This window comes from Hippocampus guttulatus, chromosome 2 (genome assembly GCF_054856545.1).
Source record: "Hippocampus guttulatus isolate MCC_2025c chromosome 2, RoL_Hgut_1.0, whole genome shotgun sequence".
Lineage (NCBI taxonomy): Eukaryota > Metazoa > Chordata > Actinopteri > Syngnathiformes > Syngnathidae > Hippocampus > Hippocampus guttulatus.
This window is the reverse complement of record NC_141262.1, coordinates 2,583,388-2,655,476: the sequence shown is the minus strand read 5'-3', so window position 1 is coordinate 2,655,476 and position 72,089 is coordinate 2,583,388. Positions and strand designations below refer to the sequence as shown.

The window sequence follows — 72,089 nt, the reverse complement described above, 5'->3', positions numbered from 1 at the left end:
TAATCGTATCTACAGCTGTTATATTTTTGCATGCACAACAGTAAGGAGCACATACCTAAAAGACAATGCTTTGTTCACACGCAAGTTGGAGTGACTGTGGGAAAGTCAGCGGGGGTCTGGCCCAGCATGGAGGTTCTTCGAGGTCTTACGTGAAGGTAATGTTGACCAATGAATCCCCCCCACATCCTCATCTGACATGTTGGAATGCATCATTTTACACAATCCCCATGATGTAGCTCTTTCTGTCGTGCTGCGCTGGTCGTAGAAGAGACAGCTGGAAGTGAGCGAGGGTGCATTTGTTTTACACTGGGACGTGTCAGAAAATACAAGCCTGTACAACAACGCGCCACTTCTGTCAGTGAGGCTACTTTGCATTTTGGTGCTTTTCATTTGTTTCCTGGGCCTGTCATGGATAATGGAAAGTCTGCACCGGCTGTGGGGAGGGGAGGGGGGGGGTCTACTTGACATTTTGACACCTTGTAAAAAAGCGATAAACAAGCGAGGGCCCTTTTTAAAATAACTCTGTTGCAAACCAAAACAGCAGCACCTGTGGAAGCACGTAAACACATTCTCATATGAATTCAAATGTTCAGTCTTACAGTACTGTGTGGTGACAAACATTAAGCTACGTGTTGCAATTCAGGAAATTCGGACACAATGTTGTGTGTCCATTTTAATAGTCCTTTTTTCTTTGTGCACTTCAAACACCACTTTCGTAGGTTGCAACATATGGTTGCTCCACAATATTGTGTGCCTCCTTTGTTTCTATTCTGAGGCGCTACACCACTTTACACGGGTCAATAGCAAATTTTAATTAGATGTGTGGCCCTTAACATATTTTTGATGCAGATTTTAAAAATGGCTTTACTTTTTGTCCGGCCCATGAAGTTTTTCTTTTTTTTTTTTTGTCTTTAAATTTGACCTACAAAAGCTTGCGCAATACAGATTTGACCATATGTTGTAAATTATAGTTAATATGTTTCAGGAAAAAATGCACCTGTTGATGACCCTAACCCTTAATTCATAAATGTTAACTATATTACTATATTTCCTATTATCTCATTATTATTATATATTTTTATATTTATTATTATTATTACTATTATTATTTATTTTTAAGATGGCGCCCCCTGAGTGGCTGCCTCTCCAGTAGCGCAATAAAGAATATCTTAATATAATAATTACGAAAACCTGATAGAGAAAAAAAACAAGGGCTGATCCGCAATCAGTGGGAAAAAAGGGTTAGTTGTCCCAGAAATTCATTCATTACTGATGGATTGATTATTTTTAGGCATCATACATTCGCTTATTAATAGATTGATTGATTATGCTCGCAAAGAAGAACGCTTATGCTTGACATGATACATTGATTATGCTTGCAAAGCAAAACGCTTATGCTTGCAATCATTAATTGACGGCGCCTGCAATGAAGAACGCTTCTGCTTTTAATAAAGATATATTCTTTATTATGTACTCACAACTATAATCATTATATATTCTTCATTATGTACTCACATTTATAATTAAGAATGCTTGGTGCACTGTGTGGAAGTTTAGGGACGCAACCACCTTTCCGAGGACGTGGTTGGGAAGAGATAAGTGTTAAGACTAAACAGTGAGCAAGGTTGGACAGTGAATGGAGCCATCAACACCAGCTGCAACGTGATGTTTTTGTAACAATTGCACACATGTACATAATTTACACTCACATACGCACACATAGTCAAACAAGTTCAGTGTGTGTTCAACAGCCCCCACCCTTTAGGTTGGACACACCTATGTAGTAGATTTCCCAATAAATGAGGAGGGAAGGGGGAGATCGTTAGGGGTGATGTGCCGAGAACTGAAACCGAACGCTTCTCCTCGTTCCCTCCTGGTACCAGAATTGAGTCTCCTGTCTCCTCCTTGTGTTTTATTCCTGAGTGTCAAATTGGATAAACCTGACAATTACTTCTCTCGCTTTTCACAATATTGAATCTATTTTACAATGTTATGCTCACTGAACAACTAGTCCCCGCAGCAACCCGCGATTCCTCGATCGTGGATTTTACTGTGGGTATCACAGCTGTTAGCAGAATTGAATGCAAGTCGACGGAAATAAGGGTGAGATGCAGAATATTACATTTAAATGTAGTTTTCATCGCGGCAGCTAGCATCACGGTCCAACGGGCTGCGTTGACACCGCAGGGAGTGATTCCCAAATGTTTTTTGGGTTTTGTGTTCTCGTTCACATGACAAAAAAAAATGTTCAACGTGCCCGTGACGTGAAACCCATGCGCACAAACACGACGTCGCGTGACGCATGCAACGACACGCGGCAGTGTTTACAGAAGTAAATATGAGCTAACATGTAGGGTCGCATATTCGTCTTATATCGACAGAGGAGTGGAATTACTATGGGGATATGAGGTGACGCTTTTTTCCTCTCTTTGTTTCATAGAGACGTCCAGTAATGTCACATAACGAGGCATCTCAGAAAATTGTGTCACGTCATGGGGGGGGTACTTAACATATATTTCCCAGTTGTGTGTACTCTGACACATTCATACATGCCCGCTTCCGATGCCCCAGCGATGATGGCGGCCCGCCAGACGAGCGGAGAGCATTTTTTCACATGCAGTTGTTGTTGTCTTTTAGCGCGCAGACATGCATGCAAGCCACACCATGAGTCCATTCGTTATGTGTCTTTTTACAACAGCCTGTCAGCACCGTGATAAACTTTCCTTTGTCACGCCAGAACAATTTTACAAATGTTTTTTTAAATGCATTTTGAAAAGTTCACAGTTGCTCGCACCTAAAGATCAATGAAACAACAAAAGATTGGATGAAGTGGTTTTGATCATTTTTATGTACAAATGTGTGTATATACAGTACGTTTATTATATAGCATTCATTCATTCATTCATTCATCTTCCGAACCGCTTGATCCTCACTAGGGTCGCGGGGGGTGCTGGAGCCTATCCCAGCTGTCTCCGGGCAGTAGGCAGGGGACACCCTGAATCGGTTGCCATCCAATCGCAGGGCACACAGAGACGAATAACCATCCACGCTCACACTCACACCTAGGGACAATTTAGAGTGTTCAATCAGCCTGCCACGCATGTTTTTGGAATGTGGGAGGAAACCGGAGTACCCGGAGAAAACCCACGCACGCCCGGGGAGAACATGCAAACTCCACACAGGGAGGCCGGAGCAGGAATCGAACCCGGTACCTCTGCACTGTGAAGCCGACGTGCTAACCACTGGACTACCGGGCCGCCTATTATATAGCATATACAGTAAAAGTATATCATGACAGAGTGTCTCACAAAAGTCTAACGAAATATTCCAAGATTCCATCAGATGGATGAAATAAAATCAATTGGTCAATATTAATTGCTGGCAGTTGGAGTCATCATAACAATAATAATAATGATAATTTTGAGATATGGGAAAGCCACAGAAACCAGATTGATTGTCTTCCATTGAATTGTCAGTTTGGCGTGTTTTACATGCTAGGCGGGTGTGTACGACATTCCCGAAAAGCGTGCCAACAACTGGCGGACATCACATACTTAGATTCACATTCACCTCCTCGCCACGGACGTCAGTTATAATGAAAGGGGTGGGGGTGGGGGGGGGGGGGGGTTGTGAAGCAACAGCATTCCAATCGATGTCGGTTTGAAATCTCTCTCTGATTTCCTTTTCAACAATTGTGGAAACATTAGTGGATTATTAACATGTGTGTCCACTGAGAAGGAAAATAGCACAACTCAACTCTGCATGATGAGCGTTCAAGTAAATCAGTCAATTCATCAACATTTCATGAAAAAAAAAGTTTGAACTTGAGCACACGCTCACATGCACGCGTGTCTTGCAACTTTACCATCACCGTCCAGGGCCAAGACTACAATGATTTGCACATTTTTTTCAACCGATATTCAATCAAAAATACCACAAAGACAAGATATGTTATGTTAAAACTGATGAACCAAAATATTCCCAAATTGTGAATTTGATGCCTAAATACCAGGCCAGGCAAAATGATCGGACACATTTGTAGGTTAAATAAAAGGCAAATAAAGTAAAGAAACAAAAAAGTGTTTGTATTTTCGAAAAGTACATATAATACATTTTTTTTATATCATGCCATTTTGCTTTCATGCCATTGTTTTTCATTTCTTTTTCAGTTGCTGCCATGAATTGGACTGGTGAGCATCACGCTTTCATTGCGGAAACGTTTGTCAAAACAAACGAATCCGTAACTGCAACACAACGAGCGTTCCATTTGCACTTCAATCTTGGTAGACATGATCCCGTAGCAGCTCGAAACACCATCTTGCTATGGATTACCAACTTCAGAGCTACTGGATCTGCATTGGTAAGAAAATCAACCGGCCGACCTCACGCCGCCGGAGGTCCACTTCATTTTTAAAACATAATGAAACACAATGGCATTATATGTACTTTTCGAAAATAAAAACACTTTTTCGTTTCTTTACTTTATTTGTCTTTTATGTAACCTACAAATGTGTCCGATCATTTTGCCTGACCCTGTGTGTGACCAAAAAACTCAAACCTGGGCCAGGTGTGTTTACCAGTGATCTGAAGACAATAGGGGTGTTCACACGGCAAGATTTGGTCCGGTGCTACGCCGGGGCTGCCCCAGTAGAGCGTTCACACGTGCAAATTAGCTCCGGCGTAGCCCCGGAAAACAGCTTACACCGGACCAAATGTGATCCACCTCAGGGAGGTGGTTTAAAAATTTGCTCCAGAGCAAATGCTTGTTAGCGAAGCAGCACCGATGTAAATTTGCACGTGTGAATGCAACTGGGTTAAATTTGCTCCAGAGCAAATGCTTGTGAAGAGTTTACGTATGGCGAGAATGCGTTGCTTTCGCGCTCTGTCGGACTTCCGTCATGTGCTTGTTTAATAACGACACAAGACTTGGCTGGTAACATCTTTCCTTTTGTAGGAGACTGGACTGTCTCGGAGTTGTTAGTGTAGTTTGTTCCTTTGTTGTGTGTCCACAACCCCCCGCCCCCCATATAATTTATTTTGTGATTTCCTCTCTTGATTTTCTGTTTGGCGCATTACGTTTTTGCTTTTCTGAGTGTCATTGAAGTCATCGTTGATTTACGTTTTCGGGGGCGGTCACTCTCGAGCAGAAGGCACGGAGACCGAGAAGGAGAAGGACGTGCCTGTCCAGTAGTCGCTTGAGTTGTGTATACGTTTTAAAAAGAACCAACACGACAGCTCATTTGTTTTCTGTCGTTTTGCTCCGCTGCAGAAACGGCCGTGTGAACGCAAGTGGGGCTGCACCGACGCTCTGCCGGTGCTAACACGCTCAGCGGCTTTGTACGTGTGAACGCTCCACACAATTTGCTGCGGTGCAAAATATATCGCAACAAAATACATCGGTGCAGCGCCGGAGCAAATGTGTGCCGTGTGAACACCCCTAATAATTGATGAAGCTTTGTCGGGGGAATTCTTCCCATTCTTGCTTGATGTGCAACTTCAATCCAGGGGTCTCCATTGTCATATTCTACGCTTTATGATGTGCAACATGTTTTCAATGGGAGACCGGTCTGGACTGCTGGCATGCCAGTCCAGCACTCATACGCTGTTCCTACGAAGCCACGATGTTGTAACACGTTGCAGAATGTGGCTACTGAAATAAACAGTGCCGTCCATGAAGAAGATGTTGCTTGGACAGCAGCCTATGTTTTTCCAAAACCTGTCTGTACCTCTCAGCATTAATGATGCCTTTACAGATGTGTTGGTTAACCAAGCCATTGGGATTAACACAGCCCCATAGCATCATAGATGCTTGCTTTTCAACTTTACACTGTTAATAATCTGGATGGTCCTTTGCCTCTTTGGCTCGGAGGACACGAGGATCCAACATACGGCGTTAACATCATTGCTACTTGCAAACGCGCCTGATCATAAGATGACACAATTGATTGCTGCTTTGGAACGATGGATGTTAGGCTTATTACTATGGCTTGTTAGTAGCGGTGAAACAGCTAATGTTACAGTGGTGGCAGGATGTGCATTTTCAGGCTTTCCACATATCTCACTTGATAATTCAACAGGATTGCTGTGTTGTCTGTTTTTGAGGCCAATTCAAATTGGATCTGGAATTACAGTTACACCATAGTATTTATCTGAAAGACGTGCCTTTCTGCACTAAAATAGAGTTTGCACACTGGAAGATCTCAGAGAAAATGAAAAGTCCAACATTATTTTCTTTTGCACATCACTAGGATTTATTTCTGAGCTCATGATGGATTACGGGTGCTGACTCGTACCTGAGTAATCACCATGAGAAACAATAGGCAAGACTCTGGGGTTCACGCAAGTTTATAAGAAGTTGACGTGGGAGGTTTACTTGGAAATGTGGCTGGTTTGTTTGTGGATTGGATGGTTTTGTGATTTGTTGGTTCGTTAGTTGGTCCGACTGCGATTGGCTGGCAACTGATTCAGGGTGTCCCCCGCCTACTGCCCGAAGACGGCTGGGATAGGCTCCAGCACCCCCCGCGACCCTAGTGAGGATCAAGCGGTTCGGAAAATGGATGGATGGATATATATACTGTATGGCTTATTGTGCTTACCCTTAAAAAAAAAAAATCACATTTTAATCTCAGAATATCATTCAAATCAAAGAAAAGATTATTTAGGTTCCCAGTGTCCTTTTCTTCTGGACAAAAATTCAAGCTTTTGTCTCATTTTTTAAATTTTCTACACACAATATTACTCATTTTCAAAACAAAAATGTTATTATATTATTCAGGAAACCGATTATGCCCATTATGCACACAATGTAGTCTTACATTCATAGAATATGTTGCCCCTCCTAGTTCAATTTTCACCTCCTCACTTTATGAATGCCGGTCCAGCTATTTCCACTGTGATTGTTGTTGATTTTGTGGCATTCCCAAACAGCGTCCAACACGGCGGCTGTTTTCGTCTCGCGCTTTTACAAGCGTCACAACTTTCTTGGCTTTTTTTTCCGCAGCGTCCCACCGGGCAGCTGCCATTATCACTGCCACCGTGTTTACTTTTCTCCCGCCATTGGCCCTGTTCGTCCTGCTCAGATCCTCGTCACAAAGCCGTAACTATCTGATACTTAACATCAAGCTGTGTTTACGAGGCCGGCCTTAAGCCCCCTCGTGGCCCGTCTGGACCCCTTCTGGTCACACACTGGGGACTTTTTGGATGTGAGCACGTATACGCGGTGATGGATGTAATCCATCCTCCCCGCGCTCTGCTTAGTGGAGCCTCTGTGAAGCCAAAGCCAGCCTTCATGCTTGTTGACTTCACATGGCTCTCGTGTCCTGATGCACGACCCTTTGAAATGGGGCTGCCGAGGAATTTCATGTCTCAGAGACAGGTACAGTATATGTTGGAAATTCAAATTTTATTGCTCTGGTTCTCATCTCACTGCAAAGGTGACCTAAATTGACAAATACCAATAATGGGGGAAAAAAGCCCTCTGGTCATACTGCATACATTCAAGTCAAATGCAACGATGGGAACACCGTTTTCATGAGTATGCCTTGAAAGCAAGATGAGGCATAAAACTATAAAAAATATATACATATCAAGCAGTCTTGCACCACCTATGCTTCTTCTTTGACTTTTGTAGCCTAAACATGCGATGTTAACTTCTTAACTCATTGAGGAATTGAATTTCTAACTACCTCGAAAAGTATCCCACTAATCAATCGACCATCGGACCAACTAACGAACCAACAAATCACAAAACCATCCAATCCACAAACAAACCAGCCACCTAGTTGACCAATCAGCTAACAACCAACAAGCGAAATATCCAACTATCAAACCTTCCAACCAATGATCTAACCAAGTAGTCAACAAACCGAGCAACCAGCCAAACAACCAACCACCAAGCCAAGCGTACAAATAATTATTCAGGCCCCGAACCACCCAACCAACAAACTAGTCAGTAAACCAATCACCCAACCACCTACCTCAGCAGCCAGCTAGTCAAAAAATCCTCCCAAATAACCACCAATCAGCATACAAACAACATTTTGCCAGTCTGTCGTTCATCAGTGGCCTGGGTAATTTTTTCAAGGTGGGGTGTGGTTCTGTCAGTTGTCAGCAAATTGGGCATTCGTCAATGCGAAGTCCTTCTGTACTTAACCCGGTTAGTGAGGATTACACTGATGCACGGAAACCCACTGCCTTTTTTTTTTTAGTTTCCTGTCATTGGTTAACCAAATCAGGCGTGCACTAGTGATGGACAAATGGTCCTTCCGTCATGATTGATGGAATGCTCACCTCTGGAAACCAGCCAACCAACCAACAACCCAACCAGTCATGCAGCCAATAAAGCAACCAACAAACCAACCACCTACCTCAGCAGCATGCTAGTCAACCAGACAAATACCTAACTTGCCAACTGATCACAAACCAGTACACCAGCTAGCCAACCAACCAACAAGCCAATGAATTAACCAGCCAATTACCAAATGAGGCAACTGAAGCAATTACCGACAAACCAACCAATCGATCGACCAAAACCAATCTTGTCTTCTATAATTAGTGGCGATAACGCGATGCCCTCTGCCTAAAGGCGCTTTGCGATGGATCAGCTATTTGTGCATTCTAATGCCAAAAAACAGGAACAATTTCATTGGGAAGAGTACACTGCTCTGCAGAAAGAACGCCTGGCTTAGTGAATGACTTGGAATGTGACCAGTAATCCATCGCAATGAGGTCAGTGTGCAGGATCACATTCAAATGGCCGGAATTCTTTTAATGGTCAATAAAAGAAAATGTGGAGTGATGCCTTATGTGTTTGTACGTGCCAGAAAGCAATGTAAAAATATTTGTGCTGCCTGCTGAAAAGTTATTTGTTTCTCTGCACACACGGATGCATACATCTTTATGACATCAAACGGTCTATTCATTGTCAGAGCAATGTCCTCTCCACATCCTGGGATAATCTTTAATGATGTCATGTATTTGTCATCGGCCGCGGGGAGATACGGCATTCCGACATGGCTCCTGGAGCAAATCATCGGCGGCCTGACAGGGGGGTATGCATTCATGAAAAAAAAAACAAAATCCAACATGGTCGCCCTCATCAACTGCGGTTTTCAGAGAAAATAAAAAAGCACTTCTTCAGCTCTGCCAATAGCTGACATTAGTTACAGTAAACAGTACAAACAGTTCAATGTGAGGACACTTTCTAACGCCCGCTCAGAAATAACAAAACTGACTGAAGACAGACGTGATGATTGGTATTAAATTACAAGCGCTAATGACAGTAAAGCAGTCCTTTCTTCGAGAGGGAAAAAGAGAAACAGCAGAAAGCAAAAATAATGGAATCAGTCATGACAGGAAATCACTGCAACCCCCCCCCCCCCCCCCCCCCCGCCCACACACACACACACACGCAAACACACACTGTCACACTGTAGAAAGACACTTTCTCATTGCTTTTATCCTGTCTGGAGGAAATCAAGATTTGGATGGCACGACATTTCTTGATTTTCAATGAAGACAGAAGTGATGGTTTGCTCCCAGTGGCCCCTGTACATCCCATCCTGCGGACCTGGGCACCCTGCTCCTTATTGAAAGCCAAGAGTCTCGAAATTGGGTCTCAAACTGAACAGTGATTATAAACTGGCCCGGCAAATTTGTGCTGTTGTTAAATCCAGCTTCCTCCATTTTAGGCAGCTGGCTGGAGTATAAAGCCTCTCCTTTCTCAAGAGCACTTTGAAGTAGTCATTCAGGCCTTTGTCACATCTCAGCTGGATTACTGTAATGCACTTTACTTTGAAGTCAGCCAATCCTCCATTAAGTGTTTCCAGTTGGTCCAAAATTCTGCTGCTCACACCTTGACTGGTACTCATAAGAGGGAGCACATACCTCCTACTCTGGCATCCCTTCACTGGCTTCTTATACATTTTAGAGTTCTTTTTAAGATCTTATTTGTTTTCAAATCTTTAAAGGGCCTCATCCCATCTTGCCTCTATGAGCTCCTAAGCCCCTACACACCTGCCCAGTGCCTAAAGTCCGTGAACCAGACAATTTTAGAGGAACCAAGAACTAAGGCTCAGCGGGATGGAGTCTTTTCCGTTGCTGGTCCCTCTTTTTAGAATGACCTCCCACTGAACGTTCAGCAAGCCCCCTCACTGTCCATCTTTAAAACTCGTCTTAAAACTCATTTTTTTATTCTTTGGCTTTTGACTCAGCATGGGACTTGATTTTTACTTTTACTGGTTTTGTGCTTTCTACTCTGTTCTTAATTTATCATTTTATTGTTTGTTGTTGTATGAATTATTTTTGCTCCATGTACAGCACTTTGTGTACCATGCTGGTTGTTTTAAAGTGCTCTATAAATACAGTTGAGTTGAGAGAGAAGACAGAGTGCACATCAGTTGTAAAAAGGCCAACAACAGCAAGAACAATTAGAGTGACATTTTTTTCCACCATTGCAATTTTTTTAGTTCCATCCATCCATTTTCCGAACCGCTTGATCCTCACTAGGGTCGCGGGGGGTGCTGGAGCCTATCCCAGCCGTCTCCGGGCAGTAGGCGGGGGACACCCTGAAACAGTTGCCAGCCAATCGCAGGGCACACAGAGACGAACAACCATCCACGCCCACACTCACACCTAGGGACAATTTAGAGCATCCAAACAGCCTGCCATGCATGTTTTTTTGGAATGTGGGAGGAAACCGGAGCACCCGGAGAAAACCCACGCAGGCCCGGGGAGAACATGCAAACTCCACACAGGGAGGCCGGAGCTGGAATCGAACCCGGTACCTCTGCACTGTGAAGCCGACGCGCTAACCACTGGACTACCGGGCCGCCAATTTTTTTAGTTATGGAAGCAAATACTTACAAACAGAAGAGAAGAAAAATCCATTAGCTCCTGAAGCTATTTGGTTTGAGAGAGGACAAAAACCAATCGCAAAAGGTCAAAAAGAAATGCTAAAAAAACTAACTTGGTATGACAGAAGGAGAGAGAACAAACAGCAAAATACAAAGATGGCAACCCAGCTCCTTGTTCTGTGTGGCAACATGGAGAGAATAGAGAAGAAACACCAAAAGCAAAAGACAATCGCTACTGAAACAATTTGGTTTGCGAGGGCGGCGACAGAGCAGAGAACAATTTGCAAAGGCAAAGTCACCAGGTCGCAGTGAGAAAAGCAAATCGTAGCGGCAAGCAAAGCTTGACAGAATACCTTCTAATGATGCTTTAATGAGGACTTTATGAAGGGAAAGGATCATCGTCAGACAGCTCATCAAAACGACAGGTTGGCTGAAGGCGCTCGTCGTCTTCCCGGCAATCACGCAAAAATCACTCGATGGATTGCACGAACGACGGGATATTATTTCACTCTCCAACCGAAAGATCCAACGTGTGTTTGACAAAACTATCGGCATATAAATCAGTAAGTGCGGTCTACCGTATACTAGCCATTTATTCTGAATTGTGATGACGTCTATATGCTTATGATTACCATTCACAAACGTGGTCATTTCCCCCGGTCAGAGCGGTGTCGTTTGATGGCGGTAATTGATGAGAACTTGATTGGAGAGATAAGCACCTTTGGCGGCGGTTTCCTCTCATGACCTCAGCAGTGAAGAAAGATTTAGTGAGTGGATGCTTGATACGGCGTTCACTTCAGTTTCAAGTGGGGAGGACAACTGTTTTCAATATTTGCCTTGCGACATGAGCCCCACAAAATATTGCAAACACTTCCCACTACAATGTCAAATGTGCGAATCGATCAAATGTTACTTTTTTATTTTGTTTTCAACAAGTAAATGTTTCAATTTTATCCCTTTATTTTTTTGGGGGGGGTTAATCAAATCACATTTTTTTGCCACATTTTACTTTTATTATTTTTAGAATTAATATTTTTGATATTTCAAACTTTCACCTCACTGTTTTATTTAAAGTTATTTTATTTATTCTTTGTTTTGTTCACGTTATCATCATTTATCATTTAGTTTTCCTCATGTCATTATTTACCTCCATTTTTTCCATGGGGCATTTTTTTCATCTAGATTTTGTTGTTTATGAGTTTCATTTTGTCGTCGAAATTCTATTTGTTTTATTTTTTATTTGATTTTGACATACACATTTTATATATTCATAATTATGAATGGATACATTTTTCAATATAACTTTGTATACTATTTTTGTATATACAATAGTTGTAAGTTTTTTTCCCCTAATTTATTTTTTTTTCCCATTTTTGCCACTAATACATTTGATTTTATCTTTTTACATCTCACTGTAGTATATACATGTAAGATTTGTTTTCCTTCGGAAGCCAACTTTTAAGGGCCTATTACCTCCCACTCAAATTTGGTAGACCTTTTTCTCTCCAATGAACAGAAAAGAGGCAGACTAACAACGCTAAATGTTGTAGTGGAGAAATGCAAAAAGCACATAATTATTCCTAAGGATTTCACAAAAAAAAACAAAAAACATTAATATCACAATGACAACTGGAGGGGGATTGCAAAGGAGGAGGGGGGAGGAGAGGTTAGCAGCCCCTAAGTGGCCCCCATGAAGAAGCACTGATCCTGGGCCAAAACGTCCACTTCCTGACGGGGCTGCTCTGGAGCAACTGGAGCTCATTAGGACGCTCCGGAGAAGATGAATTAGCGAAGAGGGCAAGGGGGGAGCGTGAGGTGCGTCTATCAGCACTCGCTCTGGTTCTTTGCTGGGACACCTTGTTGTTGATCGCTCCGCAGAGGAGGATGACGACCACGATGGCCGAGTGTGTTTGATGTGCAGACGCCATGTCCACTCGGTCTTTTGTCTCTAATTCATCTCATTGAAAGCCACTCCAAAAAGACATCTGCGGCTTCCAAAAAAACCTTTGGCACGCCGAACCGCTAATCAAGTCCAAATATGCAGGAGTCTGTATTAGGCCCACTGTGATTGAATATTATTCTTTGCTCATGCTTCAGCCATTTATTATTTTACATTTTTTACCGCCAGCACAATTATACTCTTATTTCCGACAGACTCGTTGGCCTCAATCCCTTAAGTTCTTTGGGATACTCATATGAAAATGGATTCATGTCATAAATCATACTTTAATAGTAATATAGTAACATATCAGTATGCTTAGTCAGTAAACCTGGTATCTCGCTGAGCGGCAATTGTTTGCGGACGCTTGTAAACATAACAAACTTCAAATTTCAACATTTTCATAGAAATTTTGAACATGTTCAAATTTATTCGCAAAAGACAAACTATTTGCGCCAGGTAAAAACTGTCTGCAAACATCATTGGAACCTTTTATGAACCCTGACGAAAACCCAAAATTTGCTACGTTGCAAGCATTCCTCGCTGAGTGAGATATCAGCTTGTGATGACAAATTTGATCCAAAGAGAAGACTAAGGGCAGCTAGAAACTGTAGTGTTGCAAAATACACTGTCAAAGGGGAGGACAACCAAGATAAAACTGTCATTCTCTGTAAGACACATTTTATTCAAGAGGACACTGAGGGCAGCTAGAAAACAAAGGGTAATTGTATAGGTATTTACTTCTAGGAAAGGATAAACATACCCATAAACATATTCATGTGTGCTTGAACATAGAACATATTTGACTATAAAGCTGACTTGACACTTCAGTAAGACATATTTTATCCGAAGGGAGACTAAGGTCAATAGAAAAGCAGGTTCTCATCGTGAATAATAATTATCTCCTTACAAAGAAGTATTTACCTTTCTCCTCATTTATTTGTTAGAAACAGGAAAGCTTTTCTCGCCTCCCATAGTCTCGTCTCAGATAAGAGTTGTCTCCCCCGTAAATACCTGTATTAAGACTCGTTTATTTCCTTTTGGTTTTAATTTTCTTGCTCTGCATGTATTGCAGCAGTTCGTTTTTCTGATGCCATTAGTCTCCTCTCACAGATTCACCAGAAAATTAAACACCAGTACCCTCGTTCTATTTTTTGTTGTTTCAATTCTTGCAGGGCTTGTTGAATTATTCTCCTTAACAAGAGTATATGTAAATACCTGTATTTCCACTCATTCTATACATCTCTCAGTACTCCACTTTCTTGTGCACTTTGTCCCTCTCAGATAAAGATTGATCCGTGAGTAAATATATTTATTACAATGACAATAGTAACACTGTCATATGCATTTGTTCTCTAATTTTGTTGCTTGTTTGCACGTCTCGTAATATCCATTTTCCTTATTGGAGAGTTAATACATGTTATTCACGCGCCCATTCTCATTTTTTGGCAAACTCAAGTAAACCGCTTCATTTTCTTGCTGCCCTTGGTCTCCTCTGAGATGACACGTCTCTCTGATATGTAAATACCAATATTCTTTACTTTTGTTTGTGAGTCTGTCTCTCAGCCCCTGACAACACGGCAATCATCTGCTTGACGTTAAGTGTTGGTTTAGAAATAAAAAAAAGTTGCCAGGCCACAATAACAACACTAACACTGTCACACACACTCGGCGCTTTTACGGCACTCCCCCCAGGAGGATTGGTGCGTTGCAATCTGAGCCCCAGCCCAGATTTATGGCTGTTTTCAGCTTGTTACATCAGATTTATTGTCACAATAAAAGAAGAGACAGACAATCTGGAGGAATCATTCAGGGTTGTTGACGTGGGGGTGCAAAAGGTGCACCGCAGAAACATGACAACAAACTTAGGCTAAAGCCTTCTTGGAATAAGTGTCACAAAAACAAACGCAGAAAAAAGCACGAAAAACAGATGATGTCTGGTGTTGACTTGTTTTTTTTTTTTTTGCCCTGATTCTCTTCTTGAATAAAATTGATCTCAGTCAATGACTAAGAAATCCATACCTATATTTAGCCACAATCTACTTTTGTTATTTAGAACGCAATCATAGGTTACCGAGGAGCTAATTGCAATGAGACCATAAAAATTGGGACATGACACATTTCTGAGCTTTTGGACTCCAAAAACCACCACAATAGATTTGAAATTAAATGAACAACATGCAACTGCAGACTTTCAGTTTTAAATGCCGCATAGGTAGCCGAATGCATGGTTGTGCCGGCCAGCATTAGCACTACTTGACCATTACTAGTGCTACGGCTCACTGCTGCGCCTCGTGAGAAAAAAAGGACGATGAACTGATGGGACATATGCGAACTGGATAGGAACAGTCGAGTCAAACCATTTAAACGGCTTTTAAAGGTCGTTCCGCTGTCAGCGTGCAATGCATAAGTGAGTACCAACACAGCAGCAAGCACAGTGACTGATGGGAGGGAACGAAGCAGCGCAATTGAATGTTGATGAGGTATGTAAACAATTTATCAAGTCGATAAAAAAAATATTGTGTCCATTTCTCTCATCTAGCGATAAGTCAATACAGTAATTATCGGTTCTATTATACAACCACATATTATAATACATTACATTATATACTCTACTATATCCATAACATTTTCAAATCCAGCCATCCATCTATTTACCTCTGCTTATCTGAGGAGCGGATCGTGGGGGCAGCAGCTATAGCCCAGGCTTCCTCTCCCCAGCCACTTCATCGTCCAACTCTTCCAAGCGGATGCCGAAGCGTTTCCAGGGTAACCGGAATCTCTCCAGTGTGCCTTGGCCCTCCTCCCCGTGGAACGTGCCCCAAAATACCTCACCAGAGAGGCGTCTAAGAGGTATCAAATCAGATCCCCAAACCCCCTCATCTGCCTCATCTCAATGTTGAAGAGCAGCTATACTGAGCCCCCTCTCGGAAGACCGGGCTTCTCACCGTACATGTCTCTAAGGAAGAGCCCAGACACCCCGCAGAGAAAACTCATTTCGGCCACTTGTATCCATAACATTTTGAAATGAGCAGGATATTTTCACCTATCTATATAGCGCATCATTAACATTCATGTGTATTTTCCTGGACGTGGCAACGTCATCCGAGCCACCAAACCTCGTCAGTCAGCTCATGATGTGTTGCCTCCTCCAGGAATCCAGAGTCTTGGAAGAAGGTTGTTAGTATCACAGTGTGCTAAAGACAAATGACATGAGCTGACGAGACTCTGAGCGATTGGCGATCGACACCGGACGTTGTAATCTTAAACGGGACCATCTTCATTCCTTCCGAGTGATTTGAGCGGTCATCTCGGCGCAAGCTAGGTTGGGGGCAATGTCCTTTTTAGCAGTCATACCTCAAGTGGTCGCTGACCCAAGTGGTCTCATTCCCAATCACTTTCCGTGATTCATGATCCGGCACCGAAGGAGCACAGCTGAAAGAAGAGAGAAAAGGAATGTTGACATCATGGGTTGAGAAATCCACACAGCCGCATTTAGCATTTGTCTTCTTGTCAAGCTAGGGGTAGTTAACATCATGCATCTGTCTATCTAGTTAGCAAATGCTAGCGTGGCTATCTAGTAAGCTAATCTTCAATATGTTGTTTTTAGGTTAATACCAGAAACAACAAGAAGGAAGTTGTATGCATTGCCATTTATTCAACTCAGTGAACTAGTCAGCTGATCTAAGACTGTATATTACCTAAGTAGCATAGTAGAGCAAAATTATGTGCCAAATTAATCTGTTTTAGTTAGTTATGAGAGGAATGTACCAAAATCAGTGAGATAAATGTTAACTATTTTACTTTAACATTACTAACTAGCAATGGCATGTAGGGCATTCTGTTGTGATTAAGGTACTCAAAATCGAGCGAAAATACATAACCTACCTAGTTACCATAGCTAACTAGTAAACGAATATGTCAAAGATAGCCAGTGACATACTGTATATACAATGTATGCTACAAAAGTGTGCTCCGAAGTTGCCTTTGCTCAGTTCCTGTCTCCATGGAAACAAAGGCCAGATTTGAATGTGAATTCGGACACCGTGTGGTCGAGTCGCATTGGAAGTTTTATCATGTGGCTTTCAAATTCGGCCATTGGAGGATTCAGCCCACAAATATGGACACAGCTATAGCTAGCATGGCGAAGTAGTATGCTAATCTGATAGAATCACATATCTGCATCGTCATCACATTTAAATTTAGTTATGTACTGATACCAAAACAGTCATCTGGTTAACTAGCATGCTTAACTCGTAAGCACGCTTATCTGTTTCAGTTAGCATCGATTGACCAAACAATTACAACAACTTTATTTACTGAGCTACCGAAACGACAACTACTGTGAGTCAAGTATGCTAATCTTCCTATCATAGCTATCAATCACTCATAAACATTTTGCTGTTGATTTGCTTTCAGTAAATAGTCATATACCACTTATTTATATTGATTCATTTGTGGGTGGCATTTATTTTCAACACATTATCCCTAATAGACGCCTCCCTGCAATTGCGTAAATAAATGTCCATCCGGTAACTACTTGCGGAAATACGACACTAAAATTTTTCTTTTACAAAGAATATTGCCATATACATACTTATTTGTGGTTGGCAGAAGAAATTAATAAGTACATGTAATTCCTCCAAATAAATACAGGTGTAAAGAAACTAATTAGTCACTTGACGACGCATTTGTTTCTCAAGGTCATGGTCTTCAGCCTGTTAACAGGCCTGCTACGCTAAACATGGAAAGACTCACGAGTGGGGGGGAGTTGGTTGGGAGGGAGCGCCAGACAGCCGCAGACACCCCATGGAGACAGCCCTGCGTCAAGTTGCTGCTTGAAAAAAAAGAAGGAAAAAACCCCCACCTCGCCTCTAATTTGAGTGACAGACCATATGGGCCACGATGCCATCCAGGAACCCCCGCTGGTCATCCCCCAAAATGACAACCCAACTCCACTCCGACTAGCAGTCATGTTGTCTCATGTTGAGCATCACAACACTATGTATACATGTTCAGTGACTTTATGCCCATTGGGCATGTGCTAACATGGTCAGCAGCACTATAAACATGGCTGAAACTAAATACTGACTAGATCCATGTCATTTTCAACATTGCAATCTAATACTGCTACGAACACCATTACTACTACAACTGCTACTACAACTGCAACTCATAATAATAGTAAACAGAATAAGAATGTCTGGCAGCAATAATAATATTAAAAAACCAATGCAAAAGAAATAAGAATAAAAAGATTAAAGCATCAAAAATACAAAGAGCATCATTATTGTCGTGCAGATATGTCTTTACAGGTTAAAAAAAAGTATCACTTCCATACGTTTTTTAAAAATTTGGTCTTTTAATTTTTCACGATAAAACCACATATAAAAGAATTATCGTATATACCATATAGTCATTCCTACATATATTTTACAAGGAATGTATGTACTTTTCATGCATTTTACTACAATTGTAATGGATTACTTCATTTATTATTACATTTTTGTTCGTGTATGTATCTCCATGCATTTAATCTTCGATCCATCCGTCCATTTTCTAATCCGCTTTATCTCTAGGAGGATCGCGGGCGTGCTGGAGCCTATCCCAGCTGTCTTCGGGCAGCAGGCGAGGGTAACACCCTGAATTAGCTGCCAATCACAGGGCGCACATAGACGAACAACCATTCACGCTCACAATCACACCTCGGGACAATATGGAATCTATATGCATGTTTTTGGAATGTGGGGCGAAACTAGAGTAGCCGGGGAAAACCGACGCAGGCACGGGGACAACATGCAAACTCCACACAGGAAGGCCGCAGCCGGAATCGAACCCTGGACCTCTGCACAGTTGAGCGTGCTAACCAGTCGACCGCTGTCTCGCTCGCATTTAATCATATCAAGTTAAATCTCCCAATTCTGTTTGCACACATTCTTGGCAATAAACACCAAATATGAACATCCGCAGATGCATTTTTCTACATCCAGCGCATCAAAAATTGCTCATAATTTCCAATCTGTGTGTAATTTCACTCCACCGCTACTATTCATTAGCAAAGAAAACAGAAACGGCGGTCTTTATGTGCGCCATATACAAAGTGGACACAGATGTAGCAGTGTGGGTGCTAATAGGAACTTGCGTATTAGTCTGAATGTGCCATTATATTGAAATTACCACACTAAAGAAAAAAAAATCCATGTTTGTAGTCCAACACAGCCTGAGAGGGTGGCCCACATCAATCTCAGTTAATGATCAATTTCCTTTGCTGCAATAAATACTTCCAACTTCCCCCCAAAAAGTAGTATTTTAACATTTTATTTTCGGTGAAACACAAGAGGATACACACTCATCTAATTGGGGAGCAAGAGAATCCCCTTTGGAGACCATATGCTCTTTTTGGGGTTATATTTCATTGTTTTGCTTTATGATTAATATGAATTCACCAGGCCAGCTGGTGCTGCAATGAGTCACCGGTGGGTCAAACAACACTCCCACTCAACATCACATTACGGAGCATTTTTTCCTGTACTCATAACAAATAAATACATTGCGATACTGCGTAACATTAACTTATCTTATTTCAATTCAAATTAATTTGAACAGGCTACACAATGTACTAATGGCTAATATGTCTGCCTCACAGTCCTGAGGTTCATGGTACCAATCTCTGCCGTCCTCTGTGGAGTTTGCATGTTGGCATGCTAGCCGACTGTTTAGCACGTCCGCAAATGTCATGGGTTCAATTCCGGCTCCGGCCTTCCTGTGTGGAGTTTGCATGTTCTCCCCGTGCCTGAGTGGGTTTTCTCCGGGTACTGCGGTTTCCTCCAACATTCCAAAAACATGCATGGTAGGTTGATTGAACACTTTACATTTTCGCTCGCTGTGATTGTGAGTACGAATGGTTGTTGGCTGGCAACCAGTTCTGGGTGTACTCCACTTACTGGCAGATGACAAATGGGATAGGCGTGCCCGCAATCCCTGTCGGGATAAGCAGTTCGGATAATGGATGGATGGATGTTAGATTCGTTTTTTCGAAGAAAGGCGATTCGATACACATTCAGTACATGTGGTGCAATACAATTGTAGAACGGTACATTTTGAAGTGGAATGATTTGATTCTATTTGATGCACTCACATCTTTTAAAACAAATCCGATTTTCCAATTCAAATCCCGACTGGTTAAATTTTGTTTGTTTTAATAAGGACAAACTTTGTGAGATGATACTGTCGATCCCATAGCAGAGGCTAGCTGCATGTTCCGGCGGCCGTCATCAGGAATAGGTAATGGCGACTTGACAAAGGTCATAAACAGAGTCAAGGTGTCAAACAGGTGCGGGGAAAGACGAGCGGGACGAATAAAACTCAAGCGGTGGGAGGAGGTGCAGCGAGAGAGCGAGTTCCGACAAAGACGTCCGAGTGGCGCTAACGTCGACCTCTGGCTCCTCGCCTGTCGTAAATCGCTAGTCGTTAAGGACAGCTGGACACCTCCTGGCGACCGCTTCAAACGGGGGCGCGGCAGTTCTGCGCGTTAGCTAGGGGCTGTTGGGGGGCGTTATGATCCCTTCGCTGCTCTGCGGCTCCACATCTGGCTGGCAGCGCTTCAGCCCCCAAATTGAGACTTTGTGTCTTCTTGTGACATCTTTATGAAGGCTTGCTGTTATTCACTTCTATAAACCTGGCCTTCACCTAACGCACCCCTGCACCAACCCGGAGACGGTGAGACATTAATGCAAAACATTTGCGCCGTCTTCCTTAAAGGAGCTGTGAAAATGGGAATTGAACCTGTACACCTTGTCGACATTACACCACTAGACGAATCTATCGGTCCTGCGCTGATTTATGAACTGGCCTGGAAGTGCCTGCACCCACCCCCATCCTTAAGCTATTCCTTACTTCAGGGATTCCCAGACTGTGGTGCGCACTCTGCAGGGGGTGCGTGACATTGAAAGTATAACGGCAATCAATTGGAATATAACATTTTGTGTGTGATGTCTTTATTGCCTATGAAAAGGCTTTGGAGCAATGGGGTGCGCCAACTCTCATGTGGCTTAAACGATTTAGGAAAGACTGCTCTGGAACAGAGCTTCTCAAACTGTGGTGTTCGTACCCTCAGGGGAATTTTGTTAGTTACAAAACACTACATTGCTTCACACCATCTTATCTTGTAAATGTAGCGGTATCTTATTTTCCAACCCAAGCCTTATGCTAACAACATACTTGTCTATTGTTGACTCCAAGGGTTAAGAAAGCAGGGTCTTTAGCATTCTCTATTCAGGCTCCAGTACTCTGGATATTAGAGCAGATACCTTGGTAGAAATGTTTAAATCTCAATTTATTTCTTCACTCTCGCATTTGAGTTACCCACAGAGAGTATGCAAAAAGTCTCTCACTTTGCCTCACCCAATTATATTTGAGTTTCAGCCTGTTTTACTGCCACTTCTCTCTCCGGCTCCCTCCTCCCTACTTCCCCTAAAATGTTGCTGAGAGGGATTCTCAACCACAACTAAACTGTATACATATTAGACAAACTATTATCCCAAACCACTGTTATATGTCATATTTCAAACTCATCTTACATTATCCTTAATAAATTGCTAAAAGATTATTTGACTTTTGAAAAATACAGTAGGTTCTAGAGCGCGCTCTGTTTCGGCTCCAATCCCCTGGGAAACTCAAAAATTAGAGTGGCTACCTCTGTAGATATGTTTAAATCTCAACTTCAGACTTCTACACTCACATTTTGGCTAAACCACATAGAATTTTCAACCGGACTCGAACCCTGTCTGGATTTTGACATTCTTCTCACAGACATTACTGTGGAGGATTCTCCAACCACCGACTGGGACAGGTTCTAGGGAGAACCGCTTTCAACTCGACTTCCCTTCCTTGCACAAGCAGATGGGATGCGAGAATTCAACACTTTCAAGGGGTTGCGCTGGTGAAAGATACTGGTGAACGACTGAAAGACCAACTCCATTGTAAAGCGCGGGAATAAAAGTGTAACATGGCCTGGTGTAATAATCGGACATTTACAGTACATGACAGAACTGACTAAAGGCCCAACAATAGTGTAAGATCAGCAATAATGTTGTGGAGTGTAAACAGTAGGTGTCATGATGCCGCAATGTGTCACCTAGATGACGGACAGCTTCACTGTCACTTGACATCCTCCAGTGGAACATCCCCTCACCCCCGACTCTGCCTAGCCTCCCAAACGAGTCCTTGGGGCACGGGGCCATGGCCGTCATGCATGCCCAGTGTAGCGTTTCCCAAAATGCAGGCTGGGTGCGACGGAGGCTCTTCGCCTTTGACAGGGGGAATAAATCACCACAATTACAAGTTACTAGAGACCGTGGCCCGTTCCCAAAATCAAAATGTCTCTTCACTGTATTTACTTAACTGCAGATGGGTGATTGTATGAATTTAATTGAATAATGCTGTAAATGGTGTACAATAATCCAGGCTATTCGCAGCGGATTGTGCCCAAGCTTGACCACAAAGAACTAAAACGCATGTAAGTGTCATGCAACCCCGAAAAACATTTACGATTGCCTAATTCATACTTCAACCATTAATACAACACGGACTACGTCTCCTAAACAGTTTAACATCGATAGTCTAATAGCATAGTTGCCTACGTCATATTTGATTGATTTTAGAAAACACCAATTTTAGCAACCACATTGGTATTTCTTTTTAATGGAATTGGCCTTATAGACAATTTACAACTCACAATTCCAATTAAAAAGTAAAAATCAGATTATTAAAAATTGTGCTTTGTAATAATGTGCTTTTTCTTGTATTCTTACAGATTGTTTGATTATTTGATTTTAAAACACAGATGCACCATAACTGTGCATGTCCATGCAAGTGGTGACGACCGCAACTTTGGTGCACAATTGAAGCTAAACTTAGTTCCTGCATGACATAGAAAAATTTGAACTCAGTCAAGATGTATCACTGTACTATACCTCTGTGTTTTTGGGTCATCATTTGTGATATATTTACTGTACGGAATTAACCTATGAACACAGTGTGAATGAGGTACTGTGCCTTGGTGTGAATAGCAAAAATCATAGCAAAGTGCATCTTCTATTAGACAAGGCTATGTCCTGACTCAATTCAACACAGTTGCCTGGCGCCAAGATGCTCCCAGATGGCGGCAAAGCTGTATTGTTAGATTGGACATGGCTATGGCCCAAGCACAAAAATTGTGAATGAGTCCATTTTATTTGTCTTTTTTTAAGAAAATAACGAGGATAGGCTGTGAATGCCGACCGTGAACATGCAGGGTTCATTCTATGACTGTAGATGGTGCTACGCTACCGTTTAGCCTCTGACAATGTTTCTTTTTTGGTGATAAAAGCGATGTTACCAAGGGAGGCCTTTTGTGAGTGCCTTTCCTCGTCTTCCACCTCCACCATCTGACTCCCTACAGCCCTCCCCACGAATTTCTTATTTTATTTTTTTTCAGCATGTGGGTTGGGCATAAGGGAGCGCAAGACAAGGGGAAATTGGCGTAATGAATTTAGGGCGCCCATGCTCGCTGAGGCGAGGCTCCCTCGGCTGCTCGTAGCCATTAATCTTCCGCACTCTGTCAAGACCAAAATGTGTCCACAATGGGCCAAGGGGGAGCTCCAATTGACTACCAATTACGCGCCTGTGAATAAAGGATGTGGAGAGAGAGGAGCTAGCGGGAGTGCAATATGCTTCAGCGCTGATGTTTAGTTTAACCCTGCGACTGTGTGTGTGTGTGTGTGTGTGTGTGTGTGTGTGTGTGTGTGTGTGTGTGTGTGTGTGTGTGTGTGTGTGTGTTGGAGTGTGAAGGAGCTATGCTTATCTGGGTGTTCGCGCCACCATGAAGTGATAAGAAGCAGCAGGAGGCTCTTTATTTTGTTTGTTGGTTTTATTTTTAGGGGGTGGCAAAATGTCACTGATTTGATGGTACGTTCACATGACAGGGATTTAATAAAAACTGGAGTTTATTTTGTAGTTTGAACGTTCAGTTTTTTATGAAGAATGTTCTTTTATTATTTTGGGCAACATCTCTATCTTGGTTAAATATTAACAGTCTTCATTGGAAGTACATGCTTGTACATGTAAGACAACCACGCTTTGGCTTATAAAGGTCCACTCGCTTGATGATAACACATAATGGGAAACACCATAGACAGGCTAACGAAACTAGCATTCACGTTACAATAGTTACAGGTATATAGTTTGAGACAAGGCTGCTACTGCTTGCAATAAAGTGATTATCAGCCAAGCTGATTAACGACAACAATATTTGCTGATGGTTTTTTTTTCCTTTCCCCTCATTTTTTTTTAATCAACATCCAGTAAAATAACATCTTAAAACTGGGCTGTTCAACTTCAGGCAATGATACATTTCTTAAAAAATTCACTTATGAGAGATGCTGACCCATGGAACTCCCTGAACTTTTTCTCTCTGTTTAAACAAAGTATTTAGGGAGCTATTTAATTGCTAACTTTTCACCGAACTTTTTAAGACATGCAGTTGAGAGTGGGACCTTGTTAGACTTTTATAACAAAGACGTCTATTGTCTAAGACAAACAGAAAAATGCTTTAAGATGTTGCAAATCTGTTGAATAAATACACCTCAGGGAATTTAAGCAAAGTTTTGGAGTTTGTATTATTCAACATTTTGAACGGCAACATTTTCACTTTTGCTGCAAATGAGTATCTGCCTCCTTGTCTTCTAACAATTGCCCCCCCCCAAAAATAAACAAATACATTACATTTAGGTCTATCCCTAAATATTAGCTTCCTGATGTTAGCTCTGACCATCATCATTGCAATAACGTATGTCGTAAACTGCCAGCCGGTGGCGAAGGTGAACACATCTGAAGGTGCAGCAGTGCAATTTCCATTGAATTGCGGAAAAGATGCCCAACTTGTTTAATCCATTACATTGTATCAAATGATTTTCTCACTGTGTGTTTGAATAAAGTACAATACTGTACAGCGGAATTTTTCATTTCGAACATGGTCTCGGAACGATAGAAACAAGTGTGGCTCAGCACCTTTGGCAGGATGCACGTTATCGCCGTACGTTAACACTGTACAGGCGTATTCAGGCAACCGCCATTGTTAGCATGATTGCTCCCCCGCGCCCCCCCCCCCCCCATCCACCCGATCCCTTACAGCAGCCCCCCTTCTGGTTGTGATTATTCCGGAGCCATGTTTATTGTATTACCCCTCCGAACATGACAAGAACTAATACGTTCCCTAATTGTGTGTGATTCCATTCAGGTTCCATTGCGCTATCACAGCCAGGTTCCTAATTAGGCCGTTACAGCAAGACGAAAGGGGAGGAACATCAATCATAGAAAAAACTAAAAGATGAAGACGAAGAGGATGTTGGGCCAAGTGGCTGTGAAGTATGCACAATCGACGATTCCAAGAACAACGTTCACAGCTACAATAACACCTTTCAAAGCGGAGAGATTTTTGGGGGGGCAATGGAGATATTTAAGACTTTCATGTATGCGGAAAAAATGTCAGGAATGAAGATGGAGAGTGTGAAAGCGTGCGCTTAAATTCATATACACAAGGACATTGACTTACTTATGTTTGGTGGGCCGTAAAGGCGGAAAACCAAGCATTCCGGGATGCAGCTTCATTTCCAAGTTTTTGTAATCGCTTGACTTTTCTTTCTATGGAGTACTGCTGTATAGATGGAGCACATAAAAAACAGGGGTTAGAGTTAAACTAGCAGATTAGAGTTGTTTATTTGGCAAAAACTACTAAAAGCAATATTTTCAAGAAAAATTCACGTTCGAGCAAACTGGTTCATGTCAAGGGATAAAGTCATCATCAGCGAAGTCAAGAAAAAAATAATATTTAAAACAAACCAAAAAAAAAAAAAAGAGCACTCTAAAAACACTTTGGTCAAAGAGGGATCAACCTGCTACTTGGGTCAATTTGACCCAACTTTCAAGGTCGTTTTGTACAAAATCGGTTGACAGCCCAATTTTAGAGGCTGTTTTGTGCAAAACAGTTGTCTCTTTTGACTATTGTTCCGTTTTAACACATAAGGTGGGCAGAGAGATTTGTATTATAGAAGGATACTGTAAGACTGAAAATTCTAGAAATGGTTCACCAGATATTGAATCAAGCTCATCCGATGCTCATTGCAGTCCCTGGACCTCAAAAAGTGGAGTAAGTGATATAGGAGCATGCAGAGGAGAGGACCCGTGTTGCTGGGTGATTGAGACTGTACTCTTCCATCTTGTCAAACATCACAGGTGCTGTTATGTTGGCAAAAGGGAAGTACTAACATCAAGGATACGAATTGTGGCATCCATGATTTGTGGTGAAACCAGTGTTCCATTGCTACTTTGCGGTTCGGTTATTGCGGATTCACTCTGGATTTGCACCATAACTTCATCTATTGCAGTTTTAGCTTGCTATTTTGCAGGTTTTCTTCCAATTGTTCTTTCTTCTATGGTAGGCGAGTCAAGAAATTGATTTTTTTGGGGAGGGAATTTTGATTTAAATTGGATTTGTTTCACAGGAGGGCCGCGTTCAGAAATTTGTTGGGGACGCATTCAGACGCCACAGACAGAGCTCGCTGCCCTCCCATAAATTTCCAAAAGTAAACGATGTTCTAAACCAATCAGCATCTTGTGCTTAAACTGTTTCCATCTGGACTGCCTGACGCACTGGTGCACCGTGTCCACAGTTGGAGTCGGGTGCACGCTGAATAATCGAACGCCGTATTTCAACAACGCTTTGAGATTTCGAACGGCTGGAGTGAAGCAGGGCACACTCTGAGAATGTTTCCAAACGTGCCCTCGAACTCGTCGCCTCACAAAACCCCATTCCTTTACTGTGGATGCGTTCGGAAATACACTCCAAGCACGCTGCTTGACTCCGACCGTTCGGAAAGTCAGAATGTTGTTCGAATGTGCCGTTTGATTATTCCCTGCCCCAAAAAACGGAGCTCATTGCAAGCAGCAAAGGCTTGATAGTAAACAGCTGCGTTCAGATGTTGTGAGCGGAGCCTCCAACAACAAAGGACGATGAAAACGTCAGCAAATAACAATGCTAACATTTTTTTGTTCAAGGTGGTCTTAAAACTTGAAACCTTTACTAAAATCCCGTGTCGCACTGTAGCCAAAGGTACTCATGCCTCTTTTAAATCCTTGTTGTGCAAACCGCTTCTATTTTGTTCTCTTCAAAAGAAGACACAGAGAAGACTACTACTAGATTTTGTGGAAAAAAACAAATGTAGAAAAGCTTGAATATTTTAGAGGTTGACAAAAGTCTGTTAAGTTTGAGAATAAGGTGTTCCATTTCAAGGGATCCAAAAGTGTATTGTTGAGAGGAAAAAAAAGGTTATCATTTTTAGGGGGTCGTTTGATTTCTGATTAAGTGAGGGGTGTACACTGCAGTTGTTTAATTGCCGTCAGGGTTATTGGGGGGTGGGGGGGGGGGTCCTTGGATGAAATGATCAAAAAGATTGCTAACCACTGGCAGCGCCATGTTAAAGCTCTTGTTAACAGCAGCAACACCAAAGGTTTGCTAAGTGTGTGTGTGTGTGTGTGTGTGTGTGTGTGTTTGTATGAAGGCACATGGCCATTCTCGTGCAGGTTGTCAGTGTCGGCATGTGAGTGTTGGGTGGGTAGGGGGTAGGAGGGGGCAGATGGACGAGGTTGTTGTTGTTGCCAGGCAGGATGAAAAGAAGCGTGAAGGAGGCCAACTGCTGGAGGTCGGCAAAGGGTTGCGCTCGCCGCTTGAAAGTCGACGCGATGACGGAGGAGGAGGGGTCACTTGACACACGCGCACACACAAACCTAATTAACAAAATAAACGCAATGGTTGACATTTGTGTGTTTGAAAAGAAAAAAATGCTACAAGCTTAAAATCATGTATTAATGATAAAAAAAATATTTTTTAAACAAAAAGTCTTATTTTGAAACACACACACACACGGGGAGAACATGCAAACGCCACCCTGAAGGCCAGAGCTGGAATTGAACCCTGTTCCTCTGCACTATGAGACCAACGTCCGAACCCTTTGACCATCGTGCCATCTGCATTAAAAAGAAAATAAATAAAAAATTATGTTTTATAATTAGTGAAATTGATGTTTAAAAATTAGGATTTAAATTTCCCAGAAGCTCCACTGTAATTTGGTATCTGAAAATGTTACATGTATCCTTGCAACCATAGCTTCGTAAAGTGACATTTGACCTCTGTTGCCAACACGGGCGACAATATGGTGGCCTGGGGGGGGTTGTCGTCTATTTTATGTTATGTGTCGGAGGATATCAATCTTTCACTAACTCCTTCAAGTGTGAAAGGGTATTGGTGGTGTCAACCAAAGCGATAAGATGGTTCCTGCCAGTGCTATTGAGCAAAGGGCGGGGCAAGGCAGGATTGTGGGGACCAGCGGACCCTCTGGACGACACGCCCAAAAAGGCCCGGCCAGATGGCGGCGGCATTATCTCCACAAAGGGTGTCTAATTAGACCTACAATACAGAGAAAGTGTCCGCCTCAGACGACATGCACGGAACACGCACAATCACTTGCACCCGCCCACCCCGCACCCAGGCCTAATAGAAGGAAGCCATGCCTTTATTAGCCGGTTTATTGCAGGGAAAAAATCCTATTAAGTTTGATAAGCTGTATTTTTCATGATAATTTTGGAATTATCATCGATGGAAATTTGAGAGTTAAACTCCCTCCATGGCAGGTGGGGGGTCATGGTGCTGCTATTTCACAGATTTTTAGGGGGTACAGTTCCTAACTCTACTTTGTTCTTCCTTGTTTATTTTGGGTGTAATTCCTCTGTTGGTCAATAGATGAAAGCACACTATTTAGAGTGACATTGGAAATTTGATTAAAGAAGACGACTGAAAACAAACTGAATTTTAAGATCACCTGAGTTTTTGATTAAGATGAATATACATAAGATAAGAAGACCTTTATTAGTCTCGCAATGGAGAAATTCCCAATTCACAGCAGCAAAGTTATGAAAGGAAGAAGTAGAACAACAAAATATAGGAGCTGCTGGAAAGGCAGACACTCACGCGGCGCCATTTTGAAGTCAAAAATAACACAACACATAGGACACAGACAGTCGTGCAATCTGCACCACTTTTCTGCATACACTTTGTTGTCTGAAGCAGTGATAGATGAAGGAGGAGAGGATCAAAGTGTCCTTTCACCAGTGGATCAGAGATGTCATGCTGAAAATGTGCACACGTCTGCTACAAGCTAAGTTTTGAAAGCAAACACGAAGATGTAACGTCCATTGACGAAAAGAGATTAGTTCACTTCTCCTGTCCCACGTAATCCGCTTCAAACTCCAAGCCGCGACTCCCAGTTCCAAAGTTCAGTTCAGTTTACACAAAACGCTATTCAAATACTCGACATTCAATGACTAATCTTCCTTTTGTGTGCACACGTGCACCCTTTGTGGCTTCCGTTCTCGACGAAATTTCGAAATCTCCGAGAAATGGCGAGGCCATGAGAATGCGAGGCGAGGGTATTACTGTTGTGGCGACGCCACTCAAGCTCAGCGAGCCTCAGCAGTAGATACTCCGCTGCTCCCTGCTGTGCGTGCTTCAGCGCGAACATGTACGCAAGCGCGTCTTTTGATTTCAACCAATCAGCGGCGACGCAACGACAACACACACCCGACGTCACACACGACAACAGCTAAGCTAAACTAGCCGAGACCACACTCAAAGTCGGACGGACACGTTTTTCTGCCAATCTGTGTGTTTCCCTTTTTGTCCAAATATATTTTTTACGACAACTGTCTTGTCCACGGTGTCTTTTATTCGTTCCACTGGGGTTTAGCAAGTGAGTTTATAAAGAGACGAAAATCTCTTTACTGTTACTAGTGTTAATGTCTCAACATGGCTATGCTCGTGAAAGCAAAACAACGAACTCAAACGCGTCTTCGTTAAATGTTGTCAACTCATATCCGGACTAATTTTAGGCAATTTTTCCTCAATTCTCGGGAGAGATATTCATAAAAATTTGAAAAACCCGGAATTCCGGGAATATCCGGAGGACTTTCATCTCTGTTTAGTATATAATCTATCTGTCTGTCTGTGTGGTATATGGGCACCACACGTCGACGTCCCTGACGCTGAATTTTGGCTATTTTATCCGTCGAGTGAGTGGTCACCTAAGTGCTGTGCATGAAACGGATGAAAGCCCATCGTCCCAACGAAAAGGACAATGGAAACACTCAACCGGCCTTCACTACTCAGCTAGCTAGCTTGGAGCATCAAATTTATAAAAAAAAGGGAAAAGGAGAGGCGGCCTGAGATGACATACACAAGCCCCGCCCCCACCCCCCTCAGCAGTCAGGGGGCTATGACTTTATTAGCCCTCATTAACACAAATTAGAGCATTTGAGCTCCCACACCCTCAGCCCCCACCTCTCAGCAGCAGCAATGACAAATTGAATTAAGTGTTTGGGAACAAGTCAATCCCCCTCCCAAGGCCAGACTCGGCCATATTGCGTTGACATTCATTGCAGTTGGGAGGGGGCCAAGGGGGTGGAGGGGGATAAAAAAAGAAAAAGTGCTATTAAAGAGGCTGTGAATTCCTTTGGCGGACACTCCCGTTCGGTGAAGGTCCTGAATTAAGTTGGCCAAGTTAAGTGAGCCATTAAACGCCCTGCCAGATGCTTCTATTCAAACACTGGCTGACACTTGCTTTGTTTGTTCCATCAATTTTTAAAGAGCTAAACAAATAACATATTTCCAGATGAATTAGAATATTGTTGCTGATTTACATTATGAACCTTGTTTTTATAATCCAGATATTAATGTAAAATAAATTAAAATTATATAAGATCTCCATAAAAACTAATATCGGAAATGTTTCAATGTACCCACAATTTTTACTTGGATAGTCTTTAACTGTTACATTTCAGATATTTCCAAAGAACATTTGTGACCATTTTTTTTAATTTCAGGTTAGTTGAAAAAAAATCATATTCCCTCTTTTAAATATGGCAGCTATTTTCCTTTTCATATTACATCAATCTGAAATGTGTATATTTTAAATATTTAAAAAAGGATACTTAATTGAGAAAAAAGTATTTTTTTACTATGTCAGCTATTTTCTAGAATACATTTTCATTTTATATTCTTTTTAATGCCAAAATATACCTTTGATTAAAGTCTTAACATTTTTAAATCATTTTTTTCATTTAGTTATTTTCAAAACCTATCCTTATTTTTTAGCTAAATGTTTTTAAGTTTTCTGTAAGTGTATTTAAATGTCAATCTACATTCTTTTTGTTTGTTATAAGCTCCTGATTTTCCCTATGCTTTGCTTCTGAATGTCATAAACTGTTTGTAAATGCTTGTCGGTGTTATTTGCTTGTGTGAAGCGAGTTGCCATGTGTATGAGATGTGTTAATAAATGAAGAGGCCTTGACGAGTCTAGGTTGCGAGTTCAATATTTTATTAAACAATCAAAAAAGTCGAGCAAACTTAAGTTTACGCAGGTGTTTGTAAGCGTGTCAGTGCTGTGTAAAGTGATGTAACACTGACGCCAAGTGGCAATTTACGGAACTACAAGCTACGTAGTGGAGTTTCAAACAAAACGAACTTTGATTAATTGTATTCACATATTATCCATCCATACATACATTTTCCGATTCACTTTATCCTCACAAGGGTCGCGGGGGGTGCTGGAACCTATCCCAGCTGTCTTCGGGCAGTAGGCGGGGGACACCCTGAACCGGTTGCCTGCCCATCGCAGGGCCCCCACAGACGAACAACGATCCGCGCTCACACTCACACCTAGGGTCAATTTGGAGAGCCCAATCAACCTGCCATGCATGTTTTTGGAACGTGGGAGGAAACCGGAGTACCGGGAGAAAACCCACACAGGAATGTGGAGAACATGCCGGTGGGCCAGTGGTTAGCGTGTCAACTTCCCAGTGCAGAGGTCTTCGGTTCAATCCCCGCTCTGGCTTCCCTGTGTGGAGCTCGCATTTTCTCCCCGGGCCTGCGTGGGTTTTTTCCGGGTACTCAGGTTTCCTCCCACATGATTGAACACTCAAAATTGTCCTTGAGTGTGAATGTGAGCGTGGATGGTTGTTGGTCTGTGTGCCCTGCGATTGGCTGGCAACCGGTTCAGAGTGTGCCCGAAAACGGCTGGGATAGGCTCCAGCACCCCCTGCGATCCTTGTGAGGATAAAGCGGATCGGAAAATGAATGAATGTACAGGATTGATTTTTATTATTTCTCATATTCCTGCAAACTGCATTTGCAGGAATGAAAATCCAATTATTATTATGATAAACTTGCTTTACATTACAGTACCAGTATTTGATGTTTTTTTTAAATAGTCTCAATTAGGGGGTAAAATGCATTTAAAAATGTTAAATATTCCATCTTATTAAATTTTCAAACATGAAAATGTCTTGAAGCCTTGCAATGTCAAATATCGATCAGGTCAAACTGTTTATCTTTAGTAAATTGCAACTACTTTTTAGTAGTGGCAAATAACAAAAATAATCCCACTAAAATGTGTTTGGATATTGAAAAATAAGAAAGTATACTTGGGGTTAAATTATAAAATTGAATTTATAAACACCATCATTTTAATCAACAGCAGTAACCTCAATGCTATTTACTCAAGATCTCAACAAATTCAACTAATACACGATCTATAACTTTAAATGATAACGCTTAATCATTGTGCATATTTTCAAATAAAGTCCTATTGCTGTAATACTCGAAAGATTCCCTCGAAGTGTGGGGATGAAATGAATGGTAACTCACAAGCAGTCGATGTTAGATTCGTCCTCAGGGTGTCGCTGTTGCCCACAATTCAATTGCTGCTCGCTGCTCCTGTTTGCCAGCTGGAAGCGGGACAAGAAAAAGCCAACATTGTCAACAGGAAACTGCATTTTTGTCATTTCCTGCATCATAAACAAACCACAAACACATGGTTCTTACGTCCCACATTGAATTTGACTAACATCCGCACACAGAAGGAAAAGCACTACGGGTAATTGTGTACACATGTTGGGCACGGATAAGAACACCTGGACAAATTTTTGTCAGTTTGCAAGGCCTTTTGTTTTGTAAGTGCAAGTAGATTTTGAATGAAATATAATTTCCGCAACTTGATTAGAAAATCAAGCAGGGTCGCATTATTTCAGATCGATATTTCACTTCATCTATCGTTAATTGCCCCAATGAATCGATAGGGGACATTTGGCGCAACACCGTCCGTCTCTTTTGTCCTGATCCAGTTTTGCAGTTTAACAGCAACCAAATCAAGCTTCCTGACAGTCCAGTCAAGGTAATATTTGATACATTTCACAATATATGACAAAGGTACACCCTCCCCCCCCCCCCCAAAAAAAACATAGTACTGTACTGTATTTACTTTTGCAAAAAAACAAAAAAAAAATCTTAAAAGTGGTTTCACATGAGCTGGATGTCAAAACTCCAGATTTAAGGCAAGACAATATTTGATTGGTAAATATTCAAAACATTTTACAATTTCATTTGAAAGAGACAATATTTGATTGGTAAATATTCTTAAAAATTTTTAAACAATCACCATTTCAATTTCTATCTATCAATCAAAATTGAATGAAACTTGCGCTATCCCGACATCGGGACAGGTCCCGTTTTTGTTTAAATATTACTGCTAATGTAAACCCAGTTGATTTTAAAATTATTTAGGTCAACTTCTATTCTCAAGAGTAGATTTTGCCAATTACATTCAGAATAGATTCACCAAGTGAAATGAGTTCTGAGGACATGAACAACACTATTTTTAATCAGCTTTCCAAACCGGGCAGCATTATTCGGATCAGCATATACAAAAATAGCAATTCATATATTAAGCGATCCTTAATCGTCAAGATGAATCGATGAGGGGCATATGGCGGAGCACATATTCCTTTAGTCCCGATTCACTTTTGCCATTTCAGTGACCAATACAAGTTTCCCAAACAAATTGTGAGGTTTGAACATTTAAAAATATTCAGCCTCTCCGAGGGCATCGTCCACGGAGTCGGCGCCGACCTCCTCGTAGTCCTTCTCCAGTGCGGCCATGTCCTCACGGGCCTCGTTGAACTCGCCCTCCTCCATGCCCTCCCCCACGTACCAATGGACAAAGGCGCGCTTGGCATACATCAGATCAAACTTGTGGTCGAGGCGGGCCCAGGCCTCGGCGATGGCGGTGGTATTGCTGAGCATGCACACGGCCCGCTGCACCTTGGCCAGGTCGCCTCCGGGCACGGTCGTAGGCGGCTGATAGTTGATGCCCACCTTGAAGCCGGTGGGGCACCAGTCCACGAAATGGACGGTGCGCTTGTTCTTGATGGAGTTGATGGCAGCGTTCACGTCCTTGGGCACCACATCGCCACGGTACAGCAGGCAGCAGGCCATGTACTTACCATGGCGGGGGTCGCACTTCACCATCTGGTTGGCCGGGTCGAAACACGAGTTGGTGATCTCGGACACGGACAGCTGCTCGTGGTAGGCCTTCTCAGCCGAGACCACTGGCGCGTAGGTGGCCAGCGGGAAATGGATGCGTGGGTAGGGTACCAAGTTGGTTTGGAACTCTGTCAGGTCCACGTTCAAGGCACCATCAAAGCGCAGGGAGGCTGTGATGGACGACACGATCTGGCTAATAAGTCGGTTCAAGTTTGTATACGTGGGACGCTCAATGTCCAGGTTCCGGTGGCAGATGTCGTAGATGGCCTCATTGTCCACCATGAAGGCGCAGTCAGAGTGCTCCAGGGTAGTGTGTGTAGTCAGAATGGAGTTGTAGGGCTCCACAACAGCGGTGGAAACCCGGGGGGCCGGGTAGATGGAGAACTCCAACTTGGATTTCTTGCCGTAATCCACAGAGAGGCGCTCCATCAGCAGGGAGGTGAACCCGGAGCCGGTGCCACCTCCAAAGCTGTGGAACACCAGGAAACCCTGCAGGCCGGAACACATGTCGGCCTGGCAATGCACAAAAGAGTGTTCTCATGACACAAACATTCTAACTTTGATACGGTACTGAAACGAAACCATGACAAAAACCTCGAACATCAGTCGAACTGTGCAGAGGTTTCTAAAAATAAGTGGTATCCTTTCATTTTGAGTGGCAAGGCATAAAGGTACTGTATACCGTGCAACCCCATAAGAGAAAGTGTTTCAAAGGGTGTTTTACCTCTAATCCGAGCAGGCTTCCTCAGTTCATTCAACAGCTGGTATTTGTTTGTATTTATTGTTTTTTTTTTCAGACTTGTGACTTGACAAAAATAATTCAGTTAAAAAATAACGTTTTCAACATGCAGCGATGACTGGGCATGAGATCGTCGACTGATAATTTTGAGAAGCTGAGTTTTACTCGTTGAATAAATACTAAATTTGACGTCAATGAGTACAAATTTTATGAAGTGAAATCTCAATCAAAATCATCTTTTTCAGTAATTGCATAATCTTGAAGCCCAACTCAATTATATTTCGTCATTTTATGTTTTGAGTTAGAACTGTAGCCATGGAACAAATGAAAGGCACAACTATTCTGTGTATTGCTTCCTAACGTCGTGGTTTTTTTTTCCCTCTCAGAAATGCAAAGTATTAAGAACATCAGATACCCGAACACATTGCAAGGCTTGATTTACATAACACAATTGATGAGTTTCCCCTGGCAGCTGAGTAGGCGATGTTGGTACCTTCCAGAAAGCTGCTCACCAATTTGCGTATCCTGTCAGCTACATGGTCGATGATCTCTCTGCCGATGGTGTAGTGTCCGCGGGCGTAGTTGTTGGCCGCATCCTCCTTACCTGTGATCAGCTGATTCGGGTGGAAGAGCTTACGATAGGTTCCGGTGCGCACTTCATCTATACATAAGATCTTGATGAGTCATTAGAACATTCACCACACGGATCAACGGTGTATTTACCGATGACGGTGGGCTCCAGGTCCACAAAGACCGCCCTGGGGACGTGCTTTCCCGATCCGGTCTCACTGAAGAAGGTGTTGGAGGAACCCTCGCCCCCGAAGGCAGTTTCACCGGGCATCTGACCGTCTGGGAGGATGCCGTGCTCCAGGCAGTACAGCTCCCAGCAGGCATTGCCGATCTGGACGCCAGCCTGGCCCACATGTATCGAGATACACTCGCGCTATGGAAGGAAAACAAGTATTTGTAAAAGCCCCGGAAAGTGTAAGGCAACTTTGAATAAGCTCGGACGGGTGAATTTTAGTCAACGTCGACTGCAACATCCTTAAACACAGCCACGACCTTTTTGATGTTTTTGACAAAACCAGGTTTATCCACGTGAGACACCGTCAACAACTACAAATGGTAATTAAATTCCCTTGCGTGGAAATGGCGGAAAAGACAACCTAAAAAGACAACCAATTAGTGTGTACTTGCTAAGAGTACTCATTTTATCAAACAGGAGTTCAAACAATAGATGCTGCATTTTCCTAAAACAAATTGTTGATGTTATTGTTCACAAAGACATACTATTTGTGTTGTACCTTTTTTTTCTTCGAGAGAGGACAAACTATCTGTCTTCCTGTTATTGATGACTGCAAGCAGTTTGTAGTTTATGCTTCATTTTAAATGTCACTAAATGTGGTTCTTTCTACACAAATTCAGATTTGCATTTTTTTTGCCCTTACGGTACCCAACATGTACCATCAGCTTGAAAACACTTTAGTGCACATATTATCACCTACAGCAGGATTTTTTTTGTCATTTTTAGGGGTGACTCATTCATGTAGGAGAGTAACTTTTGAATATCTGTCCACTGTGGTAACCACTGTTCCAGAAAGGGTTCAAATTAAGTACCGAAGTATGACTATGCATACTGTCACAGCCCTACCCATAAAATGTGGACCTCCTAGCTTTAGAGTCAGACTCATTCCAAGTTGTTCGGAGAAATAAAATAAAAATGCCAACCCAAGCACATGCTTGGGATCAAAAGTCGATGCTGAACCCCCCCCCCCCCCACCCCCCAAAAAAAGCCTTTATCACACTCACCATGTCTCCTGAAGCAGAAGTATGTGAGGGTTGGAATGAAAAGGCAGCAGCGACAGTCTTAACTGTCACAGATGTTTAGTCTTGCTTTAAGGAGCAAGATGTTCTGTTTTTTCTTTTTGAAAGCTAAACGAGGTGCTAATTCCAATTGGTTGAGAAGCTCTTGAGAGTCCTTTTCTGAGCAGGCCAATCAAAGAGGTCTTTTTGTCAGGAGCATGCTCACTGGCGTCCTCTGACTGTATACCTCCACTTTTTTGCTGCAATTTAATTCACACATTCATTACAAAGTTACATCATAAGGGCATGTGAAAAATACATTCTACTATTAACAATTTGCTGTTATGGATTGTATCACTTTTGATTCTACTTGCGCCGCCAAGCATTTTCATATTTATTTAATTTTTGTTTAACTGTCGTTGTTATGATAGACCATTTTTAAAAAATATGGCCATTCGTTATCCGTATTGATGACAAAATGGTGAGAAGGTGAATAGGTATAAAGATTTTTGCACATTATTGCCTTGGCGGAGGACTGCACTATATTTGGCACTGCCCATTGCAAAGCTTATATCTCCAAATGTTGCAAATAAAACAACGACAAAATATGTAATATGCCTTTGTATCTATTATTGGTACTTCTTTTGGAGGTGGGTTCATGTTTTATACATAATAAACAAAAAGAAAATGAAAGCTTGCTAAATTTGTTAACTTGTGCTTTTCATTGGAGGTCTATGTTCTGTTTGTCCACATCCTCTGCAAAGTCTGTATCTCCGTGATTGTTATTCGACGCTACAAAAACATGTAATGCTTATCATGTTTATACATACCCAAAAAATGAAATCAATCATTAATGACCCGGCAGAAAAATGCTCAGTTTGCTTGATGTTGGCCTGTGTCCTCTAAATGTTGGATTTTCCGTTTTTTATGCATCCATCACCAAAACATTGTATTACTTCATCTTGAAATACTTAAAGTTTGTTTTCATTTTTTAACGCAAAATCAAAAGCATAATTTACGTTTGCCTTCAAATGTTCGAGGTTTGTTATTGTCATGCAATTGAAACAGCAAAAGTATTCCTGTTTCTTAAGCAAAATTAAAGTTGGGGCTTATTTTGTTGTTATACAAAAAACAAAAATGTTTTGCGAAGAAATTGGAGATACATGCTTTTTAGTGGCTAGTGAACAGTGGTTGTGTCCTAGAAAATTGTTGCATAAGGTAAGTGTACCTCGATAGCAAATCATCAGGAGTGATGCCATTTTTCTTAGTTAACGGAACGAAAACCTACCGATGAACGTGGACTCCTGCTTTCACTGGCCGGTAAGCTTCTGCTAAACTAACTTTACGAACCATTCTTAAGTCAAGTAGGATGCGAAATAATGGATGTTAATTACCTTTAACCAGAGCAGGTATTATTAGGGTCGGATGTCACAACGCTTGTGACGTTTATTCAAACGGCAACGTTTTCTGACGTCACACCAACTTGCTTATTGTGCCGTTCTGATACAAAGTTATTTCTGTGTGACGCAACACGACAGATATCAGCTCCCAAGAGCTTTAATTACCGACTTTTCGGGCTCAAAATCACAATTAAACCGACAAGGGAGTGAGTAAAGCGTTCTATGACGACCATATGAACCATAAATTAGCCGTGCTGAGTTCAGGGACACTATGGAAACTGGATTTTCCGCTCCAATGAAGCCAGGCACTTTAAAAAGCAACGAAAATAGGCTATTGAGAAAATTTTCCGGACCACGGATGACCAAGGAATTTCTGAAGGATCACTGCAAACAAAACAGGCTCTACTCCACGCCACATTTAAATGACACGCTCTACCTACACTTTAAGGGATTCTCCACCATCGAGAACTTGGAGGAGTACACCGGGCTCAAGTGTCTGTGGCTGGAGAGCAATGGGCTGCAGCGCATTGAGAACCTGGATGCGCAAATCAACCTGCGGTGCCTATTCCTGCAGCAGAACTTGATCCACAAGCTGGAGAATCTCGCACCCATGCAGAAACTGTGTTCCCTGAATGTCTCCAACAACTACATCAACACCATCGAGAACATTTCCTGCCTCCCTCAGCTCAGTACTCTGCAGATTGCCCACAACAAGCTGGAGGTGGTCCATGACATCCAGCACCTGAGCAAATGCGTGGCCCTCACAGTTCTCGACCTGTCACACAACCTGCTCCATGAGCCGGCGATTCTCCCCATTTTGGAGGCCATGCCGGAACTGCGGGTCCTGAATTTGTTGGGCAACAAGGTGGTGACCAACATTCCCAACTATAGGAAGACGCTTATCGTACATCTTAGGCATCTCACCTTCCTGGATGACCGGCCCGTTTTTCCCAGGGACAGGGCCTGTGCAGAGGCATGGGCTTTGGGTGGTCTGGAATTGGAACGCAAGGAGCGGGAACAATGGGACACCCAGGACCGGAAGAAAATCCAAGATAGCTTGGATGCTCTGGCTTTGATTAAAAAGAAAGCACAGCGAAGACTGCGTCTTCAAGAGGAAGCGGAGAGAGGTGAGCAGTTTTTATGTCCAATGCAAAATTCTTACCAGTCTATGGATTACCGTCTACTTGTCTTTTCCCAGGTGACACTGAGGCTTCCATCACCCCCGAAACCTCTTGTGAGGAATCGGCTGGTGAGAATATCCAAAGCTTTGTGCAGGAAACACTGAATGCTCACGATGAATTTCTACAAAGTCAAGCAATGCGGTGCAATAAAACCCAGAAAGATGAGTTGGATTCAGATTTGGAGCAGCTTGATGAAGGGCTGGAGGCCAAGGCTGTAGATAAGATATTTGAGCAAGATGATAAACAAGCATTAGATGGTGACAAGGCTCTGCTTAGTGGCGGTAAACCAGCAAGAGAACCTATAACAATTGTAAACCATGTCGACCAGGAGAACCAGCTGGGGGCTAGACTGGTGGATGCAAAGCTACTGCAAATTGATGACCTTCCTGTTCTTGAGGATGTACAAACACCTGCTGAGACCATCCAGCGCTTTGTTCAGGACACAGTGGATGCCAATGAGGCCCTCCAAGGTCAAACAATCCTACAAGCTGATGAAAGCCAGGAGAAATCTGAAGACTCCAAATCAGAGCCGCTCGATGAAGTGTTTGAGACTGACATGAAACACAAGATGTGCGAGACAGATCAAGAACATACTCAGCGATCTGCTGATGAGCAGGATCAGGTTTTTGTTTATGAAGAGGGAAAAGAATCTAGAACAACTTTGAACCCTGAGCAAGAGCTTTCTTTCAGGATGTTAGATTCCCCTGAAGAGCCACAAGGCCCCAGTGTTCTAAAGGATGCAATGTTGCTGCATGTTGATGATATTCTTGATGATTTGAAACCTGGGAAGATTCTTAGCCTTGTGCACAACACTCTGGAGGCTGATGAAGAGTACCTCCAAAGTCAAATAATAGTGCAAGCTGATGAAAACCAGGAAAAAAGTGAAGAAACTAAATCGGAGCAGCTTGATGTAGGACTTGAGGCCAAAGAGAAGATGTCTGAGAAAGTGGAATTTGATGAACATGCTTCGCAGGTGGATAGAGATGATGAGCAGGTTCTTGACAATGAAGCAGGAAGAGGACCTAAAACTATTAGAAACCATGAGTCCAAGAATATTCAGAGTCCTTTGGTGGTAGATTCTCCTGAAGAACAAGGTTCAAGTTCACTGTGCACAGGGCTGCGGGATGCCGTGTTGCAACATAGTGATGATCATTTTGTTGAGAACATCAGATCACCCACTGAGAACATCCATAGACTTGTGCAGGACACATTGGAGACCCAGAAGGAATTTCACCAAATTCAAACAATACTTAGACCTGTTGAAATCCAGGAAAAAGATGAAGCCTTCAAATCACTTCAACTTTGTGGATTGGGGACCAGAATTGAAGGGGATATGTCAGAGGAACATAAAAAAGCTCACCAGGTGGATGGAGAGGAAGATCAGTTTCTTGTAAATGAAGAAGGAAGAGAATCTCCAACATTTGTAAACCCTGAGCCCCAGCAGAGCCACCTTCCTTTGACTGTAGATTCTCTTCAAGAGCCACAAGATTCCGGCCTAAAAGGGAGTGGCCTGCAGTATCCAGAGTTGCACACTGATAACAGTTTTTACCTTGAGGATGTGGAACCAACTGATGAGAACATCTATAGATGTGTGCAGGACACACTGGAGGCTAATGAGGATATTAACCCAAGTGAAACCACACAGGTATCTGTTGAAAACCAGAATGAATGCAAATACTCCAAATTAGAACAGCTTGATGAAGGAGTAGAGGCATCTGAAGAAGATGAACAAGCTCGACAAGGTGATGATGACGTTCAGGTTCTTGCCAATGAAGCAGGAAGTCAACTTACATCGATTGTAAACCCTAAGAACAATGAGAATCAACACCCTGAGGCGAGGGCGGATTCTTTCCAAGGACTGCAGGACGGAGAACTGCTGCATATTGATCTTTCTGTTCTTGAAGATGTCAATCCATCTACTGAGAATATTCAAAACTTTGTGCAGGACGCAATAGAGGACCACGAGGAATTTCTCCAAAGTCGAACACAGCCAGCTGATGAAAATCAGGACAGAGCCGAAGACTCCAAATCAGAACAGCTGGAAAAAGTATTGGAGGCCAGAGCTGAAGAGGATTTGACTGAAGCACAGAAAGACAAGGTTCAACAGGTTGATGGAGCAAAAGATTATATTCTTGGTGGTAAAGTATTAATAGAGCCTACACCATTTGTAAACAATGAGCATCAGGAGACAGCACTTCCTTCACTTGAGGGAGAATTAACTGAAGGGCCACAACATTCCTGTCAAGATGGGACTGTACAACCACATACAGTGCTGTTGCACTTTGACAATCATCCTGACCTTGAGGATGTAGAAGCAATTGCTGAAAACATCCAAAGTCTTGTGCAAGACCCAGTGGAGACTCGTGATGAGCTTCTTCGAAGTGAAATAACACAGGAATCCATTGAAAATGTGAAAAAATGTATCGCATCCAAGTCCAAGCAGCTTGATGAAGGATTAGAGATCAGAACTGAAGACTTCATGTCTGAAGAACAGGAAGAACAAGCCCGAGAGACTGCTGGAGAGAGCAATCATGTTTTTCATGATGTAGAACCTATTCCACTTGTTAACCATGAACATCAGGAAAAACAGTTTCCTTCCATGAAGGTAAAACCTTCTGATGAGCCCCTCGGGACCCAAGTGGAGGATGCAGTTTCATTGCACATTGGTGATCGTCCTCAGCTTGAGAATGTTGAACCCCTTTCTGAGAACATCCATAGCCATGAGGAGTTTCTTCAAAGTCAAACAATACAGCCATCTGATGAAAACCAGAAAAAATGGAATGAAGGTTTGGAGGCCAAGACTGATGATGAAATTTCAGTGAAAGATAAAAAAGAGGTCCCGCTGTTAGTTAGTGAGGGTGATCCTCTTTCTGATGAAGTAGAAAGACAAATCGAGCAACCGGAGCACCAGGGTAACCATATTTGTACAGTGTGGATAGAATCTTCTGAGGGGTGGCAGGATGCGGAGCCGCTCTGCATTGATGATTTTCTTCTTGAGCATACGCAAACATCAGGTGAAACCATTCAACATTTTGTGAAGGACACATTCATGGAGGCCCAAGAGGAGTTACTACTACAAAGTGAAACAACATCTCAGTCTGTGGAAAACCAAGAAAACAATCAAGACTTTGAAGCAGAGCACCTCCATGAGGGTATGGAGGACATAAGAGAAGAGATGTTTGAAGAAGAGGGGGAAGCTCAGAAAGCTGATGGAAAAGTGGATCGGGTTTATTTCGATAAAGTGGGAAGTCAACCCACAGCTATTGTAAATTCTGTGCACTGGGAATACCAGCTTCTTCCAGTGATGGCAGATTTTCGTGAAGAACCACAAGCTCCATGTACACTAGTGGCTGAACTGGAGGATCCAGTTGTACTTTGCATTGATGAGATTTTCCTTGAAGATGCAGAACCACCTTCTGAGAACTTCCACAGCCTTTTGCAGTACACACTGGAGGTCCCTGAGGCATTTCTCCAAAGTCAAACAATACCGTGTGTTGAAGAGTCCAAAGCAGAGCATCTTATTGAAGAAGTGGAGGTTGAAATTAAACATGTGAATTCTGAGGACGTGGAAGAAAAGGCCCAACATGTGCCTACAGGGAAATTCCGAGGGAACGAACTTCCTTTAGTGATGCTAGATTCTGAGGAACCACTTAGCCCAGGTCTACAGGGGACTGGATTGGACGATGCAGGGTCGCTGCAGTTTGACAATTATCCTGATCTTCAGGTTTTGGAAATATCCTCCCCTCAGCAGTTGTTCAAAGCAAAAACAGAAGTCCTGTCAGGAGATGGTTGTGAAGATGGATCAATCTGGAGCCAGATCATTCCTAGTGATCCAGATAATAAATCATTGTTTTTAATGAGTAGCTGCTCCAAGTCACCAGAGCCACCTCATGATTCATCTCTGCTGTACCCAGACAATGATGTGGAGCCTCTGGCTTTGGAACGAGAGGAAAATTCCAACATCCAATTGTCTTCTCCAGCCCGCTGTTTGATTGTGGCGCTCGAATGACATCATCAGATTACCTGATCACACTTTGGAAGTTTTTTTTTGTACGTATGCACTTTAATTTGATCAAAGAGAAGTTCATATGCGGCAGTAGAGAATAAACCAAAGTAAATCCTAGAGGCTGTAACAAAATGACATAGCTTGTAAGCTTTTCACAATGACAACAGTAAATGAAATGGATAATTTGAATAAAAGCATCGTAATTGCTTTAATGAGAATGAAACTACTGTCATTTGTCAAAAGGTATACAAGTATTGGGACATGTGATCAATACACAGCTATGAGAAGTGAAAATAATTGAGCTAGAGATGACCCAATTGAAGTAGATTATTGAATTCATTTAAGAGGGAAGTCATGCAATACTTTAGTGCATGTTGAGTAATTAAAGATGAACCTTCTTTTTTGGTTTGTATACTTATAATTGGATGTGCTTTTTTTAAATTAAAATTGTAGCGACCCAATTCCTGAGACAGCTCTTTAATCCATGAATCTCCAGACAAAAAAGACTCGTCTCTTGATATGCATATGTACACTTTGGATGGTCTGTTTATAAGTCACTTGTCCAAACGTCATGTGTCATACCTGCTGAAGCTTATCACTGCAGGCATTTAAAAAACTATTGCACGTAGGGACAAAATGTTGACACTCAGTTAATTCATTCAATGAAGAAAAGTACTTGGAAAAAAATCCATGGAAAGGCTTTCGGACATCAGTAAAATCATTACTGTACATCCCAATACTTCTGTCAGTGGCATGCTATAGTGCAATATTGTAGTCAATCTCTGTTGTCAAAACTACATTCATGTGAATACTCATGTAAGTCTACATCTTTACATTGGGGGTGTTTCATAATACACAGATGGAACTAATCTGTCGCTTCAGTGGCATCCATTTAATGAAACACATTAAAAATACTAAATTAACCATGCATTTATTTCAAACATTCCTCTCAATAGCTTAAATGACCTGTTGCAAAAACATCCAGCAGTGCCAAATGACTCCTCGGGTCTGCCCTTCCTCACCCACCCTCCCTCCCTCCCTCCCGGTCTAAAAGATGCAATCCCTTTTCACCTTGCTCTTGTGCCTGCTCTGTGGAATGACTTTCATGCTTGGCTGCAGTCCAAATTTATTTCCGTTGTTGCTAGGCGACAGAGACGTCCTTATTGCCGGTGTGAAGGGACCCCATACACCATCACTACGATCTGTTACTCATTATCGGTGTCAACATGAGTCATGTGGGTCAGATGGCTAAATATGTCCTTACAAATGGAGACATGGACTAATTAGGCACCGGGGTCACTTTATTAGGTGTAGTACAGTTTTAAAAGTTTGGTGACACTGAGAAAGTCACTATTTTCAATGAAGATCATTTTGTCGGTGGGGGGGGGAGCACGGTCGTCGAATGGTTAGCATGTCCACCTCAGAGTACAGAAGTTATGGGTTAGCTTCCGCCCTCTGGCCTTCCTGTGTGGAGTTTCCATGTTCTTCCCGTGCCTGCGTGGGTTTTTTCCGGGTTATCCGGTTTCCTCCCGCATTCCAAAAATATGGACAATATGTTCATTGAACACTCAATTGTCCCTTAGGTGTTATTGTGAGCATGAATGGTTGCTTGTCTGAAGTGTGCCCTGCGATTGGCTGGACACCAGCCGACTGCCCGAAGTCAGCTGGGATAGGCTCCGGCATGCCCGCGACCCTCCTGAAGATAAGCGGCTCAGATAATTGATGGATGGATGTTAACTTGGGGAAAAGCTTGGGTCAGATACTCAGGGGTGGGAATCTGTGAAGTAAGGTTCTGAATCTTGCTAGTACTATTAACACTGCAAACTTCCCGTTTCATTGGGGGGGTTTTTGGCCTAAAAAAATGTCAATCATACTCACAAAACTCTGAGCTATATGCTTCTTTCCCATGTGCCTGAAAGCACCGTAAGGTCCAGCCGCTCTCTCGCCTTATCTATTATCACTCGTTTATTCTTAGACTCTCCACCAAAAATAAACGAGGACAGCGGGGAACTTGTTTTTCCTCCCTTCCTCTTTGTGGAAATAAAGACTTTAATTTCCTGCAAATACCAATGTCTCATCAACCTATAGAGAAAATCAGGCCTCATGGTGTGATTTATTCATTTTAACATCAGTGTCTCCATTTTCTCAACCACCATTTTTTACTTTAGCTTCAGAGTTAAAACACTATTTCTCACCAATAACAACTAAAACGTTTTTTGGCGGGGCGAGGGAGAGACTGCCAGTGCACTTAATGTCAGTTATTTTTAGGTTACCCTTTAGAAGCTTTGCAGAAGCAACAATGAAAAAAGTAAAAATGGAGGCCTTTAGGAAGACAAAAAATAGGTCCAACAATCAATGTGCTTCTGGTTGGGTAGTTTGCATGTGAGCCTCTGGCTGTGAGTTGTGGCCAACACCAGCTCATTGCGAGTGTTCTCATTTTGTATTTCACTATTTTTCCAGTTCATGAAACAACTGAAAGTGCATCAGCAACTGTGGCTGTCCTTGCCTGCATGCAAGGTCATGAAAAACAACACCTCAATTGCTCATTTCTTTATTTACCCACAACAAAGCTAGTAATTTGAAGAGTTCATAAAGCGGGGCAACACTGGATGATTTCATTATCTGCCTATCTCTAAAAATGTGTCTGTGAGACCTTATGGAACATTCTGTCTGTCCACAACATGATGAGTTAGAAAGGGCAAAGGCCCTGAGCTATTTTCAGGTAAGAGCCATAGTCTGACGACAAGACAGGATTGTGTGAAACACTATCATGCCGTGTGTGCTCTTATACAAAAACACCCCTATCCCCTATAGCTGCTCACGTCCCTGCAGTCACGTGATAGCCAAAAGGTAAGCAGAGCTGCGTTGTGTTCTGTTGAACGCACAGAATAGCATTAACTTCTGGTAAGTGGCACTTGATTGCTCGGTGAAGGTGTCATCATGGTGACCTACTGCCACCATGACGACACCTTCACCATGGCTTGGTATTTAAAAAATAACATTTATTGAAAATCACAGGTGGCCGACTGGTTAGCACATCAGCCTCACAGGGCAGAGGTGCAGGCTTCTGGCCTTCCTGTGTGGAGTTTGCATGTCCTCCTTGTGCTTGTGTGGGTTTTCTCCGGGTACTTTGGTTTCCTCCCACATGCCAAAAACATGCATGACAGGTTCATGGAACACTCTAAATTGTCCTGAGGTGTAAGTGAGAGTGCAAATGGATGTTCGCCTGTGTGCCCTGAGACTGGCTGGCCACCAGGTCAGGATATACGCTGCCTACTGTCCGAAGACAGCTGGGATAGGCTCCAGCCCCCCCCCCCCCCCCACACACACACACCCCCCGCGACCCTCGTGGGGATAAGAAATTGGATGGGTGGATGGATTTAAAATCACATAGCACTTCACAAAAAGCTAACATTGTTAATATGTATTTGTATTTCTCTTATTATTTATGGAATCACTCTGGTGTGCTGCTGTAACGTTTCCCATCTGTAGATGATTGAAGGATTACTGGTGCTCGGTGATGCATTTTTGCGCCACACTATATAGTGTAGTACAGTGGTGTAATGTATTAAGTGCTGCCTGGGTATCACGTTGCGAGGCACTGGTGGACCCCAAAAAGCAGGCAGGAGGGAGGAACAGGTTGAACTTGACAAACTGTATTAATATACTCAGGAAACGTAATCCAGAATTCACAAAGTCAGAAAACAAAACTAATCCAAATTAGCAAACAAAACCATGGCATAAGCAAAAAAGTGATAAACACAAACCAACAGAAAACGTGACAGCGACTAACATGACAGAAGCAAACAATGACCCGACAATGAGTGGTCGGGCTGGGAGTCCTTTTCAAGCAATAATTACAGAACGACCAACAGGTGTGCACCTGCAGGGAGAGCCCTACAGTGCCACCTGTTGGTCCCAAACCGAAACATGACACTGGGCAGTTGAAAATTTGCTTTCATTGTCTTGATGGACATTTGATAATTTCTCACTCTGCACTTGGCTCCACTCTATAGTCCATCTGCCTTTGATTAGAAATGGCTAGTCCTTTACAAATGTCATGTTCTGTCTGTTTTGATTGTGTTTTAGCTGCAGCTGGAGTGAAGGGTGGCTCCCCCCAGCAGGCGCACCTATTTCACTTTTTCCCATCTAGCCTTGCCAAGTATTTAAGGACTGCCAAACTGGCTAATCCCTTCAATTCAATTCAATTACAAGTTTATTGTCAAATGTGTAACATACAGCACAGATGAAATTTCTCTTGTCGGATTATTGAACTTGTCTGCTGTAGTGATTCAAGTGTTATTTTCTTGACCTCTTGATACCTTTTGTTGTCGCTGTTGTTGTTCATAGATTTGAATTTCTAAGGTTGAGGTTTTTTTAAATACTTTGTTTATTCTCTGGGTTCCCTAGTCCCTTCCCTTCTGCAAGCGCTTTTGTTTGTGTTGTTTCTCCTGCCTCCTTGTGAACAGCGATTTGTGTTTGTACTTTGTCAGTGCGCTTTTCTGAAAATAATTATTTTTTGTTGTCGCACTCTGTCTGAGCCTGCATTTGTGGAATCCAAAAACATTCGGTTCGATCCAGAACCTGACAACAACAGGCTAGTTTGAACCACTGACAACTAAGTGGGCTAACAACGTTGCCAATTTGAGGTTAAGGACAGAAATTAATAGAGAAAGTGCATGTTCACTACTGTGCAAAATTCGTTTTTTCAAGTCCCAGTTTGTTTCTTTTCATTTATTCAACAAAGTTGAGACTAATTGAGATTTAAAACTAAAGTCAATGACAGCACCTCTAGTTGTAAAATATGAAACCACTTTCCTGTAAAATGGCAATGGAGTTAGCCCTCTGTAGTTTTCAGGTGCTCATTTCAGCCGGACAAGAAATTAGGTGTAAATAGTGTTGTCATTTTGTATTTGACAAAAGCACGTGAATTGGGAGCCCTCCGAATGCTTTTAAATGGTGAAAAACAATGTAAATATCTCCTTTAAAGGTCTCCGCTATCTTCATCAGGCTATATTGTGCACTCAAGTCAGCCGGGTAAGGCATATAATACGTTCATGTAAGATACACATCACATAAGTGGCTGAGCTAACTAGATTACACGGAGTCCGGCATGCGCTGCACTAATGGAGGCGGTGGCCTGGGGGGAATATCACGGCGAGCCTGCAACACCAGCCTTAATGTAGGCTCACCAAAGCCAATCCAAGCAGTCATCTTAGCAGTCATCCATATTTAATGGCGGGGCTGAGGCTCGAGAAAATGTTCCTTGCTTTTGGTTGCATGCGACAAAAATTGGAATGTTATGTTCACAACTTCATATGCTATTTGCGGGGAATAGACCTCGGCCAGCCCATAAACAGCAAAATTCAGTGTATAATTGACACCCGCTATAAATGTATTTTAAAAAATCGAACCAAAAAAAAATGAACTCACCCAAATCTTGAAAAAAGAAACATGGATAAATCATCATTAAGCATTTTTTTAAATTTTGCAAATAGGTACCGAACCATAGTATGCATGATCAATTGAATGTTTTGTTTTGCTTGTTTTTGCAAATCCGCTTTCAATTTTCAAAGAATAATGTGTTCTTCCAAGAAAAATGTAATTTCACAAAAGCAAAGATGTATCGTGTTGCGATTAAAAGTGTTAAAATTATGAGAATAAAGTCATATTATTCCAAAGACAGTCGTAATACAGTCATGCCTAGATTTACAAGTTCTTGGAGCGATGAGTCATTCCTTGGCCGATTATTTGTTTTGAGATGAAAACATGTTTTAGATGCGCATGCATTTCAGATGAACAGCATTGCGCAAAAAATTACATTAAAATTGGATCTATGAAAATGTTACTCTAAAAACAACACGTTGTCATTCTTCAGAATAACTTTTCTTTTTTGAAAGTTTATCTTTTTCTTTTTTTGAACAGTTTCCACAACATTGAAAACATTTTTGAAAACGGAGTCAGTGAGCATTTTGGGCTGTTTTCAATGCGGAAAAATGAACTAAGAAATAGGATTATGATTTTTCACAAAAAGTGATGCACTGTAATTTGTAGAAATTGCTATTCTTGTTTTAAAAAGTCTTTTTTTTTTTTTTTAAATAAACTTTCAAGACTCTGCCAACAGGAGCCATCAGGACTGAAAACATTGTAATTTGCATGCCAGGCCAGTAGTTGGCGATATTCTGTTTGTCTGACAGTAAAGTAGCAAAGGACAGTTTCCACTAATTTGTCAGCATGACATTGAGGACTTTGGTTCTGTCGCTCAACTTCCCCCGAAGAATTACAATTAAATACTGTAATCGTCCATTTATTTATCCGATGAATTAAGTAAATGTGTCATCTTTCTGCTGCCTCTTGCCTACGAATCATAGACAGGCGTCACGTGACGATTTGAGTAAAAATTCAGTGTAGACCAAGTAAAAGGACAAATATTTCATCAGTTTATTATTTCTCTAGTGAGTTCATATATTTGTTATTCTGCGCAGCAGCACAAAGCCCAAAAGAAATGTGGTCAAATATAAATAACAACAGTGTTTTCATCATCATCACTTCTTCATTTAATCCAAACATCAACAATAACAACAATGACAACAACAACAACAAAGTATATTTGCCTAAAAGGTATGGCATGTTCATTAGTATATACACAACGCTCTCTGTAACGCTCTCTCTCCTTGTGTTAAATGCAACAATTGTTATACAAAGATCCAAAATACTATCAAAACCCATTATTATAAATGGCACTCTATCAATAAACTGCCTTAGACTTGTTTTTTTTCCTTTAAAGTACAAAAATCTGGTTGAGGTAGCGCCCTCTTGTGGTCACTCTTTGTTCAAATACTGACATCAACACGCACGCACGCATGCCAGCCTTAATCGTTGATTCCTTTGGTAAACTGTCAAGACAGGCACTGTCCTGCATACATTCGCAAACAGTTTTGCATGATTATTGTTGATTATTTGGGAACTCCTCAGTAAAACGGGCGTGTGGTTGATATTCATTTGCTTGTCTCCGAGTGGGAAGAAGCGCGAAATCCAGTGTGTTGATGCCCTTATTTGGCAATGTAAACAAAAATGAAGGCGTTTGGCTTGGAAAAAAATGAGGGGAGAAAATACTTTCCTCGAAGGAAAAGAACAGGAGCTCCTTTAAACAGAGGACACATTGTATTGTGTCCTACTGAGGGCCCGCATATTTTGCAGACTCAATGTCAACTTTTGTGGGATCAAACGACTCCTGACTGGACACATTCTTATGTTAAACCCTCCTGATTACTTTGTTCGCTCAGGAGCAGCATTAATGTTCGTGGGTCTATTTGACCCGGTGTATGTACGTGTGTGTGTGTGTGTGTGTCTGTGTGTGTGTGTGCGTGTGTGTGTGCGCGTTTTTTGACTGAGCCAAAAGTCTCAAGAATGACAAGAAAATAGTCACAAACATACCAATACATTTTTTACATGTCATTATGAGCTCGATTATGAAGCATTTCGATTAAAAAATGTGAAACGTTTTGCTTTCATCAAGAAGTTTCATCCGGTCATTATGACCTGTGGTGTATTTAATGATCCAAAAGTATCAGAAACTGAACAAAAACATCACAATAAACCGCAATTATATGTCCGTATTAACTCCATGAATACCAATTTCATTGCAAATATTGATTAAATTAACCAGTTTCACCAAGAAGTTTTATATGGGTCAATTTGACCCTGAGCAAGTTTTAGTATGCAAACCTGTGCAAAACTGTATTTAAGAAAATCCCAATAAACATGTACCATTCTGTGACTAAGCATTTCATTGCAAATATGGGACTTTTTTTTAATTGAGAAGGTTCATAAGGGTCATTTTGACCCATGGTGTGATCAAAAAGTTCAGAAATTGAAGAAAATCCCATTGAACATATTTTATATGTTATATTAACCCCATGACTCTCAATGTCATTGTCATATGTGAAATTGAACATTTTTGTCAATGAGCTTCATATGGGTCAAATTGACCCAGGGCATGCTTCAATATACACATCTTTCTTAAACGGAATTTTAAAACAATACCAATAAACATAGCTCCATTCAAATGTTACATTTCTGAGACCAAGCAAAATTGGTGTCAACTGTGTCAATTTGCCCCGGTGAGTTTTCCATGATCCACGAGTGTCTTAAATGAGGGTAAAAGGGGCGTGGTCGGGGGGGCATTGTTTAATTCATTATTAACTCTACAACTAATCATTTCATTGAACATACTGTATGTGAAATGAAACGCTTTCATTAAGCGAAGAAGAATGCTCATATGGGTCAAATGATTTAAAACTGTCCAAATGGGAAGAAAATTCTGAACAATCATTGTTTAAACGTTATTCATAACTCTTACTAACCAATAAGAAGTTTAGTTTGGATCAATTCGACCCAGGCCATGTTTAATAATCCAACAGTATCCAAAACAGAAAAACAAAAACCATCGTACCATTGTAACCATTCTATATGCGTAATTATTAATTCATCCCCGAACCATTTCATTGCAATGATTTAAAATCAAAAATTTCTCAAGTTTCATATGGGTCAAGATGACCGGCAACATAACAGTAAGGTTTTTAATGGCCAACAAAACTTTGGTTTTCTAAATGACGACAATAAGAGGTCAGCTTTGCTGCCAGATGTACAAAAATACACATTATAGAAACATAACATTCAAATTCCCACTCTCCAAAATACTCTTGTTTTTGTTCATATCTCTGTGTGATTACTGTACATTGGTGTGTTTATATACACACATATTAGCTCGCCAATCGCTACATACTAAAAAAGAAAAAATACATCCAAGGTAGAAGGCCTCTATAAGCGTGTAAAGGAACTATAAAAATAGATCTCGATACATCGGTGGTGTCCAAAGTGCGGCACGGGGTCTACTGTGCGGCCGAATATTTATTTATGGGCCCGTTGCAAGAAAATAAAAGGATAGAAAAGTGAAAAAACATAACATTCTGTCATAATAAAAATTAGCAGGTTTACTGCCACACCAAAAAGTTCCAAATATTCCCAAATATAAAAAAAATGAGGAAAAAAGTCCTAAGAATTCAATTTTGCAAGGGAACCCTAAATAGTAAAACATGGAAAAGTATTAAATTGTGGAATAATAAAAATTAACATAACAAATGAGGGTTAGGACAACAAAAAGTTTTTTTAAGACAAGAAAAAGGAAAATATATAATAACAAAAAACAGTAATGAAAATGTATTACATTTTTAAACGATTCTAATTAAAAATGCGAAAATTAGATTTGGGGCCACCCTAAAAATAAAATGTAAAAAATAGGCTTTAGATACACACACACCCACACACGCGCACACACACTCATAGTTAAAGAAAAACAAATATTAATTTATCTCAGCATAGATAATGACAAGTGAGATTAAGGACCAGACTAAAAAGTTCTTTTTAAAAAAGTAACATTTTCTTGGTTGCTTGGAACACAAAACATACAGTATATTTAAAAATATATGTTTAACTGCTGAAAATATTCTGACCTACATTGGCTTGGCCTAAATACGATATTTAATGTGTATTTTGTTGGACACCCCTGCATGAATAGTCAACGTGTATGGAATAAGTGTCTAAATAAAAGCAACAGTCATCTGCAAATTGTTCAGTGCAATTCTTCATCATACTTAAGTCGTATTTTTTTTCGATTATTTCTCTCTGTCTCTTTAGAATATTTTCATCCGCTTACCCCCCACAGCACGGCCGCCTTTGAGTGGCCTCTGCGGGGGCTGCTCCTTGGACAGCGGGCAATACTTGATGGTGTGTGCATTGTCCCCGTTGGCGCTGCACAGTGGACAAGTGTACGCCCGCAAGATGGGGCACACCACCCGGCCGTCGGGCGTCTTGAGGACGTGCGAGCCGTACACTTCCTCGGGGGCGCCGTTGTTCCGGCAGAACACGCAGATTTTGGGCTCCAGCTTGGCGCGCACGGATGCCGGTTTACTGCGGGTCCTCATGCGCTCGAAGCCGGGGAAGCAGCCATGCGCCTCCCGCTCCGGCAGCTGGCTCTGGAAGGGGCTGAGGATGGAGAAGCGCTCCTTGAGTTCCGCGACGTATCCCGGCGGAGGTGGCGTGCCGGGCGGGCAGCCGAAGCAGCAGCAGCAGCTACCGCCGCCGCTCTCCAGCGCGCCGCCCTCGCAGGCGCAAGCGCAGACGCACTCGGGCGCGTCGTCCAGTCCCAGCGTTGCCTTCAGGGACTCGGTGATGGAGTTGGGGCTGATGTGGGGCATGCTCAGTTTAGGGTTCTTGGTGACCAGCGTGGTGAGGCCCAGGTAGTCGTTCCAGAAATTAAATGTGTAGTCGTAGGGCCCCCTGGCGCTCAAGTAGTTGTGATTGAGAAAATCCATGCTGGCCGGGAAATGAGAAGAATAAAATCCTCCCGGAAGGGTTGGTATCTCCAATTTGGTGGTCTCATCTGAGCTTCTAACCCTCGCTCCGGGCCTTATAAGGAGGGGGCGGAGGAGGTTAGGTGGGCGGGGCTTGCTCGGAACACGGAGTGGATCACGACTGCTTCTTTTCCTCTCCGCACGCTCACAAACGTCTGCTATATTTTTTATGAGGAATAGTGAAATTAAATGAAAGCGAAGTAGTCGTGCTGGGAAAAGGTATCCATGCATTGTCATTGTCGTCTGCAATGGAATACAATAGCAAGCCTTTATTGCCTCTGGTGAATTCCAAGTTGGTTTTAAAAAATAACAGGAAAAACAGACTGACAAGACATGATTTATGGAGGAATACGGCAAAATGCTGAGTACCCTGCTACAAACACGGGCACGCAACATTATGGCCCTGATCCCTTGTTTGATTCTTTTTTGAAAGTTCAGTTTAAAAAAAACAAGAACAGAAGGACTTTTGTGGAGAAAAAAAAGGGAAGGAGAGGCGTGTTCCCCGGATTGCACACATTCATTCACACAACATTGTGGAGTAACCACATGTGAGAAAGCACTGTCAAAATGGAGTTGGCAAAGCATGTCAAAGGTTTGGACACACATTCTCATTCGAAAACCTGACAATGCGTCTCAAAACCTTTGACCCTACATCTTTTGTTGTTTGTTGTAACTAAAATGTCTGTCTATGTTATAATGATGATAATGACGATGATGAGGATAATGATTACCATATGTGTGTGTGTGTGCGCACTTCATAATAATGACCTCCACGTCCATACTGTAAACCAGCCTTCCTCAACTGGCGGACCGCGATCCACGACCGGACCGCCGACCTCCTCTGTCCGGACCCTCGGCAAATTGTATAAAATAATAAATTATAAAGTGATTTTTACGTTATACATTTTATATTTTTGGACTATAATCTGCGCATTACCGCGATCGCTTGTTAAAATTATCCGTTGTATTCTTTGCGTGCACCAACAGATGTATTGCAGAGGACCGCAGCAGCGCGACTGTGTGTGTATGTTTGACTAACAGGAGACCCTGGCTGAGCAGGGCATGAGATGCGCTGATTGGCTCCTCTGAACTTAAGGTGTGCCCATACATAAGCGTCAGCACGCGTCTATCCCAATACACTCGCATTCAAAATGGATGATTGTGTCAGGAAACAGACGCATGCGCGACGCCACAGTGTGCTCACAGCTTCAGCCCAGGAGAGCTGCACACAGACAATTAGACAAGACGAATCACGGGAGGTTTCGATTGTGTGCAGTTTTGCTCCCGTCTACCCGGGGATCTTTGCAGCTGTTTAACAGCAGAACACCGCAACATGGTAAATGAACATCCCAATGGCGTCCTCAAATAATATTTGCATGCCTCAGACATTGCATTCACCTTTAGTGGAAGAACAGCACTGCACATTCCTGTGCTCCCTTGTGTGAGTATTTAAAATGGTTCTTAACTCCTCTTCTGATATATTTTTCAGTGATTTCAGAGGGGATGTGAAAAGGGGAATTGTACAAATGAAAAGGATATTTTTGTTTTCATCTTTAGTATTTATTTTGGTAAAATGAGTATTTTGTTTTGTTTTTGTTAAATTAAGGGAGAAAAAGACAACTACTGTTTAACAAAGTTAAAGTAAAAATGTCTTATTTCCCTAAAAGGGCTATTTCTATTATTAAGCAGGCACAACTTAACAAAATAAAAGAGTTCCTGTGCCTCAACACAATACCTCTCATTATTTGCTGTGTACTGGCAAAGTGAATTTTTTTTATTTTCATGCACCCCATTATTGGTTGGTTGTGAGGAGTGTTGATTTGTATAAGCTTGGCTTGACCATACTAACTGGGCATATAGCCCTGCTCACCATGACCGCCGTGCATGGGACCGGACCTTGGTCTTATTAATAAAAAAAAAGAAAGTGGACCTACAGCATTTCTAGTTGAGGACCACTGCTGGAAACAATTTAGTTCATGCTGGGCAGCTTTCAACAGGGGGCAGCAGAGTGCAATCCCCAGTGAATGTAAACAAAGGGAGGGCAAGACGTGGTTATTACTGCCGTCAAAGAGGAAACTGAGCTTCCTTGGCAGAGTTGTTTGGACTCTCTGATAGAGTGAAAGAAAAATATTATTATCTTTGCAAAGGAATGTTTTTGAACACAAAAATATCATTGGCGTGTGTGCAGGTTTATCATTTCAAGTGTATCTTGTTGGGTTTGTTCACAGGCCTTAAATTTTTCATCACTATGGATCTCTCTTGCGGAACAATCCAGTGGTAATGTCAGGTGGAATCAGGCCGCTCTCTTCTTGCTGAGGAATGCTGGAATCCCCCGCCCCCTCCCTTTCCCCTTAAAACAAAGATAAAGTCGAGTGACTGGTGTTCTAATTAAAACTCCCAGGAAGGTACTCACTGACTTCTCATATGTGCCTGCCAGTGATCTAATAAGACACGCAAGCACGCTTCATTGGACTTTCTCCCTGTGAAGTATTGACTTCTCATTGGATTCTCACTCGTTCTCAGATGGGGCCCAAATTTTATGATGAAACATTAATATTGCATGTATAGCTTTTTCTTTTGTGTGTGCGTGTGTGCGTGTGTGTGTGTGTGTGTGTGTGTGTGTGTGTAAGCGTGCAAGTCGATTACCGCTTTGGCTTGTCTGAAATATTCAAGATCCGTATTATTCCTGCAATTTTTCAGACTAAGAAGGATTAATAATACTCGTACAATGATTCCGTGGGCTGTCCCCTGGAGTCCCTCTGACTATATTGGAATGAGGAAGCAGCATTTGAGGTGGGATGATGCATAATATCGTGGAATGCTATACAGTATAATAATGCCCCAGGGTTTACTATTCATCAATTCACCTTTTTGCATTTTATTTCTGAAGAACATGTCCCAAGCTGTTCTCACTTATTTAAGGTTTTTGTGCCTTCTGGAACTTCTTATAATGACAGAAGATGGGCCCAACTGAGGTGGATCTTTGGTTTTTGTTGTTGTTGTTTTTTAAAAATTCATTAACTGATTCATCCAATTGTATATATTTAAATATATATATATATATATATATATATATATATATATATATATATATATATATATATATATATATATATATAGTGGCTGGATAGCTCAGTTGGTAAGGCATCGATTTGACATACGGGAGACGGTGGTTCGAATCCAGTGTGGGTCCTTGGGCAAGATCCTTCACGCTAATGCCTACCTCATACAATGATGAGAGACAATAAAGCGAATGACATGCCGGCTCAGACGTCACCCGGCCAAACAAGGTCTGCGTCAGGTGCTGGGGAACCAGAGCACCTTGATGAAAAATGGGCTACTGGAACAAAGCGGAGATGGGGGAGATGCGATAACATGGCTCTGTTGGAATGCTACTACTCAAGCAACCCTAGTCAGAGGGGTTACATGCAGTGGGCTAAATGGTTACTTCGAAACCCACAGTCACGGTTGACCACGAAACAACTAGTAGCTCAGTGTTCCAACATCCACAAACGGCAACTGCTGTCACAACTTGAGATTGATGAGGTACAACGCAGGTTCCATGGTGAAGGGCCCCAGGCTGCCAGATCAGAGGAGGAGGTCATACCAGAGATTGGGAGGCAAGCCCCAATGAATGCAGATGATGAGATTGGGAGGCCAGCCCCAATGAATGAAATGCTGAGCGAGGCAGCAACTGACCCGAAAGCTAAGATCATGGCGAGAATGAAAGCTGGGCAACCTAGAAACCGATTACAACGGCTATGTGAAGTACCACCTGAAAGTCTCATGGAAAGTGTGAATGCAGCACTGAGGGCGATCCCTACCGTAACGATCACGGAAACCAATGAGCTGATATACGCTTCAGCATCAGTGATCCTTGAGATGCTTGGCTATAAGAGCAACCATGGAAGCCATGAGATACGTTACCCACCATGGAAAAGACGGTTGGAGGCTAAGATCAAGGCGGCTCGGAAAGATGTGAGTCAATTGACTGAGGCCCAGAGAGGTGTGATGAAAAGGCCGATACCCGAGAGGTACATCCAGATAACCATACCTGAAGCACTCGAAACTGCCAAACAAAGGCTCCAAGCCTTGTCCAGCCACCTAAAGCGGTACACGAAAGAGAATGAGGCCAGACGAATAAACAGGCTGTTCGCAACACAACCTGCGAAAGTGTACGCTCAGTGGCAGGGTCCTAACAACAGAGCTGACCCACCAAGACTGGAAACTGAAAGGTACTGGAAAGGCATATGGGAGAAGGAGGTTGCACATAACAGCAGTGCACAATGGCTGGTGACCCTGAGAGAGGAGCACAGCAACCTCCCTGAACAGAACCCAGTTACCATAACAGTGGCAGACATACAGGAAAGAGTCTCAGATATGAAGAACTGGACAGCACCAGGCCCGGACATGGTCCACACCTACTGGCTAAAGAAACTCACAGCACTCCATGAGCGCCTAGCAGCACAAATGAACCAGCTGCTGAGGATGGGACTCACCCAGGATGGCTAACCGAAGGGCGAACGATCCTGATCATGAACGATTGGTAGAGATACCAGAGGAGCCAAACATCAGCTTCTGGTTGACAGAACAGTCGTACAAGACTGCAGGTCCCGACATACCAACCTGTGCACAGCCTGGATTGATTACAAGAAAGCCTATGACTCGATGCCACATACATGGATCACTGAATGCTTGTAGTTGTATAAGGTGAACAGGACCCTAAGAGCCTTCGTTGCGAACTCGATGAGGATGTGGAAAACCACACTTGAAGCCAATGGCAAGCCACTTACCCAAGTGTCCATCAAATGTGGCATATACCAAGGTGATGCACTCTCCCCACTGCTGTTCTGCATAGGACTGAACCCCCTAAGCCAAGTAATCACCAAGACAGGCTATGGATACCGCCTCAGAAATGGAGCTACGATCAGTCACCTCCTCTACATGGATGACATAAAGCTGTATGCTAAGAGCGAAAGGGACATAGACTCCCTGATCCACACAACCAGGATCTACAGCAGCGACATCGGGATGTCATTCAGGCTTGAGAAATGTCGTCGGATGGTGACTCCAACGGATGACGTACTCAGAGAATGTCTCAGACAATGGGGAACAGAGGATGAGGCGCTGGAAGAGGGACCATCATGGGAGGACAAGCCCCTACACGGGATGTACCACCGGACCATAACTGAAGTGGCTGATCTCAAGAAGTCCTATCAGTGGCTAGAGAGGGCTGGCCTGAAGGACAGCACAGAGGCACTCATCCTGGCTGCTCAGGAGAAGGCCCTGAGCACCAGAGCCATTGAGGCCCAGATATACCACACCAGACAAGACCCAAGGTGTAGGTTGTGCAAAGAGACACCTGAGACGATCCAACACATAACTGCAGGGTGTAAGATGCTGGCAGGGAAAGCCTACATGGAACGCCCTAACCAGGTGGCTGGCATAGTCTACCGAAACATCTGTGCGGAGTATGGACTGGAAACCCCAAGGTCAAAATGGGAAACACCTCCGAAGGTGGTGGAGAATGACAGAGCGAAGATCCTCTGGGACTTCCAGATCCAGACTGACAAGATGGTAATGGCGAACCAACCAGATATCGTGATCATAGATAAAGGGCAGAGGAAAGCCGTTGTAGTGGATATAGCGGTCCCAAGTGATGGAAACATCAGAAAGAAGGAACACGAGAAACTCGAGAAATACCAAGGGCTCAGAGAGGAGCTGGAGAGAGCCTGGAAGGTAAAGGTGACAGTCGTGCCTGTGGTTGTCGGCGCACTCGGGGCTGTGACCCCCAAACTAGATGAGTGGGTGCAACAGATCCCGGGAACAACATCGGACATCTCAGTCCAGATATGTGCAGTGCTGGGAACAGAAAGAATACTGCGCAGAACCCTCAAGCTTCCTGGCCTCTGGTAGAGGACCCGAGCTGAATGAGGGCCGGACTCCACCCGAGGGGTGAGACGAGGAATTTTTAAAATATATATATATATATATATATGCAATGAATAAAATACCTTCGGCTCTAGCAATTCCCGTGACCCTCTTCAGGATAAGCAGTGTTGAAAATGGATGGATGGATGGATGGATGGAGAAATACCTTTCTTTTTGGTCCCTGAACATTTAAAACAAAAAGATATGATTTAACTCGCAAGTTGCTCACAATAACTGAGTAGTTGCTTGAAACTTAAAGCTTAAGACTTGAGACTTGCACATGTTACCTCCTCCCATATATGCTGATCGACGTTAATCAAATCAACAGCAGCTAGCAAGTACATCAAAAGCCTTCCAAATTAATGTTAAACACTTCCCCGCGCTGTGTGGATCTCTCGCAACATCTTTTAAGGTTATTAACATTCAGCTTGACTCTATCACGTGGTCGCTCCACAATCTAGTGTGCGTTCATGTTTATGTTTCGGGGATCTACAAGAGTGATTTGTTCCGCCCAGGCTGCCTCTTTTCACTCGATACAATATTCAGTTTGTTTAAATAAAGGCCTCTCCCTCTCGTGGCTTATTGACATTGACACATCCCTGGAACTCTGTTTAAGCTACCGTATTTTCACGACCATTCGACGCACCGTATGGTTGGGCGCAGTCTCATTAATGGGTGCTATTTCTGTATTTTACACATAGACAAAACGCACTGTATTATTGGGCGCAATTTTAAAGTGGTAAAACATACGGCAGCTTAAACATACGGAATGCATGCGCGCACGCTAAAAACACGTTAGCTTGAAGCATACGGTAGCATGCCAAGACATACAGATACAAGCTAAAAACACGTTTTTAAAAAGGCAACGGAAAACTGAGTTCCGTTGTATTTTATTTAGCCATCGTACAATGTACTCACGTTTTTCGATCAATCATCACCCAGAAATCCATCAAAGTCCTCATCCTCTGTATCAGAATTGAACAATTGTGCAAGTACTGGTAATCCATCAAAAACGCCGTGTTCCCTCTCGTTGTCAGTCACTCTCATTGCCATGTGGCTCCACAGAAATGATGCCGGCTTTGCCAAAAACCCGAACAACAGTGCAAGCAGACACGTTCGTCCAAGCAGCCACAATCCATTCGCAAATTGTGGCGTAACTCGCCCGGCGCTGCCTCTCACTCTTTCTAAAGTTGTGTTTGCCATCGATCATTCATTGTTCCCATGCTGTTCGCAACTTTACTTTGAACGCCCGGTTGATGCCGATGTCCAGCGGTTGGAGTTATTTAGTCAAGCCTCTGGGAATAACGGCAAGCTCAGAGTTCATTTGCTTGACTTGGTTTTTCACCGCTGCTGTGAGATGGGCACGCATGCCAAAAGCATAACCGATGGCTTGAAGTTTGAACTGAGCTTCGTAGACGTGTCTCTTTGTAGAATTTATTTTCGGGGGTTCTTAGAAACCAAAACCGAAGTTGTTTTGCAACAATGCACATAGCCACACTCTATACAGGTGTTGGTACCTGCTTGGGGCGTACCTTTAGCGTCCACTTACACGCCCACCCTTCACCCATTGGCGGACTTCTTCCCCGCATGCCTGTCCTCACTCACATCTGCCTTTTCTCTCTCTCGCTCTCCATATGTGTATATATACACGCCCACCCTTCACTGATTGGCCGACTTCTTTGCCGCATGCCTGTCCACAGTCACTTCCGCCTTTTCTCTATATAAACAGCGTGTCGGCTGTCAGTCAGGTTTTGGAACTCAGCGCATAGACAAGACGCTCCGCATCATAAGGCGTCCTGTCCATTTTGGAGAAATTTTTAGACTTTTAATGGCGCCTTATAGTCGTGAAAATACGGTAATCATAATAGAAGCCTCAGCACCACACAGGCTCACAAAAAGCCATGTTGATGCATTTTTCATGTATTCCCTCCAACTCCATGTTTACAGAGAGCAATATTGATCACTCAGAGAATACATAATGGGATTTCAAGAATTGCTTGAAAAATCTATTTGGTTATATTGACCGCTGTAATGAAGATGAATGCTGAATCAGGACCCACTCTGCATTGACCTGATAGCATTTTTCTTCCCATTAATTCTGAAATAAATGTCCATTTTGTTTGAGTAAATCAGATTTACATTTGGAGGCATTCCGACCACTATTTTAGCTAATTAAAGTGTGTATACACCAAAAGCAACTGAATGAATGCATGGCCTGGCACAAACAACATTCACTTTGTCTTGAAAATGAGTGAAGTCTCTCAAAACGGTAAAAGGTTGAAAACCAACCCAAGTGTGGACAACCTTGGATTCTGACTGTCAGGTTTTAACACGTATCTCAATTGACTGACAAAACCACCTTCACTTTGTTTCGAAGAAGAACAAAGATGCTCAAAGACTCACACAAGGGTCGAGAACCTTATTGTGTGAGTGTCGTGTTTTCAAACACATATTTCCATTGCCGGACAAAACCTATTCATTTTGTTTTGAAGACAGACAAAGACCTACCAGACTGTGCAAGTGTTGACAACCTTGGATTACGAACGTCATGCGTTTAATTTGCACCTCCACTGGCTCGTAGACCTGTCCGACAAACACCTTTCATTTATTGTTGTCATAAAATATACTGTGAGCATAAAACTTGGTCATGGCGTCCCACAGGGGTCCGCACTTGGACCAGCACAGTTAGATTTTTACATGTTTTATTTACGAAGTATTATTTTTAAAAAACATTCTGTTGAATTCCACTGTTATGCAGACACATAACTGTACTCTGTCAGCGAAACCTGATGAAGCTAATCAGTTCACCAACATTCAGACATGCTGTAAAGACCAGTTATTTCTTTTTACGTATCCTGACAAAACTGAAGCTGGCTCCCATCCCAAATGAATCATGGTACTGCGCTTATGACACAATGTCTGTTTAAAATTCCATCAATAAAAAAGGGGGTGTGCCTACAGTGCTCTATATCAGCGGGTTCCGGCCTTCTTTGCGCCATTGACCTGTTTTTAAGATAAGATATCCTTTATTTGTCCCACACTGGGGAAATTTACAGCCTCCAGCAACAAGAATGTAGGCAGAAAGAAGAAGAAAAAAAACAAACAAACACCGTTCAATTAAGTGCAATATAAATACAAAATGGATAAATCGCAGTGCTATTTACAGTTGTTTTCCACATCATTTAATTATTATTAATATTATTGTTGCTATTTTTTATTCAGCAGCCTGACAGCAATTGGTAGGAACGAGCGTCGGTATCTCTCCTTCTTGCAGCGCGGGTGTAACAGTCTCTGGCTGAAGGAGCTACCTAGTGCTGTCAGGGCGGGCTGGAGAGGGTGGGAGGGACTGTCCATCATAGCTTTTAGCTTAGTTAGCATCCTTCTGTTGCCCACCTCCTCCAGAGTGTCAAGGGAGCACTTTAGTAGTTTGCCCACCTCTGCCTTATAGTCTTTCCTTTGTTGTCTCCATTTCTGGTCTCCAAGCTTCTATCATGTGCTTCAACTGGCGACCATTAGAACTCTGTTTGTCACTATGCAAATGAGTAAAGGTGCAGGAAATTAAATCAGATCTGATTAACCGCCGTAGGGATGTAATCTCACTGGTGCGAGCGCCCCCAAATCGGGGCTCCTCTTGGCCTTTATAAGGCTTTTTAAAAGCTTAAAAGGTGTGCAGGTTTCACATTAACAGCGCCTGTGCATTTTTGATAATGCTATGGTCTCCCTAAAGGAGCTGCACTTAATGGGAATTATTTCCATATCAGTGGAAAGCACTGCAGTTCCAATTGATGCATTCTTATAGTGCCATCCAGCAAATATTTAATTGCTGCATTTTCTTTTGTTCCCCGGCCCAACCGGCAGGACAAAAACAGGCTCTTCATAATTGCACGTAAACTCCAAGGAGGCTATTGTTGTGTGTGTGCCACGCCAGGTAACTGGCGATTAAACACAATGTTATTCTAGAAGCGTGACGGCACCGAAACAATTTAAATGTGTCAGTCAACCAGGGAGCTCTATGCGGTTTTAATTCCCGCAAACAAAGCCGCAGAGCACATTGCCTTGTATGTATATACATAAGAAGTGCACGGTAAAGAAAAAAACCAATGATTTGGTACATACCTTAATTGGTTTTAAGGTCATGGTTCAGTTTACATACCGGAACAGTAAGGCAGCGGCTCCCCGGGGATTTATGAACTTAATTTACAATAAATTGTTGATATATTATGACATCACTCAATCAGTCATAACCTTCTTTTACTCTCCGTACAGTGGTTGTGAAAGTCTTTGGTTTTAATTTTTTAATTCTTTACATCAGTTGTCCCCAAACTAAGGCCCGTGGTTTGGATGCGGCCCGCCTCCACATTTTGCCTGGCCCCCTGAACAATTCCCAGTGATGAATTATCATTCTTTTTCAGTCTGGTCACATGATCGAGACTCGTACATGCTTAGATGTACTCATTCAGCTGGAATAAGGGCGAAAAGAATAGGTAAGAGACAAATTGATTCAGGATGCAAGATATTTAAGAGGCAGTGGACAAATGATTATTATAATAACATGATTATAATTTTTTTTCTCAATGCAAAGATGGTTGGTAGCTGCTTGCCTTCTGGTTTTCACAGTGAAGTTGAGGACACTATTGCAAAACAGTTGTGTCTACAAGAAATCTATATGGTTACATGGTCTTTTTTTCTGTAAAAAACTTCAAAAGGTTTATTTATTTGGTATTTCGTTAATATTATTTATTTTCCGATATTTTTTTTCAAGATCCCAAGAAGGGTGAATATTAATCAATGTTTATGTTTAGATACCTGTGCGATCGTCACACTTTTTGTTACAAACTGACCCCAGCCCCTGTCAGAAAGGGAAAAGTTATTTGGCCCCACAGGAAAAGGTTTGGGGACCCCTGCTTTACATTGTTCTTAAATAGATGATTAACATAAGTTATATGAATAAAATATAGTGCTCCTACCCCAATAAAACATTTTAATAATACATTACAATATTTATTGTTCTTTTTTGAGGAGGTGGGGGCGAGGGGGCTGGAATGAATTAATGGCATTTCTACGCATTTTAATGGGGAACGATGATTTACGGTAACAGTAATTTGCTTTAGGTGGAATAGCCGTCTGTTTAAGTGGCATTAGGCTCATGAAAGGTGTAGATGGAAAATTGTACAGATGTAAAGAATAGAAAGAGAATCTAGTTGATCAGGGCTTGAAAACAAATAACAACTACAACAACCAATTACATATATTCTTCCCTCGCCATATCTTACTGTATAGTTTGAAATCATACATACCAACTTTAACTTTTATTTAGCAGAATCTTCTCTTTATATGGTTTTTGCTACTACGGCCACAACTGAAGCCTAGAGACTCAATGCACAGAGTGGCGAACCAGAGCTAACAATAGTCAATTACATTGTCATTCCCGTGTGACTCAACAGGTCAGACCCCACCTTTTAAAACCACATACATTCAAAATCACAGATACCACAATGTAACAAGTAAGGACGGTGACCCCAAGTGGACAAAAATAATGCCTGCCCGGTCCTCACATGCATGTTTCTACTGGTATTGGTAAAATCTATTTTTATGTGATTCGTCGAATAATCAATAAATATGGTAAATATGTGGTCGCTGTGTATTTTCATCGATAAATAGGGGAATACTGTAATGGAAGCACTCCTCCCCCCCCAAAAATGTTCATAGCTCAGATGACAAAGACGTCGAGCTCGGGCTCCAGAGTCAGGGTGCAAGCAGAGCATTATATTCATTGACCAGCTGCCATATGAAGGCAGCGGGAATAGAAAGTCATTTTTAAAACCTTGATTAAAATCTAATCTTCCACATGCAGTCGGAGATGAAAGTCACTGCTGTGTAATGGAGAGTATTAACATTTAGATATAGAAAGGAAATCAGATCGCTGATTCACAATCAGCAGTGGGATAGTAAATGATATGTAAGGCGGCTATGCAAATAAGTTGGGCTCTCGTCTCCAAATTACGTTTGTCATCGACCCTTGTGAGGATAAAGCGGTTCAGATAATGGATGGATGAATCTTCTTGGACTCCTCCCCCGCTGTAATTTAAACTGTTATTATGACTTAACGTCCTTTGTAGCAAAACCAGATTGAACACATCTGTGCCTGTGCACTTCATACAGCTTGGTTTAAAATATATATATATACTGTATATTAGAGCTGTCAAACGATTAAAATATTTAATCTAATTAAAAATGCAACTGTCATAATTAACTCAAATGAACTAAAAAATTAATCGTGATTACTCACGCATTTTTTATCGTTTCTGAATTTCCTTTTATATTTTTCTTGTCCTATTTTTCCCCATTTTAATGCTCTCATCAACATTGAATCATGAATCAGTTTTCTATGTGCAAAATGCAAATATTTACTGAAATAACAATTTCAATTTTACATGAACATTTTTCACTTGGAGCAGTTATTCACACATAATCTCTCACACAATACTACTGTCCATCAACAACAGTGAAAAAAATATTTTGTCACACAACAGCTGCTTTAACAGCTCTTTTTATGGAATCAAAACAGAGCAATATAACATTATAAAGTGCATATCTAAGGTAAACTAGTACTCAGCCTATAGTGGATTTAAACCATGGTTGCACACTTCGTTTTCTCAAGTTTGCTTTGAACACAGCAGTCAGGCTATGCTGATTCTGTTGGTCCTTCTTGCGCGGAAGTCTCTCTACGGTTTTGTGTAGACATCATTTCGGATGACTACACTTGGTTCGATGACAACACTGGAGACGTTTTATTTTCGCTAGGTCGCTACCACTGCACCGCTGAACTTTCGTTGTCATGTCACCTCCTCAGTGCACTGTCACTGTCAGACGAACACAGACAAGCTCCACCCGCTCTATTTATATGGACACGGAACACTGTAACCTTCCACACAAAATAGTACTGAACCCAACCAGTTCATATGCACGTTTACCAAACCCTTCATTAGTGAAAAATAAAAACATGTTTTTTTAAAATAAATCCAACACGTAAAAAACACATTTATTAAAAACTGAAAAAATGTAAATACAATTTCAAGACATAAGTATGAGTTGTTTTTAATTGTGCAAAAAATGAACCATGCAGGACGTACTATCACGGTGGTCACACTTTGACTACTGAGTGAACTAAATTACCCGCAGCACTGACTGGACAAGCAATGTCATGTGATCATCTGTAGCCAGTAATGGCCAAGCGGGTGTATCATCACTAATTGACATGTTGAGTCGGGTGTGTCTTAACCTCCATTGCAGAGGCTCCGTTGAACCCCTAAGACCGATTCACCGAACCCCTAGGGTTCGATCGAACCCATCTTAAGAACCACTGATCTAATCTGAGAGTGTAAGTGCTCCAATACATTTCAAAAATGTTTTGACTTTCTGAATGGTCCGGAGTGCATTTAAAACACACCCCAAGTCTAATTCAATGGAGAGTTAGTTTTTAAATGTGGGAAGGTTATAACCTAAGATAGCAGCCCTTCCTTGTTTATCCTGGCTGTTTCTCAATATCAAGAACGCAGCATATGGTCTTCCTAAAAACACATTTCTGTAAAATTATAAAAGGGGAAGGTGGGTTACTGAAAAATGTGAGTCTGCTACCTAGCCATTTCGATAGCGGCACAAAATGCAGCTTGGGATATTTTCCTAGCCAAGTCTTCACAAGTAATCATTTGTTGCATCCTTGATTTATTAAGGAGATTGAATGCCTTCTTGGTTCGTGTATACTTAGAATTGGAAAAGGACTTCAATATGGCTTCAGAGAAAAACTAACTACGTCAATGGCAGTAATGGAGCTTGTGGAAGCAATTGCCACTAATATAGACAACAAAGAATTTACTGTTGGGATTTTTCTAGATTTAAAAAAAGCTTTTGATACAATAGATTATAGTATATTATTGAATAAATTAGAGAGATATGTTATTAGAGGCATAGCATTTAAATGGATTGAAAGTTATTTAGAAAACAGATATCAGTATGTGCAGTTCAATACGGAGCCCCTAAGGGGACATGGAAGGGAAAAAAAATAAAACTTTGCGAGATCTCGCAAAGTATTCCAAAGTATTGCGAGATCTCGCAATCTTTATTTATTTATTTTTAATGCTCGTTGACGTGCTTCCGGGTCATCGTACGTGTAACCGCAAACAACAATTATGGAGCGTGTTCAACCGTTCGTGAGTTTAATAGAATTTTACTTTGAAATTGGCTTGAAATACAAAGACATTAAATCTGTTCTTGATATTAAGTACGGTTTCCAAATAAGCGAAAGACATTTGAAGCGAGTGTTGAACCAAAGAGGTTTTGTATCAATTTGTATCAATGGGGCTATTGATGGTTTTTCAAGGAAAATAATGTGGCTCAATGCCTACATAACAAGTAGTGACCCGAAGTTGATTGGAGGTTACTACATCGACGTTGTGCACCGTTTGGGGGGTTGTCCTCATTGATACAAATTCCAAATGGCTTCAGTTTGTCATAGGAGTCCATGTGCCATATAAGATTTGGGCCCTTTGGAGAAGTAGTTTCGCCGTCTCAGACGTCTTGCTTGCCTTAACGACACTCCTCTCGGATCCAACTCTTTCAGGACCAGACGAACGTCCTCTTTCCTGACAAGAAGTCCATATTCTCTGCACTTACTGTACATCCACCTGTAACCGTGTAGTTGTCCGGAATGCTGCAATTGGTTGCGAATGAAGTCAACCAGGACTCCCAAGTCATTGAATGTTTTTCGACGAAATAGTCCTCTTTGGTTCAACACTCGCTTCAAATGTCTTTCGCTTATTTGGAAACCGTACTTAATGTCAAGAACAGATTTAATGTCTTTGTATTTCAAGCCAATTTCAAAGTAAAATTCTATTAAACTCACGAACGGTTGAACACGCTCCATAATTGTTGTTTGCGGTTACACGTACGATGACCCGGAAGCACGTCAACGAGCATTAAAAATAAATAAATAAAGATTGCGAGATCTCGCAATACTTTGGAATACTTTGCGAGATCTCGCATTCTTTGCGAGATCTCGCAATACTTTGGAATACTTTGCGAGATCTCGCAAAGTTTTATTTTTTTTCCCTTCCATGTCCCCTTAGGGGCTCCGTACCTTAGGGGCTCTGTAGTTCAACAATAAAAAATCTAACCTACTGAAGATTACCCATGGAGTTCCTCAGGGGTCTGTGCTTGGACCAAAACTATTCATCTTATATATAAATGATATCTGTAGTGTCTCAAAACAATTCAAATGTGTCCTATTTGCTGATGATACAACTTTCTACTGCTCTGGAGAAAATATGAAACAGCTCCTGAAAACTGTGGAAAATGAATTGCACAAATTAAAAAACTGGTTTGACAGGAATAAATTGTCACTAAATTTGAAAAATTCTAAGTTAGTTGTTTTTGGCACGAGACCAATCAAACATCAAGTTAAAATAAAGGTAAACTCAATTGAACGAGTTTATGAAAATAACTTTCTTGGATTAGTAATAGATACTAAACTATCCTGGAAGCCACACAACGTTAAAAGAAAAATATCCAAAACTATAGGGATGCGCCACAAAACTCAGGATGTGTTAAATAAAAGATCTTTGTACACATTATACTACTCATTATTACTTCCATATATGACCTACTGTGTGGAAATATGGGGAAACACTTGCCAAACAAGCACACTCCCTGTTTTAAACTACAAAAAAAAAGTACTCAGAATAATCAATAGATCTAAATATGCAGAACCCACGAATCCACTATTCATCAAATCAAACACAATGAAATTCTATGACCTGGTTGACTTCAAAACCGCCCAATTAATGTACAAAGTATATAATAACCTCCTTTAACAAAACATCCAGAAGCTTTTTGAAATTAGAGAAGGTTGTTAGAATTTAAGGGGTACTAACCAATACAAAAAATCCAAAACAAGAACAAGCAAAGGAGTGAATCAGTAATAGGTGCCAATCTGTGGAATAATTAATTAAGTAAATCGCTTGTCGAGTTCAAAAACAAAATCAAAAGATTAGTACAAAAAAAAACCTACACAAATCAGAGTTAAGCTGATAAATTTGATATATATGTATATAATATAGTCATACATCAGAATTACATTGATCAACTGATTAAATGTATTAATTAAATGTAGTATTTATTATGAATATGAGAAAATTGATATAAAAATGTGCAAGAGTGAGTATGTATATACAAACCGAAAGTTGCATAAATAGATAAGTACAGTACACATAAGGATAAAAGCATTTGATGATATTTTGATTTTTCTTTTCTTTTTTGTATTGAAAAATGATCAATTCGTATGTTCCTACATAACAAGGGGTAGTACTAGATAAGTTTCTGACTTCTTCCTACTCCTTTGAGAACATAAAACTTGGGTTGCAAATGGTGACATTTCATGGGATCACAAGGACATAAGAATGAAGAGTAACGCAAATTGAAAAACCTTTACTCATCTGTTTGCCATCACCAGACTCTATTTTTGCTCCACCTTTATCCACCTCGTATCTCTGCCTGTCCTCAGATTATCATGCCCAATTGGTATGTATGCTACTTTACGTCTTAATTGCATTCAAACTTAACAACCAGGCTGGTCAACACCTGCAATCGCAATGGAGGATTTTAAGGTAAGAAAGCTTCTTTTTTTTTTTTTTTTGACCAAACCCATTTGATGGCAAACAAATTTTCCTTTGGGTCTATGGCAGTTTGTTGTCATTTGAAATAATGAAACATGTTTTCACATGTTGTTTAAAGCCTAAAACTTGCAATCTGTCTCTGTGGTATGAATGCAGTTAGCATCACCATGGTAACTGCAGGCCATACTGTTTACATGCACCTGGCTGACATTTCATTTCAATACATTCTGTATGTTTGGGTTCATTGCTAAGGTCTGTGCTCCGAGGGCACTTTATGTCTTTCATGTTTGGGTTGGTAGAAGTAGAAAAATATATTAAACCCCCCCCCCCCCCCCCTCCCCCCATATCGGACGTTCAATCACATCCTCAGATTGAACACAAGCTGGGCTCTCAGAGGTGTTTTGCTTGCTCGCTCTTTGATTCTGAAGAAGCTAAGTAGCCCGCAGTGAGCTTGGACTTCATCTTGCGCACATGCAATGAGCTGGAACACCAGCGGTCGGGCAGCTGGCTCTTTATCAGCCAACATCAGAGGCCAAGCTGGCTAAAGCTCTTGTTGCTGAATGGGAGCAAATCCCTGTGGGCAGAACCCCAAATCTTGTGGAAAGCCCTCTTCCTGGGAGAGTGGGGGCTGTTACTTTGGCATGTTTATTGCTTGAGAATGATGGTCAACTGGCTCAGATGCATTCAAAATGTTTGTGTGTGCGTGTGTGTGTGTGTGTGTGTGCATGTGTGTGAGTGTTCCTTGTTCCCAGTTCATCCTCTTGCATTTGCACTGTATATTCTATAACAGTGTTTCCCAACCTTTATTGAGCCAAGGCACATCATTTATGTGGGGGGGAGTCCTCTCACATGACCAAATGAAAAAAAACATTACAGCAAAATATATACAGTGGTACATCGTCCTATGAAGTGGGAGCAACAATTTGAGTTCCGAGTACAAGATGGCGACACTGAAATTCACAATAAGCAGCAGTTTGGCAGATGTTAATACTTTTTCAAAAAGAGGTTTGACGTTTTCTGTCAAACTAAACATAAAACAAAGAATTATACATTGTGTATTGAAGCAACCCACATAACTGTTTTTTCCGAAGGTTTGCTATCTTGCTGCTAAAACACGATCCAAAACACGAAAGACATAAATGGTGCCGCAATACATGTAACCAGACAATATAACAATACTCAAATACATTCTTTATCCTCTGCATAAAATGATCAATATTACTGCATCTTGCTGAGTAGTTGTGACCGTCCTAACACACTTTTTCTAAAGGTTTTTCTAAACCAGTGGTTCTTAACCTGGGTTCGATCAAACCCTAGGGGTTCGGTGAATCAGTCTCAGGGGTTCGACGGAGCCTCTGCCATGGAGGTTAAGACACACCTGACTCAACATGTCAATTAGTTATGACACGCCCGCTTGGCCATCACTGACTGGTTCATTTTGTGCACAATTAAAAAAACGTATACTTTATACTTACACTAATTGTGTTTACTTTTTTCTGTTTTTAATAAATGTGGGTTTTTTATGTCTTGAATTTGTAAAAAAAAATCATATTTTTATTTTTCACTAATGAGGGGTTCGGTGAATGTGCATATGAACTGGTTGAGTTCGGTACCTCTAGCAAGGTTAAGAACCACTGTTGATTTTTATGTCGTTTTTAGGCTCATTCTGAGATTTGGCAGAGTAAA

The 72,089-nt window shown here is 41.9% G+C and overlaps 3 protein-coding genes across 4 annotated transcripts; 1 reads left to right on the top strand and 2 right to left on the bottom strand.

Moving 5' to 3' along the window:
- Window positions 1-33,793: 33,793 nt before the first annotated feature.
- Window positions 33,794-35,921, bottom strand: LOC147208225 (tubulin alpha-1C chain-like). 2 transcript variants are annotated; one of them, XM_086105940.1, is made up of 3 exons: window positions 35,721-35,921; window positions 35,510-35,611; window positions 33,794-34,771 (listed from the first exon to the last, which is right to left on the bottom strand). In XM_086105940.1, the coding sequence occupies exons 1-3, from the start codon at window positions 35,919-35,921 to the stop codon at window positions 33,794-33,796; spliced, it is 1,281 nt and encodes a 426-aa protein (XP_085962066.1). The 2 variants fall into 2 exon arrangements, with proteins under 2 accessions (XP_085962066.1, XP_085962065.1); XM_086105939.1 differs by having other exon boundaries at window positions 35,510-35,658; window positions 35,721-35,853.
- Window positions 35,922-38,471: 2,550 nt separating this feature from the next.
- LOC147208224 (uncharacterized) lies at window positions 38,472-43,390 on the top strand. Its single transcript, XM_086106095.1, has 2 exons — window positions 38,472-39,327; window positions 39,399-43,390. Exons 1-2 carry the CDS (start codon window positions 38,472-38,474, stop codon window positions 43,388-43,390), a joined length of 4,848 nt encoding a protein of 1,615 aa, XP_085962221.1.
- A 6,414-nt stretch (window positions 43,391-49,804) lies between these two features.
- nanos1 (nanos homolog 1) lies at window positions 49,805-53,816 on the bottom strand. The gene has a single exon (XM_086131430.1). The coding sequence runs from the start codon at window positions 53,761-53,763 to the stop codon at window positions 53,083-53,085; it is 681 nt and encodes a 226-aa protein (XP_085987556.1). The 5' UTR covers window positions 53,764-53,816; the 3' UTR covers window positions 49,805-53,082.
- Window positions 53,817-72,089: the final 18,273 nt, after the last annotated feature.

Excerpts from the sequence above, each read along its gene's own strand:
- LOC147208225 (XM_086105940.1), bottom strand. The coding sequence starts at position 35,921 with ATGTGGGCCAGGCTGGCGTCCAGATCGGCAATGCCTGCTGGGAGCTGT. Across the intron at positions 35,612-35,720 it reads CCTGGAGCCCACCGTCATCG|CTGATCACAGGTAAGGAGGA; the intron begins GTAAATACACCG and ends CACCCGAATCAG. Across the intron at positions 34,772-35,509 it reads CTGACAGGATACGCAAATTG|GCCGACATGTGTTCCGGCCT; the intron begins GTGAGCAGCTTT and ends GTGCATTGCCAG.
- LOC147208224 (XM_086106095.1), top strand. The coding sequence starts at position 38,472 with ATGGAAACTGGATTTTCCGCTCCAATGAAGCCAGGCACTTTAAAAAGC. Across the intron at positions 39,328-39,398 it reads TCAAGAGGAAGCGGAGAGAG|GTGACACTGAGGCTTCCATC; the intron begins GTGAGCAGTTTT and ends GTCTTTTCCCAG.
- nanos1 (XM_086131430.1), bottom strand. The coding sequence starts at position 53,763 with ATGGATTTTCTCAATCACAACTACTTGAGCGCCAGGGGGCCCTACGAC.